The following is a 72,089-nucleotide window of genomic DNA, read 5'->3' on the forward strand; positions in this document are numbered from 1 at the left end:
AGGACTCAACATTGAAATGTCACATTTAATTCAAAATGTTAACTGTTTTGTTCTTATAGAATTCATAGAATCCCTACAGAGAGGATACAATCATTTGGCCAACCCTCCAAGCAGTATCCCAACCAGACCCATTGCCCTAACTAATGCACGTAGCCTATACATCCCTGAACACTATGGGGCAATTTAGCATGGTTTAGATTAGTGCGGTGCTGGAAAAGCACAGCAGGTCAGGCAACATCAGAGGAACAGGAAAAATCGACGTTTCAGGCAAAAGCCCTTCATCAGGAATGGAGGTAATTTAGCCTGGTCAAATCACCTAACCTGCACATCTTTGAAATGTGGAAGTAAACCAGGGCACCCAGAGGAAGCCCATGCAGACACGGGAAGAACGTGCAAACCCCACACAGACAGATGTCTGAGTGGTGCCAGTTTCTCCAGTATTCACAGTACTTCATTTTCACTCATTAAAAATGTAGAATACCCACAACTAATCCATAACTTTCAAGTCGGGTGCCCTGTATCTCAGAGTTGATTCTAATAACTTTGCCAACCACTGACGTCAGACTGACTCGTCTCTCTATCACCATTCTTAAATCAAAGACACAATGCTTGCACACCTCCAGTTTTCTGGTGCATCACCTGTATCTGGCAAAGAGTGAAAAATTATTCTCCGAGCAGGTCATTTCCTTTGGGGTTTGCTTTAACAGTCTGAGATACAATCCTTCTAGTTTCAAGCCTATCACTTTTGCTAGCACTACCTCTTGTATTAGGTAGGTAGAAACAATGACTGCAGATGCTGGAAACCAGATTCTGGATTAGCGGTGCTGGAAGAGCACAGCAGTTCAGGCAGCATCCAAGGAGCAGCAAAATTGACATTTTGGACAAAAGCCCTTCATCAGGAATAAAGGCAGTGAGCCTGAAGCGTGGAGAGATAAGCTAGAGGAAGGTGGGGGTGGGATACCTCTTGTATTATGCTTATTATATTGAATATGTAACTTGTGCAGCTGATAGGCCATACCCTTTCCTTGTCCTCTTGTTCTTAAAGATATTGAAAATATATCTTTGTTTTCCTTGACCTTACCTTCCAAAATTCTCACCACTTCATAACTTACTTTTGCATTTTACTCTTGTACACAATCCTTTACCTGAAATTCTTTGGGCTAGTTGTTTTCTGGATTTCAGAATAAATGACATTTTCACAGTGAAATAAAAAAACCTAACTGCAGGCGCATTTGTGAATAGCAAGAGCACTGAGACACAATTGATGCCTGCTAATGCTGGGCCACGCTGCCATGTCACATCTGAGTGACATGGTTTGAGTGGGTGCGGAGTTGGGTCACCTGTTTGTACACTAAAATGACACCCCACGAAAAACTTTCGGATTTCAGAGCTTTTCAGATGTTGGATTAACAGTTGTGTACCTATATTAAGTTTCTAGGATAGCCATAAGCCTTCCAGCCGAGAAAACCATGGAACTGATTGGACGAGATGGCACCAGCACAGCAGGTAGTGTTTGGGCTCACAGCCATTGTTTTCTATACGTACTTTTTGCCTTTTTGTTTTCTTCATCTTGCAAGTGAGTAGTGGTGTTGGCAGCAGCTGCAGTGTCAGCGGCATGGACCAAGACTTCTGAAGGTGGTGGGAGTAGGCCCAGAGCGTGGCCACTTGGCAGTGATACCTGGGGTGTCATCGAAAACTGCCTGAGGCCAGGTGCAACTTGCAGAAGCCCTAATAGTGTTTGAGACTCCAATTTGAACAGATGAACTCAAGTAACTTAATTCTTGTTGTAACTCAAAATGACACTGGATTGTGGCAATAAAACACTCTTTACTGTATTCAAGATACATGCAATAAATCAACCCTTCAGCTCTAGATTTGGGAGCATCTCTTTTTCTGCATGTGGGTGTGTCTACACAGTTGCAAAGCTGCTTGGGAAAAACGTGGTTCATACAACAGAAGCAATGGCAAGAAGTAAATTACTAATAAAGGGGGAAAACATTGTAAGATAATACAGAATTTGTATGATGTACTCAAAATTTTAAGTGGTCTGCAAGAGGGGGATATAACTAAAGATTTGCACAATGGAACAAATCAAGTTTTTTTCTGAAAAACGTAAACAGATAGGGAACACAAACTTTTAGCTTGGACCCTAGTCTAAGGAAAACCTGACAACAGAAGTGCAACTACTGAACAGACTAGGCCTCCTCAAGGAGGTGGAATGTTAATTGAATAAATTCACAAAATTATGAAGGTGGGGGGGCAGGGATGGGGGTTCAAGAGGATATAAGGAAAACAGAACAAATGGATAATGTACTCCACTATTTAACAAAATATCAGTCAGCTTCAATGCCAGCTTATGGCCCACTCTTCAAATCAGAGATTCGTAAATTCTGCATCTATCTCAGCCTTATATGCATTCAAATGATGGAATACCCATGTTTCTATGGAGTAGATTCGCAACTATCCACTGATCATGTAGATGATAAACATCAGTTTATGCCAATTGAGCTGAAATGTCTAATTTCTGCACTGTAAATTCTAGACAACATTGTTAAAGGTACAGTACACCTTCAACTCCACAACAACAAAATGCGTAGCAAGGTATGTTTTGTCAGGAGTCAATGGTAAATGCCTCAACCCAAGTCTGTGAGAAGAAAAACACCAAGGACCACATAGCTATTGAAGCAAACATTACAAATTTGAAAATACATGGCAAACTCTTTGGTCCAACTTGTCCATGCTGACCAAGATTCCCAAACCGAACCAGTCGCACTTGCCTGCCTTTAGCCCATACCCCTCTAAACCACTCCCTTTCACATACCTGCCTAAACGTCTTTCTACACTAGTGTTAGAGGAAAAACTACTTGGTAATCCAATGAGAAAATGACCCTTTTCTTAAGCAAGATGTAATTTATCACAAGTGGCACAAGTTACAGACAAGTGCGACAGACATTGTTACTGGGACCATGAGGAAGAGCCAGTTGGGATGTCTTACTTCAAGATCCAAAGTTCTTCTCCACCCAAGTCCAAAGTCATAGAGACGTACAGCATGGAAACAGACCCTTCTGTCCAATTCTACCACGCTGACCAGATATTCTAAATTAATCTAGTCCCATTTGCCAACATTTAGTCAATATTCCTCTAAATCCTGGTGAAAGTGAGGACTGCAGATGTTGGAGATTAGAGTCAAGATTAGAGGGGTGCTGGAAAAGCACAGCAGGTCAGGCAGCATCTGAGGAACAGGAAAATCGATATTTTGGGCAGGAGCCCTTCACCAGGAATGAGGCTGGAAGCCCAAGGGGTGGAGAGATAAATGAGAGGCGGTGAGGCTGGGGAGATGGTAGTTGAGAGTATAATAGGTGGATAGGAGGAGGGGTAAAAGGGATAGGTCAATTAATTTTCAAACCAGAGTTGGTTTGATTTTAGATTAACAAACCTACAAAAATGAAGAGACAAGAAATTTGACTTTAATGCAATATGAAGAAATTGGCAATTACATAATTTTCATCACTTTATATTTTATACAGAAATAGTACAAAAACTCACTGTATCTGACACTGCTGGAATTAGCAAGTTGAGCAGATGATCAAAGTTAGCAAGATATGGCAGTTTTAAAACAAGAGAAGCTTGTAGTTGAACCAATGGGCAATTTCAATTAAGTTTTGGAAATGGACAGAGTGGGAGCCACACTAGAAAATTTCTGGGTAAACCTTCCAGCATAAGGTCAAAGTTTGGCTGATTCCATTTGCTTAAAGAACCTGAGTTTGAAGTCATGGACAAGGGACCGAAATAGGATTCCAACAGCAGTACAGGATTTCAACTCCGTAGCCGAGTCTGTAGGGTTACACTATTTTCAGCATTAACCTGGCATATTTCATACAAAGACCATTATTTGTTACATTGTGGGTATCCAGAAGTCATATTTTGATTTTGAAAATATCATGAATTACAATATAGATGGTCACAAAAGAAACAGTATTGCAACTGTCATATCTGTTAGACAGTTGTCATAATGATAGATCTGTCAAATAATTTAAACAAGATAAAACCTGAAGACTGCATTTCAATAGTTAAAATTCTTCCAATGTCTACACCATGCACTTGCTTGAAATGAACTTTTCCTGAAATGGAGTTTGCTCAAAAGCTCCAATGAAATTTATCTGTCAAGTGTCTGTAATGGTCCAGGTATCATCCTTCAAAGGAAGGCAGTATTTCACATTAAATTCTTCCTTTCTTCCAGCTCCTAACATGGTACAAATTTTAGCAATTCAAACTTTCATGAAAGTATCAATTTTTCTTAAATTATTCGTTCAGTATAGGTAAGGATGGGTAACCTGCTGGCCTTTCCATTCACTGTTGAGCATGAGATGAGACAGTGGGTTGGTGGTGGCAAGGGAAAGAAACAAAGTAGTCCTCATACTGCCCTAAACATTTTCTCCCCTCCAAGTAGAACAGCCTACTGACAGTTCAACAACATAATTGGGAACTTGGAATTATGTCAGATGGGGGGTGGACATAAACCTACTGCTCCATTTTGCACAATATAGCCTTTCTTCTACTTCCTTCACATTTAGTTTAGAATAATTCAATCCATATAAAGAGACAGACTAGCATCAAAAATATTTATAATTGGAAAATCAAGTCAGTGCATCAATGTCCCTGCAGAGCAGTGACAATGTTGCCTTCCAACAGTAATATACATTTCCAAAAATGACTTTATAAGAACACAAATAATAGACCACTATCCACCAAAACTCAGTTGAATTGTGGCCCCCAAAACGAATAATTTGAAACTTCATGGTCAATGAAATAATTATACATCAAATATGGCTTTGATCTTTGGCATTCAGTGCTTTTCTTCATTGAAGAGAAGACAGCCTCCAATCAGCTAGAATCCACAAGTATTATTCTTAGCTATGAAGTGTCCTGCTACACGTCCTTCATGGTCTACACAGTGAAAGGTAAGCCAGTAGTTTCAATGGACTGCTCATCTGTTTTTCTTCATTGAGGTGTTCCACTGGGACTGAAAGATATCAAATCCTGAAGAGGTATTTGAAGTGGAAGCCTATGTCTGTCTCCTGCCCCAACCATTGTATCAAAGGGGCTCATGCAATTTCCTGCAGATTGCTTAAAAAGAACACAAGAGTGGTTAAACTTTGATCAACTTACATTTGCTGAACAAGTTTAAAAACAAGTTTAAAGTTGGATGACTAAAGGAAGTTAGTGACCTGAAAGTTTTAAGAGCAAATGAGACTTGCATGGAAATCAAAATTGTGGGAATAATACATAAAGAGCACAAAAGCAGCCCTCAGAAAAATCAAACTCTGAATATATTCTGAAGGTACAGATCAGCCATGATCTAATTGATTGGCAGAAGAAACTCCAGGCCTGAGTGGTCATCTACCCTGTACCCCACTGTCAATGCTCCTCCCACCATTAGTTGTCATCCTATTTCTGAGGGCGGCACGGTGGCACAGTGGTAGAGGGCGGCACGGTGGCACAGTGGTTAGCACTGCTGCCTCACAGCGCCTGAAGACCCGGGTTCAATTCCCGACTCAGGCGACTGACTGTGTGGAGTTTGCACGTTCTCCCCGTGTCTGCGTGGGTTTCCTCCGGGTGCTCCGGTTTCCTCCCACAGTCCAAAGATGTGCGGGTCAGGTGAATTGGCCATGCTAAATTGCCCGTAGTGTTAGGTAAGGGGTAATGTAGGGGTATGGGTGGGTTTCGCTTCGGCGGGTTGGTGTGGACTTGTTGGGCCGAAGGGCCTGTTTCCACACTGTAAGTCTAATCTAAAGTAAGTCTAATCTAAAAATATAGTGAAATGTTTGAGAGAAGATTTGTAGCTCGGGTGCTCGTTGTTGTGGTTCTGTTCGCCGAGCTGAGTTTTTGTTGCAAACGTTTCATCCCCTTTCTAGGTAACATCTTCAGTGCTTGGGAGGTAATGATTACAGATGCTCACAACAGACAGGTAATGATTACAGATGCTCACAACAGACCCACAAATACAGAGAAGAAATTGCGCGCCAAAAATCGTTACTCCCAAGCACCGAAGATGTCACCTCGAAAGGAGACGAAACGTTTGCAAAAAAAAAACTCCCAGCTTGGTGAACAGAACCTCAACATATAGCGAAATCTTGCCATATAAAGAGGTGAAATATAACCATCTCCATTTCAAAATGCACTTGGGAGAAACCCATTCGGATACAAAATGGTAAGAATTCTCAGGCTCAGGTTTAAAAACAGTAATCACGCAAATGGTGCCCAGGGCACTCCATACATGCCAGAAATAGGATGACAACTAATGGTGGGAGGAACATTGACAGTGGGGTACAGGGTAGATGACCACTCAGGCCTGGAGTTTCTTCTGCCAATCAATTAGATCATGGCTGATCTGTACCTTCCAACTCCATTTATCCACCTTGGTTCAATACCCAACGTCAATAAAATCGATGATATTTTATCTGGATTACTCTACCAGAGGAGGTATTTCATTTCCAAGGGAATATAAGTCTAGACTTCAAACTGACCTTTTAATAGAAATAAGCCAAAAAGAGGAAAGACAATGGAGTCAGACGTAATGCTGAATGTTGCAGAGATGTAGTGAGTAAAAGACTACTATCCATGGCTGCAAATCAATAGTTGTTCTGAAAATTGAACGATCAATTATGGAATATTGGAGAGAATTATGTATCATTTTGTAAGTTATGACAACTGAAAACAAGTGAAAATTATCTGTGCACTAACATCATTTTATGGCAAGATGTAGTTCAAAAGGAGGGAAGAGTTTTAGAAGGATGGAAAATAGCAATAATCCAGGCCACTGACCTGTATTTGATAACTTATTACAACTGACTTGCAGAGATGTGAAAGTAAAAATCAGTTTAATCACTGCAAACATTATCTTACCACATTACGGAGAACAGCTCCTGCAACCAACAAATCATTAACTGAGCTAAAGGATGGAGTTTGCGTGGCTGAAATTGAAGTGGGAGTCACATCTAAGGAACAGGACAAAGTAAATAAAAATCAGGAGAAATATAAAACAAAGATAAGTACTTTGCAAGTCCTGCCTCCTAGTGGGTACAGATAAAATGTGCTCCTGACAGTAATAGCACTACATCTATTAGATTAATGGTATTTATTGTGTCATCACTTGGAGCAATAGGTTTTTGCTTGCCTGCTTGTGACAAAGTGTGTCATAAAGCCCTTTGCAACGTAAAGCTTAAACATTAAAATCTATCCATGTTGATCAGTGACCACCCTTCCCCCTCCTTATACCACAAAATACTTGGTTAACAATCACCTATGACAATCAGAACATGTCAGTGTCTGATGCTGAAGAGAAAAATTAAAGCTGTCAAGGTAGAATTGACAAGTTAACGAAAGGACAGCAGGTTAATTAACTTAGATATTGAGAGGTCAGAGTTCAGACATCAGCCAGTGCAGAAAAATGTTCATGCTTCTTTCAACAGAGAAATCACTGCAATGTTGCATTAGGATCTAAATAGCATTCGAAAAACTGAAAGTGTATATATTTTAAAACATACTCAAGTGAATTAAAAGATAGTTTTAATAGTCACTATAGAAATTTTTCAGGGTATTGTCGAAATCCAATTATCTTTAAATTGCTTCAATAACCTTTCATCAAAAGTCACAATCAAGGATACTTGATGATTGCATTTAATCTCATTCACAAATCCCGATATGAATCAGTAAGTGCCACCACCGATGATAAATAACAATACCAGACAATGATAGCCTCCAATGAGAAAATCTAACTATCGTTTTTTGCCATTACCATTGCTGAAATGAATTGTCAGGAACTGTTTGGAAGGTCACCACTGACTAGAAACTTAACTAACCTAGTGATATTAATACTATGGCCCCAGGAATAAGTGACCAACTGAAAACTCTGCACAAGTCAGCAATGTGACAGAATTCTCCGCTTGGGCAATGAGTGCAGTTTCAGCATGAAGTTCATCATCCACAGCAAGGAGTTGCTTGATCAGGACCCTGTCCAGTACCTTATATATCATGTGGGGAAAGGATAGTATGGTGGTAACGTCACTGGACTAGTAATCCAGAACCCCAGGTTAGTATTCTGGAGACATGGGTTTGAATCTCATCATGGCAGATGATGCAATTTCAATTCAGTAAAAATGTATCTAACGGTGACCACATGGCAGTCTTGACTGTCATTAACCATCTAATTTACTAACATCCTTCAGTGAAGTATGGTTCAGGGCAGATGATCATTCAGGTCTTGAGTTTCTTCTGCCACTCAACACTACATGCTTCAAATGATTTTAACAAACATGCCCATCCAGCAGCAAGGCCATGATGGCAGAAAACCACCTGGAATAACAGGTCATTCACATCAGAACAGAGAAACTACTATGCAGGTATATTATTCTTACATGCCAATGACTCAAGCACCTACAACAGTACAACCAAAGTTGATGAATGCAACCCACCAACTCACCAGAAAATCCAACACCACAGTAGAGGGATCTTCCCGTAAAGTAGGACAGATGCATCCCGTAAGGGATGGATCTAAGGAGCATGTTTGTTTTTAAAAACAAACTGTGCCAAGCCTTGAACAGCACCTTCTAAATGTAAGAGTTCTAATACCTAGAAGACAGGTGAAGCAAATGCATGTGAGCACCACCTGTAAGTTCCCTTCAAGTCACACACCATCTCGACTTGGATGCTGAATCATTATTCCTTCACTGTCAAAACCCAGAATTCCCTGGTGCATTTTCATCAAATGGATTTCAGCAGCTCAAGGTGGTTCATGACTACCTTTAAGTGCAAATTAGGGATGAAGTCAAACACCAGACTTCCCAAATTCCCATAAACAAATAGTGCCCTGAACTGGCTCAATCACCTACTAGAGGCTGAACTAGTGCGTTCTACAAGTTCAACAATTTCATGGCCCTTATATGCTAATAATACAATACCGTATTTCATTAACTACTCTTTTGAAGGTGACAAGGCACATTCAAGAGACATATACAGTTAGTTCCTTGGTTGCATATATCTATTTGCAAGTTAGAATACAGCAGAGGACAATTATAAAGTATCCATTTGTAAGTATAGGGAATGTTTGTACTTCAAATCTTTAAAATTACACCCCTGTATAGGATTTTGTTCTTAAATCTGTGTTTCCCTGCATGTCTAGGTTCCTCTGTTCCTGCACCATCTCTCCACGTTCTTCCCACTGAAATGAATTAATTTGCAGGGAGTGTTATTTGCTGATGTTCATCCATTTCACCAACTTACCTAATGTTCCTCTGAAGTTCAACACTATGTTTTGGGTTCACAATGCTTCTGAGTTTCATATCATCCTCAGACTTTCCTGTAAAGTCTAAGGCATTAACATATCACAAAAAGCAAGGGCTCCCTGGGAAACTCTGCGATAAATGTCTCATTTAAAAAAATTATTAACCATTACTGTTGACTGGCGCTCTGCCAATTTTGCATCTGCCGCAACTGCTTTTATTCCACAAGATCTGACATTGATCACCATTTTGTTACACAACATTATTAAATGCCTTTTTGAAGTTCAGATATACCACATTAACCTCATCAGCTCTGTTGAAACTTCAAAAAACTCCAAAGTTAAACAATTTGCCCTCAACAAATCACCTGGTTTTCTTTAACCTATGTACGCTAGTGACAATTTAATTTTGACTTAAAATGACTTTCTGGAAGCTTCCCATATCAGAATTAAACTGATTGGCCACTAGTTGCTGGACTTACATCTATATCTTTTTTGAACACAGGTGCAACATTCGCAATTGTCCAGTCCTCTGGTATCACTTTCTACTGGAAAATTAATGTCAATACCTGTGAAATTTCTGTTCTTATATCTCTCAGCATCCTTGAAGGCAATGCACCCAAACATGTATTTTAGCAAGCTTGGTCAGCATAATAGTTGAAAGCAGCTTTAATAGTAGTTAATATTTTTGGTTCTGGTTTTACTATGGACTGCAGATATCTGAAAATATAAACTGGACTGTTTTGTTTCAGAGAGAGTTCCTTTGGTTTATAAAAGATGGAACTCTATGGTGTTGTTTTGCTGGAACCACCTTGGACCCCCCCCCCCCCCCCTCCCCCTACCCATGTGTGAATGAATGGATTAGGATTTAAAATAGGGCATAGCTAAGTTTGTGTACCCTGTTTTTGCCACATTAGAGGATAAGCATTTTTGATCACAGATTTTGTTCCTTGTTCATTGATGAAATCTGTTGCAAATTTCTATTATCTTAGATAGTGGTCAGCCAATATACATCCTGGGGATCAAGTTGGTCACATTTTAGGTTTGTGGGTTAGTGGGGCTTGATTGCCAGTGCACTATTCCCACTAGCTTTGTTACACTGATTACCTGATTCTATACATCTGAACAATTTTTAAAGTTACAATCCATGGGTTGAGAGTGGTGTATTTAACTAAAATATTCAGTGACCACCACTAATGCAGTGGAGTGAAACATCATTTGTTGTATCAGAATTTCAAATAAATGTTGAAATGTTAACCTCAATTAGATATTCTGTAAAATATTTCATTCTAACTAGATTTGAATTTAAAAATCAGATCATAGGGACAAATTGGTGTTCTTATTTTCACAAATTAGTCCAAAGACAAAGTACATATCAGGTGAACAAGATAATCTTCACAAGGTACAGGAATTTAAAAGAAAATCCAGGGAATTTCCATGGACAAACTATGCTGCATAGAATAAAATTACAGTTGTAAATTTGTGCTTACATGGGTTTACTGCTCAGACAGCTAAATTCTGGAATAGACAGGTTAGGACAATTACAATTTTCAGGAAAACTGAAGCCTGAATTTCACTTCAATGAACTGCTGCAGTATAATAAATGTGCACTGGACACAACTTCTAGATACGGCACTCAAATTAGTTCAATAGAAACTGATTTTATTAATATAAAGACCAATTCCCAAGTCATTTTATATGTAAATTAGGAGCAAGAGGGTAGCTAGGATAAGGGAGGTCCACTCAGTGCTGGGACCTCTGTTGCTTTGGAAAGTTGGATGGAGAAATAGCAGATGGAATTTTTCCCAGAGAGGAAAATGCAACAATTTCACTTACCCACAGTGCTGGTCTGTTGAAACGCCTCTTCTGGAGCACCAATTGAAGACTGCTGACTCACTGGACTCTTCATTTCCACATCATCACAACTCAATAGAGATGACGCAAACTCTGATTTCCCATTATAGTGTTGGGAATATTTGTTGCAAACAGATGTAGCATCACATCCATTATCATGGAATGGAGATTGTAGCACCTCTGGCAGGTTGGCGACAGAGCTTCTGGGCTGGAGATACTTTGCAAAGTCTAGTGAAGTATTCACCTAGGGAACACAAAAGAAATACCTTAAAATGCCTGAATTGCTCTCAACCATCATCCTCTCCCAGAGGCTGGAAAGCCACAAAACCAAATCAGTACAAGGACAGACCATGGGCAAAAAGAGTGACATTAAGTAGTTTCACCTCCATCTCTTTTTGGAAGGTAGAGAATGATTTCATTCAAGCAAAACCATACAGGTTCAAGCAAAGTAATATATTCTTGCTCAGTAAGATTAAAAAGAGGAACATACAGCCAAATGTCTGCACACAAAAATGTTCATATTCTAACCTGGTTCCCACATCCCTCCTTCAGGCCAACCCTTTTTCCCCTAATTTTTCACGTAATTAGCAATCCTTTTTCTTGGTTCAATCGCTAACAGTGGCCAATTATTCCATGCTCTGGCATGACATTTTCCATTCTGCAAAAAAACTGACTATTTACCTTCCATATCAACTCTTGATACCTCACCAGAGGAAAGAGCAATTTACTTCCAACCTTCTTCTAATGTCAAACTTTCAATAATGGTACCATGCATTTCCTCAGTAAATTCATTCAATTAGTAGAGTTGATAATTTTTGAGACTGGATTAAAATGTGCAAAAAGTTATTGATCTTACCTCCTCTTGCCTCTTCTGGAAACAGCAAGTCTCTTGCGCTGTGCTAAGGAGAGAAAGTGCTCATTAGAAATTACATAATGGGAGGAGTTATGCATTGAACAGGTGGCATGTTTACACCATAGGCAGATTTCATTTTTTAGTTTTCAAACACTTTAAACTGCTGGGCTTTCTCTACACAGGAGATAAGTTAAGACCCATCAGGTGAATACAATTTTCTGTTCTGCCATTCAAAGCATTTAAAAATAAGTGTTTTACACGGGTATGAGAGCATCTCAACCCAAAATTAAAACGTTCAATTTTTAAGGGATCTATTAATAAACTTGCAACAGTGTGATACCTATAGCTTAATAGTTCAATTTACAAGGCTGAAACAAACTAAAAAGTAGCTTGCACATTTGGATATACAAGCTACAAAATGCATCTACCACCAAGTAGTATAATAGAGGATTTTCTGGTCACAAATTAAGTTGTTCAGACAACCAGGCCAAGTTATTACCATGTCACTTCCGGAGAGAATAAGGATGTAGTACAGTTGCTTTCCCAGAATTGCTGGTGGGAGGAGTAGCCTCTAAAATATCCATTCATTCTTATTGATGCATCAGAAAAAAGGGCATGATTGTAAAACAGTAAACTAGCTGTTAACCCCAACCGCAAAAGAACATAGCTCCAGGCACACACTGCAATAGATGGGTTCAGTAGCATTTTGATACAAAGGGAATTCAGAGCAACCGTTTAAAAAAGGAGGAAAGTCAAGAATATTTTTTAAGTTCAAGGCAAGCTTCATCTGCACTAGTATTTCAATTAAAAAGGGTGTCTCCTGTGAAAGGAGTTCAAAAGAAGATGAACAGACTGACCATTGTTATCCAGAGTTGAACAGATAACAAACAGCCTATGCACAACCCTGGTTATCTACATTCATTAGGATAGATGTTGACTTTTGAGACTGCCTACAGGAAGAAAACGCTAACCCAGAGTTGTTACCAGTCTGCCTTTTATTGCCAGAAACTGGAAGTATTTAAAAGGAAAGTGGGATACCATGCCTCACAAATTTGTTAGAGCTCCTTGATGAGGAAAGATGACGAGGGCAGGGCAATAGATGTAGTCTTAAAGTATTTCACTAAGACCTTTCATAAGGTTCCACACGATAGACTGCTCCGGAAGGTGAGATCACAGAATTCAGAGGGAGCTAACAAATTGGATACACAAGTGGCTTGATAGTAGAAAACAGAGAGCAATAATGGATAGTAATTTGTCAGACTGGAGGCCTGTGACTGGTGGAGTGCCTCAGGGGTCAGTACTGGGGCCATTGCTGTTTGTTAATCGATATTAACAATTTGGAGGAGAATGTACAAGGCATGATTAGTAAGTTTGCAGAGGACATTAAAATAGGCGGTACTGTGGACAGAGGGGAAGGTTATCATAAATTGCAGCAGGATCTTGATCTGCAGGGGACGTGGGTTGAGAAATGGCAAATGAAGTTTAAACTTAGCTAAGTGCGAGGTCTTGCATTTTGGAAAGTCAAAGTCAAATCAAGGAATGGTACAGCCCTAAAGGAATGCAGTGGAACAAAGGGACTTGAGTCCAGGTGCACGTTTCTCTGAAAGTAGAGTCACAGGTGGACAGGGCAGAGAAGGCAGCTTTTGGCACATGAGCCTTCAGTCAGGGCATTCAGTGCATAAGTTGGGAAGTTATGTTGCAGTTGTATAGGATGTTGGTTAGGCCAAACCAGAATATTGTATTCAGCTTTGGTCACCTTGTTACAGGAAGGAGGTTATTAAACTGGAAAGAGTGCAGAAGAAAATTACAAGAATGTTGCCAGGACTCAAGGATCTGAGTTATAAGGAGAGGTTAGACAAGCTAGAACTCTTCCTTAGAATGTAGGAGACTGAGGTGGGGGGGGGGGGGGGGGGGGGGGGGGGGGGGGGGGGGGAGGAAGGAATCTTATAGAAGTGTATAAGATCATGAGAGGCATGGATAGACTGAATGCACTCAGTCTTTTTTCTCAGGGTTGGGGAAGTGAGGACTAGGGAGCATCAGTTTAAGGTTAGAGGTGAAAGAATAAAAAGGGAACCAGAGGAGCAATTTTTTTTTGATTTTACACAGAGGGTGGTATGCATATGGAATGAGCTACCATTGGAAATGGTTGAGGCAGGTACATTAACATTTAAAAAGCGTTTGGATAAATACATGGATAGGAAAGGTTTAGAAGGATATGCCAAGTGCAGGGAAACATGGTTGGTGTGGATGGACATTTAGTGGTCATGAACCAGTTTGGACCAAGGGGCCTGTTTCAGTGTTGTGACACATCTTTATGGAGTCCCACAAGGTAAACATTCAAAATTACCACACAAAACAGCTTCCTTATTAAATATGGTTTAAACTGGCATTCCTAAATTTTCTTTAAAAATTGAGAAACATCTAATTGAAACACATTGTCTGTGTTTGGCTGTAAATTTGTACAAAGTACAAGGACAGGCAAATGAACATGAAGGCTTAATATGGTTTTTGGAGACTGAATGATTCCAAAGTTATTCCTAATGTATAGTAGCATAAATATTTGCCTTAGCTTGAAGTACAAATAAAACGCAGTAGGAAAACAAGATTCACCTTTCTTCTGCCATGGAACTGTTGTCGTCTTTCTTCATTACAGGTGATTCAACCTCTGGTAAACATTCCAAAACCTTTTTGTCTGAAGTCTGTTGATTTGGTCTATCACACATAGAAGGGATAGGCGAGGTTGGTGCAGTTGAGTCACAAGCACTTTTAGCAGGGGTGCACTGTTCTTTTGCTTGCTGTCTTGATGCCCAATCTTCAACAGTAGTAGTGTTGGGAGGTGCTGCACAAACATTAATTAAAATTTGTATTATTTTCAGCCCATTTACCAATTGAAAATAAATTGCAATCGCTTCAACCTTCGATGCATTCAAACCTACATTTTGCAAATTTGCTCCTTGAAATGAACTGAAAGCACATGCAAGTAGATTTTTTTTTAAAAAAGAAAAACCCATGCATATAGGAGTTGGGATATTATGAAGAAGTTGCACAGGACGTTAGGGAGGCTTCTTTTGGAGTTTTGCGCCCAATTCTGGTCACCCTGTTGTTGGTTGGATATTAAGCTGGAGAAGGTTCAGAAGTGATTTACCAGGATTTTGCCAAGAATGGAAGGAGAGAACTAGAAGGTGAGACTGGATAGGCTAGGATATTTTTCACTGGAGTGTAGCATGTTGAGCGGTGACATTAGAGAGGTTTAAGATCACAAGGGGTATAGGTAAGTTGATTGGCAGGCATCTTTTTCCTAGAGTGGAGGATTTCAAGACTAGAAGGCATGTTTTTAAGGTGAGAGGAGAATGATTTAAAAAAAAAAAACAGGGACAACATTTTGTTTCTAAAAAAAAAGTGGCGCATGCATACCAGAGGAAGTGGTGAATGCAGGTATAGTTACAACATTTAAAAGACATTTGGATAATTACATGAGTAGGAAATATTTGGAGGCATATGGGCCAAGTACAGGGGGGTGAGGCTAGTTCAGTGTAGGATCATGAATGGCATGGACCGTTTGGAGCAAACAGCCTGGTTCCATTCAGCATGACGCGAGGTTCAAGAAAGGTCAAAGTTTAAAAGATTGATCTGATCGGCATTCTTGATCTTATTAAATATGTGTATACATTGGAGGTTGTCAGTATAAGCCAATTTATTTGAAACAGATTTAAAGCATGTCAGAGCTATATAGGACATGGAGGGAAGTATTAGAAGCATCTTTCTGATTGCAGTGCACAAATCTGACTCAAATTTTAATGAACTGTTTTATCTTGAATTAGTCTCATTATAAATTGACAGTTTACAAATATTAAATTTTCTTTTCATTGTATATATCTGATTGGTTTTTCATTCATTCTTGGTTATAGCTAAATACTTTTATTCATGTTGCAGTGTAGTGGTTATGTGACAGAATAAGCAACTAGACTAATAATAAAATTTAAATTTCATCACAGTCAGAATTTTAATTCAGTCAAGCTTCAGTTAAGCTTTCTAATGTCCTTAGAGGATAGAAATTTGCCATCCAGATCTGGTCTACATACAGCTCCAGTGGCATATCAATGTGGTTGACCTAGCAGGTCAAGAAGTTGCATTAAATCTCTACCCCAGCAGTTTTGGAACTTAGCCTGTTGCTACCTTCTCCAGGCAACTAACTGAACAATAAATGTCGGTTTTGCTAGCAATATCCACATGCCCAGAAAGGAGTTTATTTTAAAAATTGCCAGGTGTGAATATTTTTATGTCACTTGACTGTACTACTGGAATACTGTGTACATTGCATTGTAGGAAGGAATGTGAACACACTGGGAGATTGCAAAAGTGGTCTGTGACAGTAGTACCAGGGATGAAAAATTGAAGTAGTTGGGACTAAGAGAAGATCCAAGAGGTTTTCAAAATTATGAGGGGTCTGGGTAGAGAAGACAGGAAGAAATTATTACTGCCTATAAAAGAATAAAGAACCAGAGTGCAGATTTGAAGTGATTTACAAATGGAGGAAATATAACCTGAGGGGAAAAAGGCTTTTCACACTGGAGTAGTCAGGGTATGAAAATGTACTAATTGACTATAGCTTGGAGGAGGTAGGTTCAATTGAGGCATTCAAAAGGGCATTAAGGATTATATGAATAGAAAGAGTGCTCAAGAGCATGGGAAAGAAGGAGATTGACAGCATGTAATGATACTCATTTGAAGGGTTGATGCTAATATGGGCTGAATGGCTTCTTATTCTTCAACACTTCTGACTCTTGATAAGTCAGATCCAAGCATGAAACCTAGTTTGATAGATTGCATGTTGCCCTTTTTTGTTTAATTAGTCAACATTATATGTACGTTTCAATGGCCAACTGCAAAGACCAAAACAAATAAGCAATACACATCTATAAATATTAGTTAGGAATATCTTAATACAAACAAACATTGAACAAAGTCCCACCCTGTTTCCCAACACTGTTAGAGACTCAAATCAGAAATTATACTCCTCTTTCTATTTCTACTTAACTGACTCCCTTCCAGGGTCTCGACAGTTCAAAAAAAAAATTACAACCTCAGTCCAACGAGATGACCTTTAGACAAGTCTAATGGTCTAATTTTTTTCCAATTCTAGCAACCTGAAGATTTCTATCCCAAACTCTGCTAGCATGCAAGATACTCAAACTAGAATAAAAAAGCTGCTGCAGCAGAGACAGATTTCCTCCAAATAGAATGGAACATTGCTCGGAGAGAAACTAATGCTTGCTTCTGAATAAAATCTCAGTCCTCAACCAAAACTCTGGCATTTTCTCAACTGAACTGAAAACAAAAGAGGAACATGTTGATTTAAGGTCTGACTATATTGATACTAAGGCTGCAACGTGACTGCTGCAGTGTAATTGCACTAATCTTAAAAGGAACACAATGGACAAAAATCTGCAAGGCGGTGCTCTAGATAAAATTAAATATGAATTTGATATTGTTATAGCTAAATTTATAACAAACGCACCATATGGACTAGTAGCTTGAAAGTCAAGAAGTTGTTAGAAATACAGTTCTTGTTCCGTCAGCTGTGTAAAGGCTGAAGAATAGAGCTAGATGTGCAAGATCAAAAATCCAAGGAGTTTACCAAGAGACAGGGCGTCAACTGAGTCTTGAGGAGGCAAGTGCGGTCTATCCAAATTTGATCACGTGATAGAAGGGACCGAGCAGGTTTTAGGAAGCTGTGCCACAAAATAATGCTCGAATGAAATAAGCTGATCAACTATTTGGTGATAGGAATGAGAAAGTGGATCAATTCCTCAGTTCTGCATCTCAGAACGCCCAGGTAAACTTGCACACGTGAGTACAAATAACAACAAATCAAGTTTCCTTTTGTACCAAATACACACATTCTGTTCAAAGTATATTTGGGAGCAAACCAGGATACCCAGGAGCAAACTTCTGAACATAAGGGGATACTAACTAACAGAACACATTATGTTAGTAGGTTACAAAAGGGCTGCAATAAATTTTATTCAAGGCAGAAATGCTGTCATTAATGACTCATTTACACTCAATTGCAATGATTCTAAAATCAGCTGTGCTAACTGCATTTTTATATACATTAAAAACAACTGATTGTTGGGTTTTGCTGCAGCATAGGTTTATGCTAAGCTCAAGCCCCACTACATTGAATTTCCTCTGAGGAGAGGGACTTAGTACATCAAAGTGCATAATATCAATAACCCTTCAAAACCATATCTATTACACGCGATTTGGACATAATTTTGGTTTCATTATTATATGGAGTAGCCAGACTACTCAAAAACATTCTTAAGCAGGCAGCCTCAGACCATAACATTGCAATTTGTTTCGGTAAGTGTACAGTGAAAATTACCTAGAGTAAGATAGCTAGATTGACTACTAGATTTTACAAACAAAACTTTATTCACAAATTACACAATGAAACACAAAGAACAGAAAAGAAGAACTCAGTCTATCCAACTAGACTTAATTATGCTGTTCTGAATATATACAACATGATATAAATCCCATGATATATGCAGAATCCCAAATGAGTAAACAGTTCACACCATGTACTTTCACCTAATTGGACTACACCTGTGAGCTTCCCACAAATTTGCAGCGACTCAAAGGCAAAAGACCCAGTGTTGACATTTTACTGTTTGGACCCAGAGGCGGCAGCCTCTGACTGGTGAGCTAGGACACAGAACCTGCAATATGAAGACAACCAAAACTTTTGTTTGGTCTCAGACGTCTGCATTGAACACTTCTCCCACCTTCATTTTCTGAATCATATTTCACATACAAGACTCCTAGACAAATTTGTATCAAACACTTCTTACCAGTGAAGCTTTTTGCAGGACTCTCCACTCTGAAGAACCCTGCATCAAACACAATAACATCTTTTTGATTTTCTTGACTATTGGAGCCTGTCATTTCCCGCTTCAGTTTGGCTTTCATAGATGCCTTTAAAGCAGCAAGACTGCTTTTTGGGGCAGCCAGGGTTTTGTTGGCTTTAATTGCAATAACTTCTGTGGGTTTTGCGATGGCAACCTTTTTCTAGATAAAGAAATGTAAAAGGTTACCAAATTTTGACATAGCACGTCAAATCTACAACCGATAAACGTTGAAAAGCTATTCTAAATAGGGATTAAAAAGAAAGCAAAATCATAAGGATTTGCACATTTATTACAAATACAACAAGCTTCGAGAGTCACATTTAATCGTCACTTCAATGTTTCACTGATGGACTCTTCCCAACTCAGTTTAATTTTTCAAAGACTCATGCACAATCCTGATCAGAGACTATGTCATGCTTTCATAGTAACCTGAAATAGGATTAAAGAGTGATTTGCAGGAAAGTGTATAGTCTTTCTACAATATAAAATCTATATACTTTGAATACATTGATGTATGAAAGAAATTTTAAGTAGAATATAGAACTGGTTTCTAAAAGGAAAAGAACAAAGTTACACTTCATCAGATCAGTCACTGAAGCAAATTGGCCCAATGATCAGGACATTGACTTTAGGCAGATAAATGAACAAATGAACTGTAAACAGCTTGCATTAGCATTACTATCTTTTGCCCATGTCTACTTACTTTTTCCCAGAAAAAACTGGATGATTTAAAAAGACTGCAGGATAAACACCAAAAGGCAAGGCGACGAGAGAGTATGACCAATTCCTAAATCTTTTTGCCCCCTACCTTGACCATTTTCTTGGGCACTGACAGCAACTCATTTGGCTCCTCCCACTTATTTTCTTGAAGCTTTTTCAGATATTCAAATTTTTTGTTCACATCTTCAACCTGGAAGACAAGTAACAAAGTTAAGAACCGACACATCAGGACGAGGAAAAGATAAAAACGCAGATTTTCTCTCACACACTTTTCTATGATTGTGAGGAAAAAAGAAACTAACATTTCTATTTGAAACGGGGAAAGTTAACGTTGGAATATTGTTTTTCAACTGTGTCTCTCCAATAGTTGCAAGGAATTCTTTTTGATTATTTTCTCTCAAAATGCTGTTGGCTTTGAACTAATTTTTGCCAATTTGTTAGCTGATACGATTGTTGCAGCCAGATGACTGAAGATTTTAAATTTTAAATCTCTGTATAGCAGCCTGTTTGATAATCCCCTTAATCAAGTTGACAAACTTCTCCCTTTACTGCAACCTCACAGTAATTTCAAGTCGTTGCTTCCAATTTTTTTCCTAGCCAACCTCAAATGTTAGCCTCATTGCCTGCTACTATTCACTATTTCAGAAAATTCCAGGTCAATCCCTAATCTGTGCAGAGATATTTCAGTGGTGGTAGGAAATGGGAAGCCTTCATAGGTGGCATTTCTGATAGCTATCAAGTGCATTAACGATCAGAGAAGTTTGCCACCCCGCCTCTCCCCCCCCCCCCCCCAAGTTAATTTCTTGATGTGCATGGTTCAGATAATAACAGAATGAGAACTCTGAATGTTTGTCAAACGGTTAAAGAAAAACGTGTAATCTGTGGTGGTGGGCGGGGGGAGAAAACAAAAAAAAAATCAGCACTGCTCAAAAAAAAAATCTTTCAGAAATACCTGGAAGTAGATCATGTCCCAGAATCCTTCTAGATCTGTGCAAGTTACTTCCTTTTCACTAGTCTTGAATTCACAGTTGTCGACAAGCCCATTAAACTGTTTGAATCGCTCAGCCATGAGAAGACGTGCTTGCCCAACAGTTGTGCGAACTAAGTCCTTAACTAAATGTAAGTAAAATTTGGAAGAATACTTTGTAATGTTAGTTTTTGTTGGAAAGATTGCTTAAAAAGGCAAGCTTGTAAAGAACAAAAATTTGTTGGCTGGTGCGATCACACAAGATCTAGCAAATTTGATCAAAGTTATTCAACAGAGCAAAAGATTCATAGAGAACTAAATAAATTTCAGGTCATTATCCCATTTAATTTGATTTGGATGCACAGATGAAAAGCGAGCAAATTAAAGCAGAATCAGACAAATTTCTACTTGCATAATAATTCAGGAGAACCTATTGTAGTAGATAGTGGTCAATCAAGTCAGCATTCAACTCAGAGAACCCAGCTAAATATAGTCAATAGGTAACAAACAAATGTTCCATATCTAGAGCTTTTCCTGACACAAAGTGTTGCTAAAGCTGTCCATACTGAACTAACTTTGAAGCAAACAAAGAAAAGGAGGCAAAAAGATGAATTGAGGAAGAGGAGAAGGCTTTCGTGAGAAGATGGAGCATGTTTCTGAAGATTTTAGTCAAAAAAATACAAAACCCAATCACAAAATTAATTTTCATACTTGTATTCATAATTCATGAAAATCAGCTAGGACTGACCATTAGGTGCAGATTAACTAATAAAATCTAATTATGCTAATTCCTAAAATATTTAAATTTAACTGGTATTCTAATACAAGTTGTGACAGCAGAAACAAAAGTGCATCACTACATGTCAAATCACAGCACTTGTTGCTCAGCTCATGTTCTGACTGGAAATATACAACTCATGGCGGAATTCTGATTACAAACTCTGGCAATAGTGCTGTCACCTGGAATGTTCTTTTAATGAATTCCTATCAGACATTTTAGCCCTTTATGGATTAGCTCAAACTTCATTTCAATTACCATTCAGTACCATGTCACAGTGCCATCCAGTGGAGGTAAAAAAAAGAGAGGGAAAAATATTCATGACTGCAAAGTCAAGTGTACAGCAAAGAGGACAAATGCTGAATTCTAATGGCTATCAATTAAACTGATGTCTGGGATAAAAAGATTGTCCTGAGAGGAGACATTAAAGGAATCAGTCATAAAACTTTCCAGCATTTAGAAAGAGGGAGGGATGATCTCACCAAAGAAGCAAAACTTGGTTGTGTTACTGATTAGGGAGAATACCACAGCTCTCCTGAGAGAGGCCACCATGGACAGGTCATCCAGCAAGGCCACATAGTTACAGCTCAGGTACAGATAGATACAGAAGGATCCAATCACTTTTACGGGGCTGTATGTCAGGCCTCCCAACAGCCAGCAGGAGATAGAGGAACACACATGTGGGCAAATTGAAAAATATGAAGAAATAGGGTTGCTGTAGTGGGTGATTTTATCTTCCTGTATATGAACTAAGCAGAATTAGGCCATTTGGCCCTTTCAGCCCGTTCCACCATTCGATCATGGCTGATATGCTTCATACTCCCATTTTCGTGCCTTCAACATGCAGGTAGACTGGGAGAATCAGGATGGTATTGGACCTCAAGAAAGAGAGAGACTTTGTGGAGTGCCTCCGAGATGGATTCTTAGAACAGCTGGTGCTGGAGCCTATCAGGGAGAAGGCAATTCTGGATTGGTATTGTGCAACGAACCAGAATTGATCAGGGACCTTGAAGTGAAGCAGCCATTGGGAAGTAGTAACCATAGTACAATAAGCTTCAATCTGCAATTTGAGAGGGAGAGGGTACAATCAGAAGTGACAATATTTCTGTTGAATAAAGGGAACTATGGCGTTGTGAGGGAGGAGCTGGCCAAAGTTCAATGGTGCAATACCTTAGCATGGATGATAGTGGAGAAACAATGGCGGATATTTCTGTGAATAATGCAGAAGATGCAGGATCAGTTCATTCCAAAAAGGAAAAAAGATCCTAGGAGGCAGCATGGGATGCTGTGGCTGACGAGGGAAGTTAAGTTAAAAGAGAAAAAGTATAACATAGCAAAGATAGTGGGAAAATGAAGGACTGGGAAGCTTTTAAAGAACAACAGAGGATTACTAAGAAGGAAATACGCAGAAAAAAAGTGAGGTATGAAGGTAAACTGGCCAAAAATATAAAAGGACCATAGTACTGCACTTAAGGGAATTTATATTTGTCAGGATTGGTGTTGGAGAGACTGTTAGGTCTGAAGGTTGATAAGTCCCGTGGCCTGATGGTACTGAAGGAGGTGGCTCGAGAAATCATGGATGCGTTGGTGATTATTTTCCAGAATTCGATAGATTCGGGATCAGTTCCTGCAGATTGGAGGGTGGTTAATGTTGTACCACTTTTTAAAAAAGATGGGAGATAGAAAGCAGGAAATTATAGACCAGTTAGTCTGTCCTCAGTGGTGGGAAAGATGCTGGAGTCTATTATAAAAGGATGAAATTATGACACATTTGGATAGTAGTAACAGGATAGGTCAAAGTCAGCATGGATTTATGAAGGGGAAATCATGCTTGACTAATCTTCTGGAATTTTTTGAGGATGTAACTCTGAAGATGGACCAGGGAGATCCAGTAGATGAAGTGTACGTGGACTTTCAGAAAGCTTTTGATAATGTCCCACGTAGGATGTTAGTGAACAAAATTAGGGCACATGGTATTGGGGGCAAAGTACTAACTTGGATTGAAAGTTGGTTGGCTGATAGGAAACAAAGAAGTGATAAATGGCTCCATTTCGGAATAGCAGGCAGTGACCAGTGGGGTACCACAGGGATCAGTGCTGGGGCCGCAGCTTTTTACAGTATATGTTAACGATATAGAAGATGGTATTAGTAACAACATTAGCAAATTTGCTGATGATACTAAGCTGGGTGGGCAGGGTGAAATGTGAGGATGTTAGGAGATTACAGGGTGACCTGGACAGGTTAGGTGAGTGGTCAGATACATGGCAGATGCAGTTTAATGTGGATAAATATATAGTTATCCACATTGGTGGCAAGAACAGGAAGGCAGATTACTACCTAAATGGAATCAATTTAGGTAAAGGGGCAGTACAAAGAGATCTGGGTGTTCTTGTACACCAGTCAATGAAGGTACAGCAGGCAGTGAAGGTGGCTAATAGCATGCTGGCCTTCATAACAAGAGGGATTGAGTATAGAGTGAAGAGGTTCTTCTGCAGCTGTATAGGGCCCTGGTGAGACCACACTTGGAGTACTGTGTGCAGTTCTGGTCTCCAAATTTGAGGAAAGACATTCTGGCTATTTAGGGACTGCAGCGTAGGTTCATGGGGTCAATTCCTGGAATGGCGGGACTACATTACGCTGAAAGACTGGAGCAACTGGGCTTGTATACCCTTGAGTTTAGAAGACAGAGGGGATCTGATTGAGACATAATATTATTAAAGGATTGGACACTCTGGAGGCAGGAAACAGGTTTCCGCTGATGGGTCAGTGCCGAACCAGAGGATGCAGCTTAAAAATACAGGGTAGACCATTTAGGACAGAGATGAGGAGAAACGTCTTCACCCAGAGAGTGGTGGCTGTGGGGAATGCTCTGCCCCAGAGGGCAGTGGAGGCCCAGTCTCAGGATTCATTTAAGAAAGAGTTGGATAGAGCTCTCAAGGATAGTGGAATCAAGGGTTATGGAGATAAGGCAGGAACAGGATACTGATTAAGGATGATCAACCATGATCATATTGAGTGGTGGTGCAGGCTCGAAGGGCAGAATGGCCTACTCCAGCACCTATTGTCTATTCTCCCCATAACCAATTAAATATCTTTCTAACTTCTCCTTAAATTTACTCACTGACCCAGCATCCACCGCTCTTTGTGAGAAGTAATTTCTCCTCAACTGTTTTAAATTTTCCATCTCTTATCCTAAGACTATGACCTCTCATTCTAGAATGGCCCACAAGAGGAAGCATCCACACTACATCTATATAATCTATACCTTTTATCATCTTGAATACCTCATTCTGATCTTCCCCTCATACTTTTAAAATATTGACTGGGACTCCCTTAGTGCTAGGAGCTTGAATTGGTTGGGGAGGGGTGAATTTGTTAGGTGCATTCAGAAGGGTTTCTTGAAGCAATATGTTGATGGTCCAACTAGGAAACTGGCCACATCAGACCAGAATTGCACATAATATTCCAACAGTGGCTCAACCAGTGTCCTGAACAGCCACAACATGACCTCCCAACACCTGTACTCAATACTCTGACCAATTAAGGAAAGCATTACAAATGCCTTCTTCACTATCCTATCTACCTGTGACTCCACTTTCCAGGAGGTATGAACCTGCACTCCAAGGTCTCTTTGTTCAGCAATACTCCTTTGGACCTTACCATTAAGTGTATAAGTCCTGCTAAGATTTGCTTTCTCATAATGCAGCACCTTGCATTTATCCAAATTAAACTCCATCTGCTGCTTCTCAGCCCATTGGCCCATCTGGTCAAGATCCTGTTGTAATCTGGGGTAACCCTCTTCGCTGTCCACTACACCTCCAATTTTGGGGTCATCTGCAAACTTCCAACTGTACCTCCTATGCTTGTATCCAAATTATTTACATAAATGACAAAAAGTAGAGGACCCAGTACAGATCCTTGTGGCACTCCACTGGTCACAGGCCTCCAGTCTGAAAAAAAACCCATCCACCACCACCCTGACTTCTACCTTTGAGCCAATTCTGTATCCAAATGGATAGTTCTCTCTGTATTCTGAAAGATCTAACCTTGCTAATCAGTCTCCCATGGTGAACCTTGTTGAACACCTTATTGAAGTCCATATAGTCACATCTACCACTCTGCCCTCAATACTCTTTGTTACTTCCTCAAAAAACTCAATCAAGTTTGTGAGACATGATTTCCCACACACAAGGTCATGTTGACTATCCCGAATCAGTCCTTGCCTTTCCAAATACACGTATATCCTGTCCCTCAGGATTCTCTCCAACAACTTGCCCACCACCGACGTCAGGCTCACTGGTCGATAGTTCCCCGGTTTGTCCTGACCACCCTTCTTAAACAGTGGCACTACGTTAATAAACCTCTAGTCCTCCAGCACCTCACCTCTTACTATCGATGATACAAATATCTCAGCAAGAGGCCCAGAATTCACTTCTCTACCTTCTCACAGAGTTCTAGGGTGCACTTGATCAGGTCCTGGGGATTTATCCACCTTTATCCGTTTCAAGACATCCAGCACTTCCTCCACTGTAATATGGACATTTTACAAGGTGTCACCATCTATTTCCCTACAGTCTATATCTTCCATATTCTTTTCCACAGTAAATACTGATGCAAAATACTCATTTAGTATCTCCCCTATTTTCTGAGTCTCCACACAAAGGCCACCTTGCTGATCTGTGAGAGGCCCTATTCTCTTCCTAGTTACCCTTTTGTCCTTAATGTATTTGTAAAAACTCTTTGGATTCTCCTTAATTCTATTTGCCAAAGCTATCTCATGTCCCCCTTCTACCCTCCTGATTTCCCACTTAAGTATACTCCTACTTCCTTTATACTCTTCTCAGGATTCACTTGGTCTATACCTTACATATGCTTCCTTCTTTTTCTTAACCAAACCCTCAATTTCTTTAGTCATTCAGCATTTGCTATACCTACCAGCCTTTCCTTTCACCTTAACAGGAATATACTTTCTCTGGATTCTTGTTATCTCATTTCTTCCCATTTTCCAGCTGTCCCTTTACCTGCGAACATCTGCCCCCAATCAGCTTTCGAAAATTCCTGTCTATACCGTCAAAATGTGCCTTTGTCCAATTTAGAACTTCAACTTTTAGATCTGGTCTATCCTTTTCCATCATTATTTTAAATTTAATAGAATTATGGTCGCTGGCCCCAAAGTGCTCCCCCACTGACACCTCAGTCACCAGTCCTGCCTTATTTCCCAAGAGTAGGTCAAGTTTTGCACCTTCTCTAGTAGGTATATCCACATACTGAATCAGAAAATTGTCTTGTACACACTTAAATCCCTCTCTATCTAAACCCTTAACGCTATGGCAGTCCCAGTCTATGTTTGGAAAGTTAAAATCTCCTACCATAATCACCCTATTATTCTTACAGATAGCGGAGATCTCCTTACAAATTTGTTTCTCAGTTTCCCGCTGACTATTTGGGGGGGGGGGGTGGGGGTCTATAATATAATCTCAATAAGGTTATCATCCCTTTCTTATTTCTCCATTCCAGCCAAATAACTTCCCTGGATATATTTCCAGGAATATCCTCCCTCAGCATAGCTGTAATGCTATCCCTTACCAAAAATGCCACTCCCCCTCCTCTCTTGCCTCCCTTTCTATCCTTCCTGTAGCACTTGTATCCTGGAACATTAAGCTGCCAGTCCTGCCCATCCCTGAGCCATGTTTCTGTAATTGCTATGATATCCCAGTCCTATGTTACTAACCATGCCCTGAGTTCATTTGCTTCCCAGTTAGGCCCCTTGAATTGAAATAAACACAGTATAATTTATTAGTCCTACCTTGTCCCTGCCTGCCCCTCCTCCCTACCTTTTATCTTAGCCTGCTGGACACACTTTCCTCATTCCTGATGAAGGGCTTATGCCCGAAACGTCGAATTTCCTGTTCCTTGGATGCTGCCTGACCTGCTGCGCTTTTCCAGCAACACATTTTCTGCCCTGACTGTTTGACTAGCTTCTGTTCTCAACTGTACCAATCTCAGATTGATCTCTTTCCTCACTATTTCCCTGGGTTCCACCCCCACCTTACTAGTTTAAATCCTCCCGAGCAGCTCTAGCAAACTTCCCTGCCAATATATTAGTTCCCTTCCAATTTAGGTGCAGTCAGTCCTTCTTGTACAGGTCACTTCTACCCCAAAAGAGATTCCAATGATCCAAAAATGTGAATCCTTCTCCCATACACCAACTCCTCATCTATACATTCATCTGCTCTATCCTCCTATTCCTGCCCTCACTAGCTCGTAGTACCGGGAGTAATCTGGATATTACTGCACTCAAGGACCTCCTTTTCAAATTTCTGCCTGACTCCCTGTAATCTCCCTTCAGAATCTCAACCTTTTTCCTTCCTATGTCATTGGTTTCAATGTGGACAATGACCTCTTGCTGGCCCCTCTCCTGTGAGAACATTCTGCACCCTCTCCGAGACACCTGGCACCAGGGAAGTAACACACCATTCTGTTTTTTCGCTATTGGCCACAGAAATATCGGTCTCTACCTCGGACTAGAGAATCCCCTTAACACAACTGATCTCTTGGAACCCGACGTATCCCTCATTGCATTAGAGCCAGTCTCAATGCCAAAAACGTGGCTGTTCAAGCTATGTTCCCCTGAGAACCCATCAGCGCCTACATTCTCCAAAACAGCATACCTGTTTGACGTGGGTATATCCACAAAAGACTTCTGCACTAGTTGCCTACCTCTCTTACCTTTCCTGGAGTTACCCCATCTGTTCTCCTGTCCTCTCGTACCTCACTTGTGAGCTTAATGTATGTACAAAAGGAGAAGAACATGGAGGATAGGGAGCCTAGAAAGGGGTACTTTGATATTCCAGGACATGTTGATATCAAGTTGGTGGCATTTTTGTTCTGAAAAGCATTAAAAGGTAGATACAGCCACAGGACCTGATGGAATCTGTCCCAGAATACCGAGGGGGAAATTTTTACATCCTCTTTAGGTCACAGGTGAGGTACTAGAGGACAGGAGAACAGCCAATGCTGTTTCTTTAATAAGGGTATCAGGGATAATCTATGAAATGATAAGCTGTTGAACCTTAGGTGTGGGGTAGGGAATTTATTGAAGAAGCTTCTTAGAATTTATTCACATTTGGAAAAAAAAATACAGACTTATCAGAAACAGGCAGCATGGCTTTGTACAGGGGACGTCATGACTGCCAAACTTGACTGCGTATTTTGAGGAAATGACAAAGATATTGAGGAGGGCAAAGCATGGACATCACCCGCATCAAGTTTAGCAAGGTCCTTGACAAGGTCCCTCATGGCAGGCAGATACAGAACTGGCTTAGTCACAGAAGACAGTAGCAATGGAAGGATGCTTTTCTGACTTGAGATCTGTGACCAGTGGTGTTCTGCTAAGATTTTTTAAAATAAATACGGACAAGGAGAACGTAGGTTGTCTGTATATGAAAAATGTAGGATTAATAATTTTGTTGCGTGACACAAAGGTTGGGGGAGCTGTGGATAGTGATTAGGATTGCCAGCAGAACAAGAAATAGATTGGCTGAAGAAATGGTAAATGGAACTTAATCCAGAAAAATGAGAGGTGATGCATTTTGGAAGATCTAATGCAGGTAGGGAAGTATACAGTAAAGGGCAAATGAAATATAGAACATTAAAGCACAGTATAGGCCCTTTGGCACTATGTTACACCAGCCTATGAAACCAATCTAAAGCTTATTTAACCTACGCTATTCCATTACCATCCATGTGCTTATCCAATGACCATTTAAATGCCCTTAATGTTGGCGAGTCCATTATTGTTGCAGCCAGGTATCCCACGCTCTCACTGCTCAGTAAAGAACCTACCTCTGATAGCTGTCTGACAGAACCCGTAGAAGCATTAACACAGAAAACTTTAGGCATACAGGTCCGCATTTTTCCAAAAGTGGCAATGCAAGTGAATAGCGTGGTCAAGAAGGCGCATAGCATACCTTCATCAGTTAGGGCATTGAGTATAAAAATTGGCAAGTCATGTTGCAGCAATATGGAACTTTACTAAGGCCACATTTGGAAAATTGCATATAGTTCCAGTTGTCACATTACCAGAAGGATGAGGCGACTTTGGAAGAGGGTCTAGAAAAGGTTTACCAGGATGTTGCCTGGTTTAGAGGAAAATAAATATCAGAGGAGATTGGAGAATTGCTTTCACTTGAAAATGAGATAGAGGTTTACAAAATTATGTGAGCCACGGATGGAATGTATAGTTAGAGCCTTTTGTCTAGGTGACATAGGTTTAAGGTAAGGGGAGAAGTTGAAAGATGATAGGCAAGACTTTCTTTAGATAAAACTGAGAATGTTAAGTGCCTAGAATGCACTACTTGAGGTCGTGGTAGAAGCAGGTACAATAACATTTAAGACGCATCTTAACAAATACATAAATAGGTTGGGAAGAGGGGATATGGACCTTGTAGAGGCAAAATGTTTTTTTTGAGATGTTATAATGTTGGTGCAGGTTGTTGGGCTGAAGGGCCTGTACCTGTGCTGTACTGTTCTTTATTCTTAGAGCCCAATAGGGTAAATGCAGGAAGCATTTCTTCCATTTGCAGATCAATACCAGGGAAGAGAGAGTCACAGAATAAGAGATCAGCCATTTAGAACCAGTGATGAGGAATTTATTCAGAGGGGGCAGAGAATCTTTAGAGTTTACTCTAGAGTTTAGAGGCAGCTCTCATTAAGTCTACCCAATATAGACTTCTAGATATTAAAAGTTGCAATGTAATTGGAGATGATATAGGAAAATAGCACCGGGGTAGAAAATCAGCCAGAGTTGAATGATTGAGTGGATTTTATGGACTGAATACCCAACCTTATTTCTACTACATGTGCACATTCCTGAATGGACCATGTTGCAAGCAGTTCGATTTTTTGCACATGAAGTCAGATTTCATGAACCAATACACTTCCTTTACTTTGCTTCTATCTGAACTGTAAATCCAGTTTTAAATTGAACTTTTTATTAACTGGCACCGATGGGGCCAGGAGTGTTCTGGTTGATCAAATATTTGGTTGCTTGAGAGGTACACAATGTAAAAAAACACACTAAGTAATAGAAACATAATGCAGGGGGTGTACATATCATTATACCTCATTTATGGCATAAACAACTTAAACAACAATGCAACTTTGCCTTAAATAAAACATACTGGCAGAGAACCCTCTCATTCACACCCTCAACTGCCCACTTGGACACTGTGATAGTACTGTAAACTTCTGATATTTCAGGATACAGGAATCTCTCTTATCCGGCATTCGAATATCCAAATTGTGTGTTATCCAGCAAGATCGCAAGGTCCCAAAGCTTGGCTAAACTGTGTTATCTGGCATTTGATTAACCATACAAAATACTCCTCACCCTCGTCCTTCGGATAACCGAGGTTCCTTTGTATATCATTTTGCAGAGCTATTATGAATACCAGTTCATAACGTGCCAACTAAAACAGTTTGCGGTCTTTAATTTCTAATCAGAAGTAAGTCAAGCGCGATCCAAATATTTAAATGAGCCTTTCTGCTTGCAAAATATAAAAGCGTGCATGGTGGTATGTACAGATGGGAAGTGTTAGAATACAATCAACAGTTCTAATGTGCTTAAAGTCAGTAACTTATTTTTAATAAATATACTGCTTCAAAGGACTTTGAGAGATCTGTAATATGGCAAACATAAAAAAAAGGCTAATGAAGTTTTAAACTGCTATTTTGGTATTGTGGAGTGAAATTGAAATAGCAGTCAGATTTTAGAAAAGGATCCAAAGTAGGCTAGTATTCAAATTGCTTTGATAATGGGATTCATTAGTATAGTTTAACCCTACCGTGATCTGGAACCTCTGCAGAATTAGCCCAGATTTCCCACTGCTGGCAAAGTACCGACAAACTCTCAGTCTCTGATTTAACAATTCCTCTGCAAAAGAACACATTCAAATTATCAGCAACCAACCCACTTTTCCCAGATAATTATGCTTCAGCATGGTACCCATGCTAATTTGGTGACTGAAATTGTGATAGACAGTAATAATATTTACATTTTCCAGTCTGAAAAGCCCTTTACTGGTTTCGATACTAGATTTTCATGCTCAAATTTCTCAATCAGGACTTGAGCTCTCAAACTTCAGAATCCTATAGTCTCAACACTGAAACAGACCCTTCCACCCAACTTGTCGATACTGATCAAATACCCAAACTAAGCTAGTCCCACTTGACTATGCTTGGCCTATATCCCTCCAAACCTTTTCTATTCATGCACTTGAACAAATCCTTTAAATGTAACAACTTTACCTGCATCTACTAATTCATTCCACATACAAACTTCTGTGTGAAAATATTGCCCCTCAGGTAACTTTTAAGTCTTCACCCTCTCACCTAAAGCCTATGCCACTAGTTTTGAACTCCCTCACTCCAGGGAAAAGACCCTTTCTATTCACTTTATCTATGCCCTTCATGATTTTATAAAAGGTCACCCCTCAACCTCCTCTGCTGCAGGGGAAAACGTCCTAGCCTATCCAGCCTCTCCTTACAAGTCAAGCTCTCTAGTCCCAATAATATCCTTGTAAATCATTTCTGAACCAAATCCAACTCAATGACATCCTTCCTATAGTAGGTGCATTAGTCAAGAGTGCTATCCAAACATTAAAGCTAGATATTTTTAAACCAACTTGTCCAGATATGTTGTGACATACCTTTAGGTGAGATGGGACTTGTATCTTGGGATGAGAACCAAGAAAAGGTACAGACAATCCCAATATACCACAACAACCCCAAAAAGTAAGGCCTGTTTACACAAAAGGCATTTATAATTATCGGTGGGTAGAAAATCAGTTGTGGCCAATTTACTGCAGTGGCTTAGACAAGGGCTAAGACAAGCTGCAGCAGCCCTACTGCAATCCAGTTCACATAACTTAGCACTGATTGAACCACAAACCTGTGTCCCAGTTACGTTCAAGCTTTACCAACAGAGTGTACAGCAAATTGCACAACAAAAATCCACATCTCAAGTTACTCACTGTTATTTGCTGAATTTATTATATTTAGATACACACTGGCAGATAAAAGAAAGACTTCTTAAAACATCAAGTCAACTATTTAGATTCAGATAGCATCAAGGAATTTGTATTGTACAGCAATGGTACCAAGGACACAGGGCTGATGACATGCAACAAAAAAAAACCATCAAGTCTTTCACAGCTGAGGCAGCACAGGCTTATTTCCTCTCCTAAATCAATAAATCTGTTAACATTTAAGACTTCTTAAAGTGCATTTGCAACAAGTAATAAAGCAGCAAACTCCATTAATGAATAAATGCTGTTTGAATTTGTTGACCAAAGAGAAAGATCCTTATGTTGAAGCTGATCTGCGACTCTTGCTCTTCCACATCAGTTAATTTGGAAAATAAAAAGCCTGACAGATGGGTGCACACTGAAGAACAGGCTCATTTTTCAAATCACAACCCTTCAACTGCCTTACAGTAAAATGCAAACCCAAATGATATTTATAGATCATTCCCCAAAATCTGGGGGATGGACCTCTGCAAAATTAAATCCAGTCAAATCATCCAAATTCCTAACTTTTACGATGAATGTAGGCACCTATGGAAAGGCCAGTGTTTATTTCTTATTCCTATTTGAATTTGAGAAGTCAGTGGACATCTGCCTTTATACTGTCTCTGCTTGGTTCAAAAAATACTTAGGATGCTCGCTCGACCTGCACACTGACATCTCCTAAAAGGCATTTACACTTTTTGTTGCCATGGAAAGACTGCCAACATCCCTGTAACACTCTCTAACTTCTATCAGGTAGAAGATACAATAGCATCAACAGCTTCAAGAAAATCTTCCATGCTGTTATCATACTGCTGAACGGATCTAATTTCAAATCTAATATTGACCTTGCTTTAGTGCACCTCCCATACAGTCGATGCTTTGTATGCCTTGCTGAGAACCTTATGATCTGTATGTCGTTGTCCCTATGATCACCCTGTACTTCTCGCAAAACAAATTCTGCACTGTACTTGGATACATGCGACAACAATAAATCAAATCAAAGGGCATACAGTCACCATCTTTCAAAATGGATTTATCAAGTTAGGTAAATCTCACCTCGTCTGTACTTCAACAGAAAAGAGGATTATTACTACATGCTAACGTATCTATTTTGTGGCTGACCTGAAATAAGCAACATTGTGTTGTGGTCCACTGACATCAGTTGTACAGCTTGCTAAAGAATCTTGTGGTTTGTGAGACGCAGACACCTCTTCAATCACTATTTTAAAAAAAATTCATAATTATTCAAATGTTGAACAGAAAACACGCTGGGTTGTCTTTTTTTGACATTCCCCAAAGACAATTTAAATGTCAAAAAAACCCATAAAAAGGCAAGAACAATTTTAAGAGATGGCAGCAGTCTTAAAAGGAAATCAATAATTCAACTGAATCGAAAGACAAAATGCTAGCAGTTAACAAAGAAAAAACAGATTTTTGTAAATTTCTGGTAATAAAACTCAAATTTGAGAGCAACATCTCATTTTGGTTACTAATATGCTAACAGGACTTGGTCTTGAGGCTTTACAGGACATATAACAGGAGCACAAGGATTACAGTGCCACAGTTCTGATTGACAAGTAAATAATTCATTCTGTCACTTACCAGTACTAACAGGGTCATCACTTTTTGCTTCAGGGAGATGTTCAGACTCAAATTTTGTAACAAGCTTACTTCTCCTAGTTCTGGTCACTAAATTTTGTGTTGTGGAGGAATCAATGTTATTTTTCCTGGACAGATGGAGAGAAACAAATTAACAAGTGCTTATTTTTGTAGAATCAGGACACAGTACAAGGAGGAAGAGGAATTTCTACAGCCAGAGGGTTTCTAATCTGTGGCACGCATTGCTGCAGAAGGCTATGGACATCAAGTCATTGAGTATATTTGACAGAGATAGATAACTTCTTGATTAGTAAGGGAATCAAAGATCATGTGGAGAAAGGGGAACGGGCTTGAGAAAAATACCTGCTATGACTGAATGACAGAGCAGACTCAATGGCCTAATTTTCCTCTTATTCCTGATGGTATTAAGCATGGATAACTAGTGAACTGCATGCCAGACCATATGGGAATGCCAATGGTGCTCATTAACTATGCAGAATTTAATTCAGATGTTAGAACAGGGGTTCCCAAAGCAGGCATCAGGACCCAACTGGGCTAACAAGCTCCAAGGTAGCAATGGCCACCAGGAAGTTCTAACTGAATCGAATAACTATGCTCCTGCTCTAATAGGCAGGTCCCACTTCCCCCCACTTTTGTAAGTGCTCATCAGCCTCCCGCACTCACTCTCAATGACAATTTTCAAGCATATTGAGAATGTTTATGCAGGAACAGTAGCTGGGTTTAGAGTAGGGAACAAAAAACATTGATCAGAGAAATGACAAAATGGTAAAGCTGGTATTAGAATAATCCATAGACTTTAGCATGTGAAACCAAAAAAAATACAAACAAAGAGATAGCAAAAATAATTGCTCAGCTTTTTGTCACATTTAACAAGTTTATCCATATTATTTCTGAAGACAGTAAAAATCTTGTAAAATCCCTGAATCAATATTAACTCATTCTCTCCTTTCCACCATCAGTTCTATTAGAGATGACAAGTGCATGCTTGCTTGCAGAACTGTATGCCTTCTCCAGTACTTCTGTCAAAATGACCATCATTTAAAGTCCAGTCTTGATGGGAGTCATCAGGCTATTTGAAAAAGGGTGCTGCATCAGCTGCTTTCGGCTTATTTCCCCAAACACATGCAGTTCCAGTAGATCAGGAACTAGCGAAAGCACAGCCAAATTTTCTACCTCCCAAATGGTCAGAGGCCAAATAATTCCAATTGTTGACTCAGCTGCAGTTAATTAACTCTACACAGATAAGTGAATCCTGGCCTTTTATTAACCTAATTAAACTTAAAGAAAAGTAGTAACTATAGTATACTTTGCCTGACTGCTAACAGTTATTCTAGTACAACACCCACTTGGGAAAGTTGGGAAGCCAAATAAGATCAGGTTAGTAACAATTGTGAAGTTTGGCACAGGTGTGCTGAATGGATTTGCTAAGCGTTATACAAGTATCACTGGCATTCAGTAGCACGAGTGGAGAAAAAAATAGGGGAAACTAAGTAGATGCACATAAAACTCTTCTGATTAGGAAGTTGTTTAACTTACGACATGTGTTCGACAGGACTCCAGGAACAACTTGCAAAGAAATTATTTACACTTCGGGGGCTGAGTGGGGGAAATTTCAATTCGGCCAATCCAGCCACGGGAGCAAAGACATAGTTTTCAGGTGCAAAAGAGATTCTTTTGCCCACACGCCCAGTTCCCATTACTGGAGGTATTTGGAGCCCAGTGTCAGTGTCATTCTCAGTTGGTTGAATTGGCTCCTTGCAACTTGGTGGTTGATCTTTCTCAGTCACTTCCATATCTTGTTCTTCACAGGGGATAGATGCTGGTTCATCATGAACAATCTGAAAGACAGTTTGAAGCACTTAATTTCAGTTTTAAATAGCTTTCGGCTACTATAGCTTAGGTACAAAATTATATTGATACATTTTAGTCAGTCATCCTATGCACGTCAGAAAACTGCCATCATATTAAGTAGTCAATAGAGTTTTATTCTGGAGCTGACTAAACTTAGCATTCCATCAACTGGAAGACAGGTCTATATGTAGCTCTAAGTCCAACTTGGTTGCATATCCTTAGTCAGTGAAATTCTTGGAGATAGATATAAATATTGATGTCGTGGGTGATTACTCATAGTCCTTCACTGCCTCAACCTCTCTTCCAGAGAAGAGAGAACAGTGCATCTTTATGAAGTCTGCCTTTTTGATCCATCAAATTCCATTACTTTATAAGTGACACCACCATACCAGCTTGAAGCTCTGATATTCTCACCAGCTTTGTAAACCTTTGATTTGGTTACTTCTCCCAATATTTCCTGTGGCTTTGTCATTGAAATTCGTACACATAGTTTTACATAATTAAAGTTGGCGGTCCTCAATGTAACCCAGTACCCAGAGTTTGGAACTCAAATTTAGAGAAATGTGTGCAAACTGCTAACTGCTTTAACCCTTCCGCGATTATGGTCAAAACTCTATTTGCTTCCCAAATTGCTTTGAGGCGCTCGCATAGTGCCCTTTTGCACAAGTATATCAGAAATCCTCTTTTTGGGTTGGGAAAAGAATGGCAGGCATATCATGTTCACAGATTTCTTGTTTAGCAAATGGAGATTTTAAAATGCTCTTGTGAAATAGAGAAAAACCTTAATTGTAGCAAATAAACTCTATTTAAAAATGAGCAAGCATAACAAAATTCAAACAGTTTGATGCAGAAGTAGAGACTTGTATGCAACAGAAATAGTCCCCACCTGCTTGCAGTCAGATCTCTCTCCAGGTTTTTCCATCTTTTTGGTTTTGTTGATAGCTGCTTGAGACTTAGCAACTAAAGAAAAACAATTAGTCAATATTCCTTCTCAGAAAATGATTGAGAATTTTAAGCTTTGACACGATTATGGTTGACAAAAAAGGTATCACTTAGTTTCAGTAAGTGTTGAGATTTTGACATCACTGCTTTAATATCAATTAGATGAATAAACATTAGTCACTTTATTCTCCAGCTGTGACCTAAACACAAGTATGACTGGGTTATAAAGGTTGCCCTGTCAGTGTCCAATTAAACTAGATACTTTCTTCCTACAGCAGAGCTGAAGCCAGTTAGCACCATAATTTTGTGCAATAACAAAATGGCTTTGAAAGTGTCAATTGTAATTTCTGAAGAGATCCTTTAAATCCTGGTTCTAGTCCTCAGGTCTTGGAGCAGAAACAAGGGGCCAAAATTGTCAATGCCTGCACCTAATTAGTCTATGAATTTAGAAAATTCTTCCCATGACCAAGTGATCATAAAACTTCAACACATTGCGGTGAAGATCACAAAACAGCAAAACTAAAGCCCAAAGATATGTTTCCTCAATTGACAGAAGTTTTATTTTAAAAGTAGAATTCATTGTACAGAGAACTTTCATGCGTCGTCTCCCGAAAGATTTGGTTTAGGTGGGGTGAGGGAGGCACTTAACAGGAAAGCAAACATAGTAGCTAAATCTCAGACAGAATTCTCTGCCCTTCCATCAATACTAGGTAGTTTAAAAAGCACGAGGTATCAGGAAAGAAAAGCAGCAGGCCCATTCGTTTGTAATATTGACTATCAATGCCTTTCACCGACTGTTAAACAACTTCTGATTCAATTATCCCAATGCAGCTTGAATATTAAGTAAGGAACCAAAATATTGCCCAGCCACAGAACTGAAAAGGGTCACTTGCTGAAGCAACTCAAATCGAGCAGGACAAAAAAAAAGGCAAAATTGACCTATTTCTATTTCAGCTAACAACACTTGCAACTCTGCAGGTTATTCAATTGCAGAACAGATCCAAGTATAGGATAGCTTAATCTGGAATCCATTGGCAATGCTGGAACAGTACTAGAACGCTTGAGTAGATCTTTGTCTCCAGCTTGGGCTTCATCCATACATTATAATCAAAATACAGGTTCCAGATCGTGGATTTCCAGTACAATGGTTTAAACCAATCAGCTAAACCACTGCTCACTTAAAGACTTACCCTGCAAAGGTTTAACAACTTTTGGAGCAGTTTTTGGTTCAAGCCGACCCCTGGTCTGTAGTGGTTTGACAGGTGCTGCTTTGACATCTAGAATCCATTTTTGGAGAATGACAGGATTAGCTATTGAAACAACTTAGCAACAGTAAATTCACACATTTTGATTAAATAAAAAGTCCATAAGCTACACTCTAGAAAGTAAAGTTGTTGTGGTTCTGTTCGCCGAGCTGGAAGTTTTTGTTGCAAATGTTTCGTCCCCTGGCTAGGCGACATCATCAGTGCTTTGGAGCCTCCTGCGAAGCGCTTCTTTGATGTTTCTTCTGGTATTTATAGTGGCGACCACTATAAATACCGGAAGAAACATCAAAGAAGCGCTTCGCAGGAGGCTCCAAAGCACTGATGATGTCGCCTAGCTAGGGGACGAAATGTTTGCAACAAAAACTTCCAGCTCGGTGAACAGAACCACAACAACGAGCACCCGAGCTACAAATCTTCGCACAAACCTTGAAGAAAGTGAAGTATTTTCATTGAAGGACTTGCTAGCATTAAAATTCATCACAAAAAAAAGTTGCACATAATGCGGGAATGGAAGTTGATTGGCAATATGGGCAGTAAAGTAAAAAGACGAACTTGAGTAACATTAATTCGTATCTGTCAAACCAAATTAGGTCACACTACATTACAACGTAAAATATTTATACCAATGTTGCAATTCCAAGTTTTCTTAAAGGCTGAGAGTTAAAAGTTCCAAATCAATGCAACATTAAAGTTCGATGAAGGACTTTCAAAAAAGCTTTTAAGAGTTCTGCTGTATTATTTATAAAACAGTACCACGCCAGATTTCAGGCACATAAATATACTAGCCAGTTATAAATCTGCAGTTAGCTATTAATGGACATCAGCCGTATAAATAGAAGACATCACAATTGGAGACCTCAGTTACATTTAGTGCACTTCAGCTCTTCATTGTTTCACAAGATACTGTTCACTTGTTGTGTGTGTGTGTGTGTGTGTGTGTGTGTGTGTGTGTGTGTGTGTGTGTGTGTGTGTGTGTGTGTGTGGAGAGAGCTGCTTGATCCCACAATCTGATTGTCAACCTAGTCCATAATTTTAAGCTCTTGGCCTCTCATTCAAACACCTTAATCTTTGGAGCCACAGAATGCAACACCATAGAAAGAGGCCACTCAACCCATTGCACCTATCTAGCTTTTTGAAAGACAGCCTACTAATCACAACCCTCATTCATTCCTTATGGTCCTACACATTTTTCCAATTTCAAACTAGACATCTCAAACTTGGTTAAGTTTTTGTTTCAGGGCAAACAATTCTAGTTTTTTTTCCCATACAGATGCCACTCATTCTGGTAAATTAAAAAAAAAAATCGCTGTTGCACCCTCAAGGGCCTTGAGGTGTGGTATTCAAACAAAAATTTTCAATGGAGCTTTTCTGGCTTATTCTTAAGTGTTCGGTTTTTGAATTTGTAATTAAATAACAGGCTCATTTTCTGCAACTTAGGACTTCAGTCAAACTTGAGGCCAAATCACACCACTTTTGACCTTCCCCACCCCAAAGTAACAAACTTGCTCATTTATTGTCTTGGTTCCTTTTAGTATAACCATAGTCACTCACTGAAGTTTTTAGATTTTTACTAAAACTCTTACTTACTACAGTCCTTCCAGTAGTTATTGCACACCTAAAATTTTTCAGGGTATGTGGGTGTTACTGGCTCACCAGCATTTGTTGTCCATCTCTCACTGTCCTTGAGCTGAGTGGCTTGATCAGACATTTTCGAGGGTAGTTAAGAGTCAACTCTGAGTCTGAAGTTATGTTGGCCAGATCAGCTAAGCTCAGCAGTTTTCCTTTCCCAAAGGACATTAATGAACCAGATGGGATTTCATAACAACTAATAAATTAATAGTAATCAAATATATTGGATTTTTAAAAATTCCAGATTTCTTTTAGTGAGATGTTTGAATTTAATATCTGCCATGGTGGCTCGTCTCCAGAACTTGTGTTTCTACACTACCAGGCTAGTGACATTACCATTTGCAAAACTTCCTGATGTCAAGTGTTATTTTAAAAACCCAATATCATTTGAGAGGTTAGAGTTTGAATTATTGTTATTGAATTTATGTCTTTGTGAATAAGCATTTAATGATTAACTTGCCAATATTCTGCAGACATGGCTTTTTGGAACCAGTATTAGCGTGTTTCTAGAGTGCTAATGAGAATTTGTTTACATTAAGAGACTTTGACAGAGTAAGCATTGAAGATCATTAACCTGCATTCAATTGTAATGGTCAGGGATTGACTTTTTATTACTTAGTGAAAACATCCATAGGAAAATGCTTGGCATGCTTGTCGATGTTCTGGTGAAAGTTGATGCACCAAACAGTTTCTTAATGGCGGTGGTTGGGAAGGGGGTAAGGGTGGGTGGGAGAGAGAATAGTTAGTTCAGAACTGTTAGGAATTAGCTTATTTCAGTGCAAGCCTTTTTAAATGAGAAAAGGTTCAAAATCAGAATACTAAAGGATTGTTCAAAGCTGATAGAATCTTAGTTCAGTTGTGTGAATACCCGAGGATGAAGCTATCAAGATCAGCAATCAAAAGCAACAATCAAGTTAAACAGAGATGTGACAGCGAAGACATTTTACTTGGTGTATAAGTACCGTAAAGCTATGCTGTTGATGGCATATTGATATTTTTACATCTTTCGAATTTCTATATTTAAATAGCTTTTTGGTATGGAATAACCTGTTTAAAACCAGATGCACACCATTGCCTGCTTGTAATTCAATCGAAATACTGAGTTTTGTTTAGATTCCAGCCTGTGATCTGACTTGTCAATTAACATCAGCTGGGATCATTATAATATAATGCGTCATGCACAACCGAACCGATATCTTGTAATAGCAAGATCTCTGATTTTGATCAATGCTATACAGTCCAATATCCTATCCTCACTCAAATGGAGCTAGACATCAACTTGAAACCCTAAAGGGACCGATCCACTATAACTGTGCAATTGCTCATCTGCTCTGCTGAATTAACCCCTTTTCCAAAAACCATCTAAATATTTCTGTCACTTCTGTTTATAATGAATCCCACACGTTTTACTTATTCAGACATTTAGCCACCGAGAGTTACACCTCAAATTCCAATTTCCTTGGAACATATACTGCTTCTACCCGAACTGCCTCTTCTGTATCTAACTACAATATTCAGATTTGTTTGTCCACAATGACAAACCTTAGTATATTGCTGAAATTAGAGAAAGTATATTATTTCCCTACTGATATGCTTATACACTTTCTCAACTTTTACAGAAAACTTGTAAACAGTAGTTCTACACTCTGGCTTCCAGCTTAATTGATTCCCACTATCCACTGCTGCAGAATCAAATGGTATCAGAAAGCTTTTAATTAATCCTTAATAGGTTTCACTACTTTGGCATGTAAAAAGTATTTGTTGAGGCTCTGCAAGGATAGCCCCTTCAATTTCTCCCCAAGGAGCAGCACAAGCAAATCAGTTTTGACTGTCAGTCACCATTTAAGTGCAAGTACTTTGCATGATCAATGTAACCTTTTCCTATTTGCAGAGGATCAAAGATTGGGTAGCAATGTGGAGCGAGTTTCTTTTCTTCCCCACAATAGCTACATTCAAGTTTATCAATTTCATCCAAGTTTGAACAATTTTAAAAAAGTCAATACTGTTAGCTTAAGTTACACTAAAGGATAAATTTCGTTTTCAGGGCTTTTTGCCAAGCACTTGAAGGAAAAGATCACCAATAGCAAAAAAGGATCAGATTCACCAGAATTCTAACTTTTATTTTACATAATTTAAACAAAAACATCAGACATGCAATAAAGCTATTTTATGAGTATCCAAATGAATTTCTGCATGGCTGATCACTTCTCTCATTACTGTCAGCATCTAAATTGCCATCACCAGGGCTTTATTTATTGAAAGGCTATGGTATCAAAGGCTCATCAAACTAACCACTAGCCTCACAATTCATGATGTTCCCACTTATAAATTGCTTAATGCTTGATACACGTATTTTGAACAATTCAATACAACCATGATCCAACACATTCAAGTGTTAGCTTGATGCAATAGCATTCCAAAACATTACATCAGGAGTATGAACCTTCTCTTTGATCGCTGGTACCCACTAAGATATCCTTTCAACATACAGGTACTTCATGCCAGCTTGCAACTGACAGGCTTTCCCAACACACTTTCCTCTTCTTACTGCTGCTTTGTCTGCACTGGAACAGCCAAGAGTTTCCAGAGAGCCCACTCTGGGTTTCAGGTCATTGCCTGCTTCCTTTTTTTCCTTATTTGGCTTCTAATTTTTGGGGTTGGATTGGCAACTGAAAATGCCATACAGGGCTATAGCAGGACTGACAGAAAAAAGTTCCTTGGTGTATAATGTCAGGTCCTCCCTCTCTCCCACCTTTGCTGTTTTTCCAATAATAGATCCTATCTCTAGAGCAGCAGCAAAATAGAAAGGAAAGATGTTTTTGGAAGAATTCGCCATATAGTGTGGGAGCAACTGAAAATCTGAGTGGAGAAGTAGCCTTTCAGATTCTGTGGATTGTTTCCTTTTCTTACTGTTGAGCCCCATTTGGACTATGGGAAGGACAGAGACTTATTTAAATTATGGAATTCAGAAACACAAATGTAGGAAGGTCTGTCAAATGCCAGAAAACTTTCATCACCGATTGAGACTAATAGGGAATCATTACAGTGCAGGCATTACACTTGACCTATTGGTATTGTCACCAGACACTTAAAATGCATGAGCTCAATCTATTCTCGTGAAAAAAAAGGCAAACAATGTTAAGTGCTTCAGTCATTGAATTTCTGTAGTACTTCATTCAGAACATGCTGTCAAGGGAATGTCAACTTCATTAGAAATGGCTAAAATATTATCTTCTGAATTCCAATTCTAGAGCCAACTGTACTTAACGTAGTGTTTTATATTCCATTCTCCCAAGGTGAAACGCTTCAATGACTGAGCTTTTAGGATCCTGAACTTCAGAGCCACCACTGCAAACAGTATTATACATCTGAAGAGAAATAATTTCCTAGAGAATTATACAAAATTGGACCTCTGCCTCTGAAAGCAGATGGTAGAATATTCCATTTCAAGGACATAAAGACCATTAGGAATTGATGGGAAAGTGGAATTTGAAATACAAAAATCAGCGATCATCTTTTGAATGGATAAATGGCCTACACCTCAAAGTGGATGGGGGCACAATTACAACGTTTAAAAGACATTTGGATAAGTACATGAATAGGCAAGATTTGGAGAGGTATGGGGCCACGGGCAGGCAGGTGGGACTAGTTTAGTTTGGGATTATGGTTGGCACAGCCTAGTTGGACCAAAGGGTCTGTTTCCGCGCTGTATGATGCTATGTGCTGTATTAGATTATTTAAACGTAATGTTCATCTTTCTTCACGTGTTTCTAGAAATCCTTATCACAACATGCTCCAAAATCTGTAAAAAACTTTTATCTAGATTCTGGACAGCCTTGATTCTGTGAGCCTGCCTCACACAATCTCTTTGGATCCTAAATCTCCTCACCCACTCTCACCAGAAGGGATAGTAAAACCACCTCTCTAGTTTGCATTAACAATGGAAAGGATTTAAAGTTACCCTTTTTCTCCCTTGCAATCGGTACTTTGGATGCTGCAGCCTGAATGGGTCGGTGCTGGCTCCTTGTTCCAGTGACCACTGTAGAGCTGCCTTTATTACTGGAGACGTTACCTTTGACAGGACCCACCTGCAGCAGAACAAATAGTAAGCATTTTAAAAGTTGGTGCTTCAACACATTCAGATCCTCACAGCTAACAAAACATCCCCACATCAGCAAGCAACATATTATTTCTTTCCCTCAAATGTTATTTTTTGCAAAAGAATACATATTATGCAGATATACTAGCAAAAGAAAGCCAGAAAACACCCAAGTCAACCATAATCTATTGCGGACAGAATCATTTATGCTGCTGTAGCTCCGATTTCTGAAATCCTTACCTTTGTAGGAGCTGTGAATTTGGGTACACTGGGTGCCTTTGTCAGGAGCAGTTCTTGTTTTTTAGCCATTGATCTTGTCACTCTCAAATCAGAGCTAGAAGGCACTACATTCTACAAGGATAAAGAAAAGGAACAATGACAATTAGTATCTATGCTGATACAGAACAAAAAGTAGTATCTCAAATTAAGCAATATCATCTAAGGTGCATTCAAATCCTGTTCAATGACAGTAGATTATGGCCAAACTTCCACATCAACTCCATTTTCCTATCTTATACCAGTAGGAAGGGCCCAGGGTCTCTACTCAAATCTACTTCACTGCACTAGGATCACCTCATGTAACTTCAAAACTCCTCAGTACATTAGCTACAAATTACTGATATCTAATTAAAGGAAGCCTTTTTCTTTCCTTAATCATGTTTCCTGCAAAGAAAATGGTTTCAAGTATTCCAAGTCATTTTTTTTCCCACAACTACAATATTACAGATTCAGCACGAAGCTGCCTGATCCCTTGAATAAACTTCTTTGCATAATGAGTGGTCACATGTGACCCAACCACTCCATCATACAAATGTACAACTGCTGTTGTAATCACCCAGTTGCCATTCATCAAATCCTCTATTTTTCATCATTGACAGAAATTAAGATTTTTAGATCAGATTACTTACAGTGTGGAAACAGGCCCTTCGGCCCAACAAGTCCACACCGACCTGCCAAAGTGCAACCACCCAGACCCATTCCCCTATATTTACCCCTTCACCTAACACTACGGGCAATTTAGCGTGGCCAATTCATCTAACCTGCACATTTTTGGACTGTGGGAGGAAACCGGAGCTCTCAGAGGAAACCCACGCAGACACGGGGAGAATGTGCAAACTCCACACAGAGTCGCCTGAGGCGGGAATTGAACCCGGGTCTCTGGGGCAGCAGTACTAACCACTGTGCCACCCAGATTATATTCTCACAAAATCATTATAAACATTGTACCTGAGCTTTTGGTTTTATATTTTGTGACTGAAAGGGAGTTGCATCCGGTTTGTAAATGCCAACTTTGAAGATTTGTTTAGGTTTTGCACGCTCTGCTTTCAGTTTCCGCATTAGCTTCTCCTCCTTATAACGACGTAACATCTCTAGTCGCGTAATCTGTGATGGAACTGCTGTCTCAGAGGATTCTGCAATTGTGAAATACGATAGACATCCAAGTAATCAATTTTATGACACCACCATATCCAAATTCAGAAGACACCACAGCAGTAACCAATGACAGTAAGGAAATGTACACAAGGAGCGATGGAAAATGTATAAATAAGACTTACTACTTTCAGAAATACCAGTTTGCCACGGAGACCAAATAGTCATGGGCACAAAATAAAAACAGACGACACTTGAACATCATTGGTAAGTCAAGTAACCTGCTTGAAGTTTAGGGAGGTTTTACAAAGTGTCTATCGAGTTAAGTTTCTGAACTCAGTCATCACTCCATCAACAAGGTTCCTTCCCTTGTAGAATCAAGCTCTATCAGTGTCATTTGGGTTACCACTGCCCAAAAACTTCTGTACCAGCCAGAAATGTATTGTGACAACAAATGTATTTAGAGGCCAAGTAACTGAATTTCTACTATCCCAAAGTCTGAATAAGGCAAAACAATGGGAATATGGTTCATAAACAAAGATGTTTGCAGCTGAAACAATACTCAAAAGGAATTACACTATCATGCCAAAGCTACTTGCTTGATTAGTAACCAATCCACAAATGTTTACTCCCACCAACCATTGCAGCAACACGCACCTGCTCCTTTCACAACACCTTCCAAACCTGGGATTATAATCAGTTGAACGAATAATGATAACAAACCGCAAAGTTCTTCTTTAAACATCTATACACAATATATGTTGTGCAGCAGTTCAAGGCAGCCCACTTCAACATCACCCTCTACAGGGAAATTAGGGATGGACAATGAATGCTGACCTTGCCAGCAACATCCACATTAGAGATGTGCAACATGGAGCGGACCCTTTGGTCCAACTCATCCACACTGACCAAATATTCTAAACTAATCTAGTCCAGTTTGCCAGCATTTGACCTATCTCTCTAAACCCTTCCTATTCAGATACCCACCCAGATGCCTTTTAAATGTTGTAATTGTCCCAGCCTCCACCACCTCCTCTGGCAGCTCATTCCATACTTGCTGTGGAGGTGCCAGTGTTGGACAGTGGGCAAAGCTAAAAATCACATGACACCAGGTTATAGCCCAACAGGTTTATGTGGAAGTAAACTGAGACAATCCTTTACCCAAAATTTCTTTCTCATGAAAAAGATTGTTTGACATGCAAACAATTAATGCAACTCAGATGTGACTGGGGGCATAGCCCAGCACTGGCAGGCATCAATTCCATTTCCTTGCTCATAGTAATCACAGGTGGGTCTGCTGTTCAGTAATTTTTATTAATACTATGAAAATGTCATTAAATTCATGATCCAAAAAATTCCAAAGTCTGAAAGACAGCTGGTCCCGAGGGTTTTGGATAAAGGATTGTCTACCTGTACAAGCTTTCAGAGTGTTGTTCTTTAGTCCGGTAGCGAGTGGAGTAGGATCATAGAATACAAACTTTATAGCAAGCGATCATAGTGTCACACACTGATGGGATACATTGAACAAACCTAGATTGCTGTTAAGGTTTTCACCTTTTAAAATGTACTGCAGGTTTCGATTAATTAATATGGGAAATCCCAGCACTTCTTTCAAGTTACATTCCCAAGATAACTTGAGGTTTTATATACTTAAAAAAAAGTCAACCACATTGCTGTGGGTCTAGAGTCTCTTATAGGTTAGACCACGTAGGGATGGCAGTTTCCCTTCTCAAAGGACATTAGTGAAGAAGATGAGTTTTCCCAACAAGTGACAATATTTTCATGATCATCATTAGACACTTAATTCCAGATTTGAGTGCATGGTGCTGAAAAAACATAGGTGGTCAGGCAGCATCCGAGGAGTAGGAGAATTGACATTTTGGATACAAACGCTTAGATGCTTATTGAATTTAAATTCTACCATCTACTGTGATGGGATTTGAAACCATGTCCCCAGGACTTTATCTGGGTTTCTGGATTAACAGTTGAGCGATAATGCTACTAAACCGTCATTTCCCTGATAGGATATTGGTAAGACCCCTTCTGGAGTACTGTGCCCAGTTCTGGTCATCCTGTTATAGAAAGGATAAGTTGAAGAAGATTCAGAAGATATTTACAAGGATGTTGTCAGGTATGGAAGGTTTGAATTATAAGGAGGGGCTGGGACATTTTTTCCAGTGTTGGGGGTGACCTTATAGGGGTTTATAAAATAATGAGGGTGATAGATAAGGTGAATGGCAGGAGTATTTTCCCAACAATGAAGGATTTCAAGACGAGAGTGCACATTTTTAAGGAGAGAGAGGAGGGAGATTTAAAAAAAACAGACATGGGGGAGTGATTTTGTCTTAAAAGCAGATGGTGGTACATATGTGAAATGAATTTCTTGGAGGAGTGGTGAAAAAGGAATTTAGATAAGCTCATGAATAGGAAAGGTTTGGCAGGATATGAGTCAGGAGCAGGCAGGCAGTACTAATTTATGATGTGACAGCCACCTGATGAAGGAGCAGTGTCTCTGAAAGCTTGTGCTTCCAAGTAAACCTGCCGGACAATACCCTGGTGTTGTGTGATTTTTAATTAGGACTAGCTTGGTTAGGTATTACATTGGGCATAGACTGGCTGTACTGAAGGGTTGGCTTCAGTATGGTATAAGTAAGGTCAGAAGTCACAGGGCATCAGGTTACAGTCCAACAGGTTGATTGGAAACCACAAGCTTTGGAAGCGCTGCCAGTTTATCAGGCGGAGTCTAATGAAGGAGGAGCACTTGGAAAGATTGTGATTTCCAATAAACAGGTTGGACTGTAACCTATTGTGATGTGACTTCAAAGCTGATCCACCTCAAGCCCGACACCAGCACCTCCACATCCGAACTCCCTGTCTCCCACACATTATTCCCCAAACCCCTCCACATTTGCCCCACAACATCCCCACCTGCCCCTTTCCCACTTCCCAACCATCCTCCCCCATATTTTCCCCACAATATCCCCATCTCCCCCCTTCCACATCCCAACCATCCTCCCCCACAATATCCCCATCTCCCCCCCCTTCCACTTCCCAACCATCCTCCCCCACAATATCCCCATCTCCCCCCCCTTCCACTTCCCAACCATCCTCCCCCACAATATCCCCATCTCCCCCCCCTTCCACTTCCCAACCATCCTCCCCCATATTTTCCCATCTCCCCCCCTTCCACTTCCCAACCATCCTCCCCCATATTTTCCCCACAATATCCCGATCTCCCCCCTTCCACTTCCAAACTATCCTCCCCACCCCCATCTTCCTCAGGTTGTCCCCATCTCTCTCTTCCACCCCGCCCCCCCAACCCCTTCCCAATCATTCTCCACCCGCCCCCACCCCCTCCTCACTCCACTCCACCGCCCCCAGTCTCCTCCTCCTCACTCACTGGGCGGCCGCGGCTCTTCGGCCTCCCCCTCCTCCTGCAGGGCCAGCAGCGGGAGGGCGTCGAAGCGCCGGCTCTTGCGGAGCTGCCGGTCGCGGTTCTCCTTCTGGCTGCGGGCTCGGCTCTGGGCCTGCTTTACCCGGAGCGCCTCCACTCCCCGAGACGCCGCCGCCTTGTAGCGCTCGCTGAAGCGGTTGTGCCCCAGCTCCATGATGGCGGGCCGGAGGAAGGGTCAGCAACAACAACAACAAAACACCGGGACGTTCCTGAAAGATCAAGCCGCGGCCGCGAGCCTCCAACGTTCAAAATACTCCGCGCGCCCGTTGATTGGACCAGACCCCAGCGACCGTTAAATTCGAATCTTTATTATTAACATTTCCGATTGGCTACCCCGACGCCGTCGCCTGTGGGCAGCGTCCAATCACATGGCGGTCTTTCACAACTCTCCATTTCCATTGGTTCGTCTCACCGGCTGCACCCAACGTCCAATCTCCCGTATGAGACGTCCCTTCGCATTGGTTGATTTGTGTGGGTGGCCGCTGGCGTAATATCCAATCCGCTTACACTCTGCGCGGCACGCCGGCGCTCATTGGACGACCTGGTGCCTTTACGTCACGCAAGCAAAGTTGGTGTCCAAGCTAAAGGACACAGGTTCTGATTGGTCGAATTTAAGGCGGTAGATTCTAATTTCAAAGAGTCTTCTGGTAACTCAAGAGGGAAGATTGTCTTGGACATACAGAAATCCTATTTATAGCTTTTCCTTCCACTTAAATAAGACTTTATATTTGCATTATTACTTTTTGTCCTTAAAGGTTGTAGATTTGCTTTTCTCTCAATGACACTGGGACAAGTACTATGGAGGCACTTTGTCCAGTTGGAATGTCAGTTGGTTTATTCTTTGTTCTTGACAGTTAGATATTAATTCTAGGGTACATATTGACTCAGAAGCATCCTTTACTCTTCAAATAGTACCGTGAAGACTCTTGCATTCAACTGAGCAGACAGACAATGGCTTTGGGTTGAAGATTGATCTGAAAGACAGCACTTTTGACAATGCCACGTTATCCACCTCAGCGAATGACCACGTTTTCAATGTCATGTCAACCCAGATTATATTTTCAAACCCTGGGAGCGTGGCAGGAAAGCACAAACCTGAACTCAGGATACGCTTGTCAATATTCAGCAAAAGTTGTTGACAAACCTGTGACTGCGTGTCTCAGATAATATTCTTCCATAGAATCAATTATTACTGAAAGAAATCACATTATCAAATCCATCATCTCATTGCTGCTTGAGGGTTCTTGCTACATGTATAGTTACCAGTTCATTTTACAAAACCGAAAGATACTTGCAAGTATGTAAAGTCGTTTGGGCCATCTTTGTTCATGGAATTGAACACCTGATGACTGCCTCAACTTATTTCTTGCGTGGGTGTTTTCTTGATTGCATGATCTCTTATTTCTACCACAATGCCTGGACAACAGGTTGGATCGCAAGATTTTGTTTATTATTCTGAGCTACCTTAGGTCTTGACAGTTGCTTGACAGCCCAACAGTTGGCCAGATAACCAATACTGAAGAGAATTGTAACAAGTTACAACAGGACATAAGGAAAAGGCAAACCATTGACAAATTGTATTCAGCACATAACAAAGGTAAGGATATTTTGATAGGAAGACTGTGAATTTCACAATATTTGAATGGTGCAAGTCTATGTAGGGTCTCAGTACAAATGAGTCAATCACCACAAATTAGTGTGACTATTTAAATAAAGGAAGTTCAACATCATTTCCAGAGGATAGAGTGGAAAAATGGACAAGTTTGTTACTAAACTTGCATTAGACCTTGGTTAGATCACAGTGAGACAACATACTGTTTTGGACATCATATTATAAGGAGAATATAAAGGTATCAGAGAGGGTGCAGACAAGTTTTACAAGAATAAAACCAGATTTGCATGAGTATTAGGAAAGGATTGTTAGGTTGAGTCTATTTAGAGCAAAGACAGATAGGTTACATAAAAGAGATCTTTAAAATAATTCAAGGTTTTTGATGAAACAAAATTCTCTTTTGAGAACAAGCACAGTTGAAAGCCATTGATATACGATGGTCACCAATAAATCCAATGAGGGATTCAGGAGAAACTGCTCTACCCAAAGTGTGGTGGGAACGTGGAACTTACTACCACTGTGAGTGATTGAAGAGAATATTAAGGGGAGACTAGGCAACCATATGAATGAGAGAGGGATAGAGTGCTATGAGTGTAGATATGGATGAGGAAGAATGGGAGGAGGCTTAAGTGGAACATAAAATCTAGATTAGAATGGTGCTGGAAAAGCACAGCAGGTCAGCAGCATCTGAGGAGCAGGAAAATCGACGTTTCGGGTAAATGCCCTTCATCAGGAATAGAGGCAGGATGCCTGCAGAGTGGAGAGTTAAATGAGAGGGGGGTGGGGGTGGGGGTGGGGATGGGGAGAAAGTAGCATAGAGTACAATAGGTGAATGGGGGTGGGGATGGAGGTTTCCTCTACACTGGGGAGACTGGATGCCTCCTGGCAGAGCGCTTTAGGGAACATCTCCGAGACACCCGCAACAATCAACCCCACCGCCCTGTGGTCCAACATTTCAACTCCCCCTCCCACTCTGCCAAGGTTATGCAGGTCCTGGGCCTCCTCCACTGCCGCTCCCTCACCACCTGACGCCTGGAGAAAGATCGCCTCATCTTCTGCCTCAGAACATTTCAACCCCAAGGCATCAAGATGGATTTCACCAGTTTCCTAAGTTCTCCTTCCCCCACCTCACCCCAGCTCCAGCCTTCCAGCTCAGCACTGCCCTCATGACCTGTCCTACCTGCCTATCTTCCTTTCCATCTATCCACTCCACCCTCCTCTCTGACCTATCACCTCCATCCCCACCCCCATTCATCTATTGTACTCTATGCTACTTTCTCCCCATTCCCATCCTCACCCCCCCTCTCATTTATCTCTCCACTCTACAGGCACCTTGCCTCTATTCCTGATGAAGGGCTTTTGGCCGAAACATCGATTTTCCTGCTCCTTGGATGTTGCCTGACCTGCTGTGCTTTTCCAGCACTACTCTAATCTAGACTCTGGCTTTGAGCATCTGCACTCCTCGTTTTTAGCTTGTTTTTACCTACTTAAGTGGAACATAAAGACTGGAATGGACTGGTTGGGTCAAATGGCCTGTTTTTATGCTACAACAAGCCTTTCTTACTTGAAGTACACCCTACCTGTCAAGGGACTGGTACAATACATTCTAGGAGAAAGTGAGGACTGCAGATGCTGGAGAACAGAGCTGAAAATGTGTTGCTGGAAAAGTGCAGCAGGTCAGGCAGCATCCAAGGAGCAGGAGAATCGACATTTCGGGCATGAGCCCTTCTTCAGGAATGAGAAGGGCTCATGCCCGAAACGTCAATTCTCCTGCTCCTTGGATGCTGCCTGACCGCTGCGCTTTTCCAGCAACACATTTTCAGCACTCATACAATATATCAAAAGTCTCCTCAATTTGCCTGTAGCCTGGCAAAATGTTGTGTTGGGATTGCAGCTTTGACATAGTCCAGCTGCAAATCTAAGGAGCCTGCAGTGTGCATAGGTTCTAGAAACATTTGATTGCTCCTCAACAGCACTGTAAACATCTCCTGTCGTACAACACCTGTCATCTGTGAGCTCCAATTCTGTGTTCTTATGAATCCCTGGTTTTAATTCTTCCACCATTGGTGTTTCCAGCTTCAGCTTCCCAGACTCTGCCTACTCCTCCCTACACTTCTCTGCCTCTCTATCTTGCTTCCTTCTATTAAGAGACTCCTTAAAACCTACCTCTTCCACTCACCGAAGTTTGGGCCAATTTGCTCCAATGCCAAAATTGTAATGCTCCTGTGAAGCATCTTGGGATGTTTTGCAAAATAATGGTGCTATGAAAAAACAAGTTGCTGTTGAAAATAATGCAGGGTAAGGAGAAGGTTTGGGGATGAGAGTGCAAATTAATTCAGAGCTGTTCTGTCTCTCGTGTGCCCTTCCTTCCTGGAAAAGTCCTCACAGTCCAATTTGTGAGGCTGTCCCTTTGATTTAAGAGACACATCTCAGAAATCAAAATATGTCACCAAGATTATAAAGCTGGGCCTATGGCTACTCCAACGAAGACAAGGATGAGATTGGAAGAGCACAGCAAGTCAGACAGCCTTCGGAGGTGGAGAAATCTGACACTTTGGGTATAGCCCTTCTTTAGGCAAGGACGCTCTCTGGGTGGTCCAAAACCCGTTGATCTTCCAGCTGAAGGAGTTGACCCCGACTGAGTGTTGCAGACTGGCACATTCCAAGGTCCAGGACTACGTGTTGAGGGACGCGCTGAAGCTTGGGGCAGCTGCCGCCAAGGCGCGGTGGGGAAAGACCACCATTTAACATCTGCCTACCTAAAGAAGATCAGGGGGCCCATGCAGTCATTTGGGCTCTGCTGAACGCCTCAGCTCAATAAATGGGCATAGGAGCGAGAAATGCACAGACCTGTATATAATAACGATAATTCTGAGCTGTGTATGTAAAGGTTGACATATGTATGGCATTACCTAATGTACAGTGCATCAAATTATTTTATGATTATTTTACGCATAAAGTATATTTTTGAAATAAAAAAAATCTGACACTTTGGGTATAGCCCTTCTTTAGGCAAGACCCAGATTCACAGCTTTGGGAAAACCCTGGAAATCCAAAATGCACTATGGCAGCTAAAATGCAAGATGTCTCACGAGATAAGCATTCAATGTACAGATCATTCTTTTATAGTATGCATTTCGTCAATGCAAATTCACCATAATGCAATTGATGAATTGGGGATGCTGTTTCTAAAGCATGAACTTTTAAAACGTGTATTCGCTGTAACCGCGCAAGAATGCAACTATTACATTACAGAAGAACTAACTGTAGTGTTGAGTAAGGGCGAAAGTGAAGACTGCAGATGGTGGAAATCAGAGTCTAGATTAGAGTAGTGATGGAAAAGCATAGCAGGTCAGGCAGCATCCGAGGAGCAGAAAAATCGACGTTTCGGGCAAAAGCCCTTCATCAGGAATGAGGCCATTAGTGTAGTATTAAGTAAGTTAACTCATGAAATAGCATGCTTATTTGAAGCTTGCTCATAAAAAAAGGTAGGTTCTTTATTCGATTAATAGCAAGGTCAATATCTTACCTTGCCAAGATACTTTGATCAAAAAAAACAGAGTGACTGACACAGAAAGGTTGGACACCCTACCCCACATTGATACAAGATTTCTCCATGATGTATTTGGATGAGAAGACCCGAGGTGGCTATATATACATCATACAGCAGATGGTGCTATTGTCTTACTCTTGAGCAAAAACAAATGTTTTTTGTTAACATTGGCTCAGAAATTCTGATGGCCTGATAGTTGTTTTGACAGCTTTTTAATTTTTTTAAAAAATCATTCATGGCATGTCAGTATCACCTGCATTTATTGCATTTTTTAAATTGCTTCTTGATCTGAGTGGCTTGCTAGGATCACTTCCAAAGGACAGTTAAAGGTCAAGCTCATTGCTGTGGATTCACAGTCATACAAAGGTCAGACCAGGTAAAGCACACCAGATTGCCCTTCCTGAAAGAATGAGTGAACCAGATGGGTTTTACAACAACCAGCAATGGCTGCTATTAGGCTGGCTTTTTATTCCAGATTTTAAGAACAGGAGTAGGCCACCTGGCCCCTCAAGCCTGCTCCACCACTTAATAAAATCATGGCTGATATTTTCACGGGCTCAGCTCTACTTACCCCCCCTGTCACCCTAACCCTTAATTCCTTGACTGTTCAAAAATCTATCATTGCCTTAAAAACATTCAACAAGGTAACCTTAACTGCTTCACTGGGCAGGGAATTCCACAGATTCACAACCCTTTGGGAGAAGAAGTTCCTCCTCAACTTAGTCCTAAATCTCCCCCTTATTTTTATTGAATTCAAATTTCTCCATCTACCATGATAGGATTATGAATCCATCTTTCCAGATCGTTAGCCTGGTGTTTTAGATTATTCGTCCATTGACATGACCCCGATGACATTGCCTCTCTATGTAGAAGAATAAATTACTTATAGCTTTATTTAAATGTATAAAGCAGTAGTCGTTGCAAAGCAGACATCTTGTGGTCATAATCCAGGAACCTTAGAGAGTATAGGTCTTTTTTGGCTCGAATCCCTGGGAAAGAAAAGGCAGCTTCTGTGGCCTGAACAAGCTATGACCTATATGATACTAACTGTAAAACTGTAACTCCATTTATTTCCTATCAGCATGGCTTTTTATCATAACTGCACTTGTTACTGAAATGAGTAAATCCTGTATAGACTTCCTCATGATTTTGTTTTAAAAGACTATAATTTGAATAACTCTTTGGAGATGTTTCCTGTATGTTTATAGGACCTGTCCCCATGCATGATTAAAAGTAGATTGGTTTTGAACAAATAAATCATTTATCTGAGTCTTATTTTGGGTCAGTAAAACTTCAACATTTATTTTGAAGATCCCACTGAGATTGCTTGCTGTTGTTTAATTCTTTTTACTCCATAAATCACAACATTATATAAAATTATCTTTCCCAGTTCCAGATGGCCAATCAAATATTTCTTTCTAAATCAGATTTTAAACAAATAATCACCAGGTTTCTTAATAGACACAATATCTAATATCAGAGCAAAATGCATTCAATGAAGATGCAACAGTTGATTAAAATATACACCCAGTGATACAGAAATATAAATGTTTATCCCTCTAAATATCTCCAAAACACATACACATCAACACATTCTTCTCGAAAAGGAAGGAAGAGAATAGATTTCTTTCTGCAGAGATGCTTTTAAAAAAAAGACGCATTTTGGTCATCACAGTTATTCTTGAAGGCAAAAAGAATAAGATGGTAGAACTTTCCAATGTTTGTCATTGTGACATTCTGGCACATGTAGTCAAATCACTAATCATGCGCAGTTGTCTCTGGAATCATGGCAGTCACATCTTGCTTAGGAAAATACAAAATTAAAAAGTTCCTCCAGGCAACATTTCAGAAGAACAAAAGGTTTCACTTTGAATTGAACAATAAGGTTTTTTTTCAGAAATAGAAAAGACCTGGATGTAGGTTTGCTCCCTGAGCTGGAAGGTTCATTTTCAGACGTTTCGTCACCATACTAGGTAACATCTTCAGTGAGGCATGGTACATTGGGGAAACTGAGGAAAGGCTACAACAACGGATGAATGGGCACCGCACAACAATTAGCAGACAGGAGTGTTTCTTCCAGTTGGGGAACACTTCAGCGGTCCAGGAGGTTCAACCTCGGACATTCGGGTGACCATCCTCCAAGGCGGACTTTGGGACAGGCATCAGCGAAAAATGGCTGAGCAGAGGCTAATAGCTAAGTTCGGTATCCATAGGGAGGGCCTCAACCGGGACCTTGTATTCATGTCATATTACAGGTGACCACCATTGCACTATATATACACACATACACACGGACACACATATACACAGATGTGCACACAGACACCCACACACACACACCCATTCAGACACACACACACACCCACACTCACACATGCACCCCCTCACAGACTTAAGACACTCTACACTCACTACACACATACACTTTCTCACACTCACAACCCCCAACCCAGACAGGCATGCACACACAGACAGACAAAGACCCACATGCATACATATATTTTGTGGAGTGAATTTGTACTTGCAGGGTTACAGTGTACTTGGCTCAAAAACTGTATGCATTCATATAAAATTCCATTATCTCACTTTTTAGATTAGAATCAATCTAAACATCATGGCATAGACAGAGAACACAGGGGGCTAACAGCTTCAACATATTGTCTAGCTATCACCATTGTTAATTGCTAACCCGAGAATGCAACTTTTAAAAAAAAGATTTTGTGATTTACACATGAAAGAAATGAAATTATCATGGTATTCAAGCAGATGAAAGACTTAACAACCAATTTTTCAATGTATAATTTCAGTTACATCACACTGTAACCTTTTGCTATAAATTTTGTGTGTTAGGATTGAGCCCTCCACTACCACCTGATGAAGGACTGACACTTCAAAAGCTAGTGTGCTTCCAATTAAACCTGTTGGACTATAACCTGGTATTGTATGATTTTTAATTTTGTACATCCCAGTCAAAGACCGGCATCTCCAAATCATTACCTATTATGGTGCCGAAACATCTGAAAATGAACCTTCCAGCTCAGCGAGCAAGCCTGCGCCCAGAACCTCAACCTGAGCTACAAATCTTCTCAAAACTCGCTAATAGGAAAGACCAACTGGGTGGCCCCTCTCACAGGATTGTTGTTCCACGACTGATACCGAAGCCACTGTTAAAGCAGCCTTAGGAGATCTACACTAGATCCACGCTGTTTTTAATCAGTAAGGGGATCAAGGGTATGGGGAAAAGGCAGAAAATTGCTTCGAAGATTATCAGGTCAGCTGTGATCTCATTAAATGATTGATGGACCAAAGTACTTCTCAATGTTTTATGGTCTAAGTACTGCTCCTCCTGAGCTGAGTGGATTTCTCTCTGGTTTTCTTGTTTGGATGTATTGTAGCAGATCAGACTTGGAATTCTAGCTGAAAAAATTGCCAGCAGATAAGGGGTAAATCTTAAAATGGATTATCATAGATTGAATCTGTTCGCGAAGTAATTAGAAAATCTAAGCCATTGTTTTTGTTGTAGAGAAGCCAGTTCATTTTTTAAGTCAGCGTTTAACCATTTTACCTTGGATTTAATTTCTGTGCTTGTCCTAACTTTCAGGCTGCAATGGCATCATTAGTTGCGAACTGGAGTCTGGAATTTCGGAGAATGAGAAAGATCTCAGACACACCTGATTCTGAAGTGGCTTGATTGGGTAGACACTGAGATTATCCACCAAATATTTCCTAGTTACTGGACCTAATTTCTCTCCACAGATGCTGCCAGACCTGCTGAGCTTTTCCAGCAATTGTTTCTGATTTCTGACATCCGCAGTTCTTTTGGTTTTTACTTATTTAACAGGGAATCTAAAACAGGAGGTCACAGTCTCAGGATAAGAGGTCAATTATGTAGGACTGAGATAAAGATGAATTTCTTCCTTTAAAGAGTGGCAAATCTTTGTAATTCCCTATCTCAGAGGGTTATTAATGATCCATTGTCATGTCCACTTAAGGCTGGGATAGATAGGGTTTTGCTGTCTTGGGGAGACAAGAGATCAGGGAGATGGGCAGAATACCGGACTTGAGGCCCAAGATTAGTTGCATTCTTTACAAACTGTGTTTTTTCTACTTCTACTTTTATTTATTTAGTTTGAATACAGGAATCCTGAGTTAATAAAAAAGCATTATCAATCCCACCCAGTGTTCCTTCAGACCTGCTAAGGTGAAAACATATCAGTAGCCTAGTGGTTGCAAGTGTCAGTAATACAAAATTGCACTGGACTGCAACTTGGAAGATAAAGGCCTCAAGTATCTCTAAAATTAGCAAACACTTCCACAATTTCCTTGCCCTTGCTCAGTCTGTTAGTGAATATACTCCATTACTATACTTGGTGTGGCAATAATTTCCAAAGGAGCACCAACATATCCTCGCGAATGCAACAGTTTTACCTTTTAAATACAACATTTAGCTTTTGCAACTCTTGTTTTGTATTGCTAAGATAAAATTTTCAATACCCTCAAATCAATCTTAACCTCTGAACAGCCTGCCATGCTACTTACAGAAGTTCTATTTTTTTCCACTGGGTAAGGCATAGAATTCCTACAGTGTGGAAGCAGGCCATTTGGCCCATTGAGTCCGAACTGTCTTTCCGTAGAGCTTCCCACCCAGATCCAAATTGCCTACCCTATCCCTGTAACCTCACATTCCCATGGCTAATATCCCTGCATATCCCTGGATACAACGGACAATTTTACATCTAACTGCACATCTTTGGGCTGTGGGAATAAACCAGAACACCCAGAGGAAACCCATGCAGACATGGGGAGAATGTGCAAATTTCGCACAGACAGTAATTTGAGGGTCAAAATCGAACCCAGGCCCCTGATACTGTGAGGCAGCAGTGTTCTCCCCAATTTGATCTGATGCCTTTACCAGCCAGTTTTTATGAGGGTTTGCTTCGAGTCTCCAGCCTGGAAACAGGCCCTTCAGCCTAACTTGTCTATGCTCTCCAGTTTTCATTGTTAAATTAGTCCCATTTGCCTGCGTTTAATCCATATCCCTCTGTACCTATCCCAACCATGCACGTCTCTTAAATGACAAAATTGTACTTGCGTCCACCACTACCTCTAGCAACTCGTTCCAGAAACTCACCACTCTCAGTGTGAAAAATTGGCCCTCTGGACCCTTTCGTACCTCTCCCCTCTCACCTCGAACCTATGCCCTCTAGTTTTAGACTCCATTTTACAGTGGCATTTATTAACATACTAGTGAGACAACTCATAATCAACTGCCATTATTGTGGTTTCTCTTATTATAGAAACTTTATGGTCTCCAGTTAGGACTGTATTCCCAGAGGGGCACTATATTTAAATTTGAGTATTGCTGAAGAAGGACCCATTTTCATTTTGTGCTCAGTTGCATGTAAAACCAAAGTAAATGGAAAACAACTTATCATGTGTATGAAAGTGCTGACTGATTGGCAAGAGGACTTTGATGAATAGAAGTGTTGCAATAGGGGATGCATCAGTAAATGTTGACTGACAATTAACTGTCAACCCTTGTTACATTTTAAACAAGCCATATTGACTCTGAATGGTGAAGGCATTGCACTGAGAATTAGTTAAATTCTTCCACAAGTATCACCTCTCTAAGGTTCTTCTTTAATCTTCATCGAACTGTACCATTTTTCAAATATCATTTTCTCTTTCTAGTACATTCCACAGGCTGACAAAGTCTACCTCTGTTTCTTCCTTAAATTTCTGTCTGTACATCTCTGGTACTAGCTCAAAGACGTTGAGAATTGCAGTTTTTTGCAGTACCATAGTCATGTTTGACAGAGATCAGGACATATCCACAGACTAACTCACAAATGCACTCTGCTACCAAACAGCCCAACAGTCTTTCAGCTATTGCAGTTTGGGACAATTTTCTCAAGTTGCATAAAATACATTTCAACCTTCCTCGGTAAATTTAGAATATTTAAGCAAACACTCCTTGCCAAATCAAAATAGAGTTAAAATCTGATTCATCTTCATGCTTTCCTGCGACTCAATGTTTGAGTGATCAAAACTGTTCTCTGTCATGTTCAAATTATCTATCTTCTCTCTCTCTTACTTTTTAGATTTCAGGTTGACAGCTTTTCAGTTCTCTCTCCTTCACAAGCTCAAGGGTTTGCATCTCCCTTTCTGTTTCTGTTTTTCTAATTCAAACCTCTTCTGACTCCAATTCCACTAGTTTCATTTCTAGCTAATTCAACTTGAGTGCTGTCAGGGTCACCTTTTTCCTCCTCCAGGTTCAAATGTTATATGAATTCTCCAATCATCTTTGTCTTTTCAGCCCCCACATCCATGCACGATTCTTGTCTTAGCTCCAATGGTTCAGGTCTGAAACTTTGCTTTTATGAACTCACTCTCTCAAGTCTGAATTGTGTCAAGTGTTTTGGAGTAATCATCACCTTTATCTTTGACAGAGTGATAAGTTAGACTCGAAACGTCAACTCTTTTTTCCCCTTACAGATGCTGCCAGACCTGCTGCGATTTTCCAGCATTTTCTTTTTTGGTTTCACTTTTATCTTACTGAACTACCTTTATTAACTATCTTTCCTGCTCTATTTTATAAATCCTTATAAATTCCTGTTTTTGAATTGAAATCTGCCTAATTCCAGGTTGAAACTCTGAGACAGATTCTGAGCAAGAGCTGGAAAAGCGCAGCAGGTCAGGCAGCATCCAAGGAGCAGGAGAATCGATGTTTCGAGCATGAGCTGTTCTTCAGGAATGAGGAAAGTGTGCCAAGCAGGCTAGGATAAAAGGTAGTGGGGAGGGACTTGCGGGAGGGGCGTTGGAAATACAATAGGTGGAAGGAGATTAAGGTGAGGGTGATAGGCCAGAGTGGGGGTGGGGGCAGAGAGGTCAGGAAGAAGATTGCAGGTTAGGAAGGTGGTGCTGAGTTCGAGGGTTGAGACTGAGACAAGGTGGTGGGAGGGGAAACTGGAGAAATCTGAGTTCATCCCTTGTGGTTGGAGGGTTCCTAGGCAGAAGATGAGGCGCTCTTCCTCCAGCCGTCGTGTTGCTATGGTCTGGTAATGGAGGAGTCCAAGGACCTGCATGTCCTTGGTGGATTGGGAGGGGGAGTAGAAGTGTTGAGCCACGGGGTGGTTGGGTTGGTTGGTCTGGGTGTCCCAGAGATGTTCTCTGAAACGTTACACAAGCAGGCGGCCTGTCTCCCCAGTATAGAGGACGCCACATCGGATGCATGTGGCCTCCTCTATATTGGGGAGACAGGCCGCCTACTTGCGGAACTTTTTAGAGAACACCTTTGGGACACCCGGACCAACCAACCCAACCACCCCGTGGCTCAGCACTTTAACTCCCCCTCTCACCCCACCAAGGACATGCAGGTCCTTGGACTCCTCCATCGCCAGACCATAGCAACATGACGGCTGGAGGAAGAGCGCCTCATCTTCCGCCTAGGAACCTTCCAACCACAAGGGATGAACTCAGATTTCTCCGGTTTCCTCATTTCCCCTCCCCCCAAATTGTCTCAGTCCCAATCCTCGAACTCAGTACCACCTTCCTAACCTGCAATCTTCTTCCTGACCTCTCCCCTCCATCCCCACTCCGGTCTATCACCCTCACCTTAATCTCCTTGCACTTATCGCATTTCCAATGCCCCTCCCCCAAGTCCCTCCTCCCTACCTTTTATCTTAGCTTGCTTGGCACACTTTTTTCATTCCTGAAGAAGGGCTCATGCCTGAAACGTCGATTCTCCTGCTCCTTAGATGCTACCTGACCTGCTGCGCTTTTCCAGCAACACATTTTCAGCTCTGATCTTCAGCATCTGCAGTCCTCACTTTCTCCTAAAAGATTCTGAGCAAGGCCTCACACCTACAATTCAGTGTCTGACCTGAGATGTCACCTTTTGTATATTCCTATCACTGCCTGATGACAGCACAGCACTGACATTAACTTTACAAATGCTTTATTCACCATCTAACACTCTCGGTCACCTGCAGAGACTTATTATCTAACATTCCACTCATGTCAGTTGTATGATTTTTCGATCTCTCTGCCGCTGATCTCTCTGGCTATAAACTCTGTATCTGTGTGCTCTCTTCTCTCACTGCACCTTAAGAAGGGACTGCCCTCTGAAAGCTTGAGTGACTTCAGATAAACCTGTCAGACTATAACCCCGTGTTGTGTGACTTTTGGCTTTGTCCACCCCAATCCAACACTGGCATCTCCACATCATGGCTTCCCAGCTCCATGGCATACCTCACGTTGATTCTAGCGCCATCTCAACATGCGCGGTTCCCCAAACAACCTCTTCGCTCACCAGATATCCACCAAAAGACTGGCATCCCTTTCTCCCAGGCCATCATTAAAATCCTGTTGTACATCCAGACAAGCCCTCTCAGTTTCAATCTGCCCAGCACAAATCGTGACATTTGCCCTAGACTCGAGAAACAAGGGAAAAGTTGGTACTCTGCTTTACAGATGGGGATCTGGAGGTCTTGCTGGATGGGGTAGTGCAGAAATAGAATATCCTCTTCTGTCAATGAATGAGCAGTGGAGGCTATCTCACCAGACCATATCAGACTGCCATCCCTGTCAGTGTAGGATAAAGGTCAACGAACCTCTCTGCTCTGTCAGGTAAGTGCCACCATCTTTCCTCTGAAACATCACACACTCTCGCTCTCTCTCTCTCTCTCTCTCTCTCTGGACTATTGTTCCTGCCTCTCACCTCAGCATATGCTCTTTCACGCTCATTATTGCCTGCGATATATTACTTTCGCTCACCCCCAACCCCTGACAGAACTGACCCAGAATGCCATCTGCACGACTTACTCTCTAGTTGGGGCCACCTCCCCACCTGCCCACTTTAATCTCTCAAAATACCTGCGTCTCTCCTTCCATTAAGAAAATAACCCACAATAGGACAAAAACAGTCACATGACCTGCTGGGCTTTCAGCTCCTCAAACCTTATCAAGGAAGCTTACTGACTCTGACTGAGTTGCTGACTGACTATGTCCAAACACCTGGACACAAGTGTCACAGGCTGCCCTTGGTCTATTTGCTGGGACACCCTGACAGAAGGCCAGTTCCCTTGAGTTTATTGAAGACAGCTGAAAACCATGCCAACCTTCCTGGCTTTGTGTCTGCACTAACTGGCAAAGACTATCAGAAATGGCAGTTGTAGCAGGCAATTCAGCACATGAGGTCTGCACTGCTATTCAGTGAGATCATGCCTAATAATCCCCAACATCACTTTCTTGTTTTTTTCCCATAAACCTTGGTGCCCTTACAGATTGAAAATCTGCCTATCTCAGCCTTTAATATTCTTAATAACCAGACTCTATGACCCTCTGCGTTAAATAATTCTACAGATTCACTGCCTTCCGAGAGAAGAATTTCCTCATCTCTGTCTTAAATGGGCAGCCTGTTACTCTGAGATTATGTCCTCTGATTCGAAATTTTCCCACAGTGAGAAAAGAACACCTATCCACATCTACCCTGTCATGTCCCCCAAACATTTTGGTAAACCTTAACTATGGCGAGAAATCAGAGTTGATGTTTCATGTCCAGTGAAGGGTCCTGGAACATTAACTCTGATTTCTCTCCATAAGTGCTGTGAGACTTGTTGGAGATTTTCTGGCAATTTCTGTTTGTGTTTCAAATTCCAGTGTCCACAGTTCTTTCATTTAGATTAGATCAGATTACTTACAGTGTGGAAACAGGCCCTTCAGCCCAACAAGTCCACACCGACCCGCCGAAGCGCAACCCACCCAGACCCATTCCCCTACATTTACTCTTCTCCTAACACTACGGGCAATTTAGCATGGCCAATTCACCTAACCTGCACATTTTTGGACTGTGGGAGGAAATTGGAGCACCTGAAGGAAACCCATGCAGACACAGGGAGAATGTGCAAACTCCACACAGTCAGTCACCTGTGGCGGGAATTGAACCCGGGTCTCTGGCGCTGTGAGGCAACAGTGCTAACCACTGTGCCGCCCCTAAAAACTTATTTCCTCTAAAAATCTTGTATGTTTCAATAAAGTCGCTTCTCCTTTCTCTAATTTTCAATGAGTATAGGTTCAACCCACATACTCTCTCTTTGTAAGACAGTCCCTCCAGACTTGTGATTAACCCAGTGATCTCCAGCATCATGCAGTCCTCATTTTTCCCCAGTCGCATCAACCTAGTGAATCCTCTCTGGACTGTGTCCGATGCCAGTATGACAGGGCAAGTAATGACAGAAGTCTGAAGAAGAGTTATTTTGGACTCAAAACATTAACTCTGTTTCTCTCTCCACAGATGTTGCCAGACATGCTCAATTTCTCTAGCATTCTTTGTGTTTGTTTACAAAAGTCTTATCAGGTGGTATCACTGGCTGTGTTGAGGGGGATGTGGTGGTTGCAAACATGAGAAAACTCAGGGGGAGGCAGTTCAGGGCAGAGGTCCTGTGAACATTCAGGTAGACTCAGAGTGAGCACGATGACAGTTAGTGAACAACCTTGAGACGCAGTCAGGTTTCACTCAATGAGCTCAACGCGTGTTCCTCAGCACAGTGTTTTGCTACAGCATTGTAATGATAATTTGTTCTTTCAGCTCAAAATGCAGTATTGAATTGCAAAAAGGGTATTGCAAATGGATTGAAGATGCACCATGACGATTCTTAAATGCTGGCACATGTCAGATGTGTGTGGCTGGTGTTCCTGGAGCATACCCTGAGATGTTGATGCCTGATGTCCAGTACGGATACTGTTTGGAGCAAGCAGTAAGCTGAACTTGTCAGGTACCCGGTCTGACTCCCATGTTGAGAATTATCTAGCTTGTTCGGCGCACTTGACAGCTATTCTATGGTCCAATTCTGTCGGCAAGAGTGCAAGATGAAAATCTTCAACAATACTCATGTTCCGTACTATCAAATGACTACTGGTGTTGGAGACATAAGGAAAAGGAAATAGTTGCCAATCCATGAGTAGGGTGACATAAGTGTTCTTTCATAGAGCTGGCACAGGTATGTTGAAACAAGTGGCCTCCTTTCCTACATGATTCCATGACGTGTTAGTGAGTGATGAGGCGTGTCCCTGATTCTACATATCAAGAAGCTTGAGGGAGAACTCAGATCTTCCCATTCATCTCCATAGCAACAGTCAAAGCAACAACCGAGGGCCAAGTTTAATCTTCAGCTCTAGAAATTGCTATGCAATGAAAATGCTGAGGTGATGTCCAATAGATGGCAATCTAGCTTTTCCAATATACACTGCAACTCCTGGTTTTTAAACAGCTGTGTTTTAAAACTCATTCATCATTGGATGCCAGGTTAGTGCAAAGGAAAAAGCAAAAAAAAAAGATTTATTTGCTTAACTGAACCTGTGAGAAACGAACCCCACTTAATCAATAATTTTCAGTCCGAGTCAAAGAGTTCCGAAGCAGCACATTTATTCGAACATCTTTAAAGATGGGTGATTCTACGAGGAGAGACACACCCGAAACTACAGAGTTTTTTAATACTTTTCTGAGGGGTCTCCCGACACCCATACACTAAGCAATAAACCTATCATAAGTATCTATTTCATTCTATCCCCTTATTTGGTTATTACTTGCACCTGTTATTCCCTCATTTGGTAATTCCCTGCACCCAAGCCTAAGCCGATCATACTTATTAATGACTTCACTTGTTTTTCTTTAAATCTGTCTTATTTGGCTGTCCTTGTTCGTTACAGCCTTTCTGTTATTTTGTCCTGTTCCTCTTTTCTTTTCTAACCTGAGTTCTGGGATCATCCTTTACTATTTTGATAGTCCAAAAAGCAGACCTACAAACTATGAGCTTATTGCGAAATGCCCCTCCTGCTTCTTTTGTGGTCAGCTACAACACTCAAAGTTATTTCTTAGCTTAAAAATATTTCTTTAAAAGACCCTCTATATTCGTTAAAATCAGCATACACCTGACAACCTGAAATTTTTCTCCCTCAATCCCTCCTTTTCTTTTTGTCAGTGTATGTTGATCTTATTGATTCTGGGACAATGAGGCCTCCACATTAGAGAGCATCAGACCTGAAAGTTCATCTACTTTGGAAATGCTTTGGGGGGTATTCTCAGCATCATAAGTTGTTAACAAGTAAAGGTAGTCCCCCTGCATACCCTTCAGGGGCATCTGTTTGGTCAAGGCGGTCTCGATCCTTCTCTGAGCAACACCCTGAATACAAGAAATAATACAACAGCCCAGTGCTGCCAGAATCCCAACGACCACTGTCAAGGAGGTTAGAATAGAAACCACAACTCCTTTCCATTTGCCAAACCAAGACTCCAAACACCCCGTTATTGAAGTGACCACCCCAGAATTTTCAGCCAATTCAAGTGAGAGGGTCGTCAATCCTTGTAAGGCTTGAGTAATCGAGCCGTCTGGGGCCGTGTTATTCGGAATAAAGGTACAGCAACTTCCCCCTAACATAACACAAACTCCCCCCTTTTTCTGCCAACATCATATCTAAGGCCATCCTATTTTCCCAGGCCATCCTGCATGTGGCATCTAACTGTTCAGCTATCCCCTTAACAGTGTTTCTGGTGCAATTTATAAATCTTTGTTGGTTGTAAAAGATGTAATTAATCCAATCGACATTTTTATTAATCGTAACCCACCAGAAGAGAGACTCAAATCCAGCTGCTATCTGGTTGCGGGCCTTAAATTCATCAGGCACCCCTCTGGGAACCCCTATCAAGTCCAAATAAATATCATCATCAAAGGAGGTAGCAAAGACTGACCGTGCCCTCCTCCTTTTCTTTATTTCAGGAATCTCACCTCTTTTAAATACTAGGGTGAATGGAATAGCCAATTGGACAATTGCACAAGTGCCTCGCCAATCAGAGGGCACAGTAGGTCGTAGAATCTTTCCGCCACAGTACCACCACAAATCCGCTCGGGGTATCTTTAAAGCTGAATAGTTTCCTCCCCACTCCGTCTTGGGGACCGATTCAATTTCCAAGCATGACTTTAAGTCTCCTGGAAATCGGGACTAGTCTGACGCCTGCCTTCGTACACAGGAGGTGTGATTCCTGACCACGTCGGAAAATGAAAGTGGAGTTTTTAATTCCTCCTTCTTCAGGGGAGGGAACAACAACAGCAAAGACTGACAGCCTGGTTTGCCCCACGCTGTCTCATCCTGATACAGGGCTATCATGCATATTATACCAGCCCTGAATAGCCTTCCACCTGAGCGGAAAGGGGACCATGCGAGCCACCGGTCTACCTGAGGCACATGCATAGCAATTGCTTTTATTCAGACTTTTCACAGTGCATTTCACCCACTCAACCCAAGCATTTGTATCCCCGTATCCAGTTTCTATTTCAATGGTCTGTTTTAAGTCCTTTACCTCTATAATTTACCTTATTATCCAGTAGTACTGCCCGTTTCCCTGTCCTATGCTAATTCAAAAACAACAGCCCAAGAAATCATTCCCATTTGTTTTCATTTCTATCCCAAATGTTTCATTTAATTGTACCTGATAGGTTCCACCCTGCCCCCCTCCCCAGAATTGCTTCATGCCATATGGTTTTCTTTATCGTTAGGTATATTGCGTTCACTTTTTCTTGGGACAATTGAGAGCTGGTCAGAAGGGGGCCTGGCGTACTGTGACAAGGCCATTATACCAAGTAGCACTCCCGAGGCCATCCCCATAGGACTGAAGGTGTGTCTCTGAGCTGCGGTACTGTCTCTAATTATCTACATCCCACAATTTACTAGGCTGTATACATCGGCGTCTATTACTTGTGGATTATCAGACTCAGGAATCATTAATAACACATATGAAAATGATATTTGACAAAATCCCAATACTAAGAGGGCTAGTATCATAACTCTAAGCATCCCCAGCATTCTAAAAATCGTGCTGAAGCACAAAAGGACTTAGTATACAATCCTACAGAAATAATCCCGCTCTCACGTCACCACTGTATAATCAGATACTCAAAGTCTCTTTAGCCTGAGTTTCAATGGTTCTTGCATTGATTCGGCTATCCAGACTTCTTCCTCAACTGGAGATTCCACTGGCCCTTTGATCCGAGTGTAGTGAGTCCAGCCTTTCTCCGCCGTCCTTATTGCCATCTCTGTCGTGAGGAGAGCTTGATACGGACCTTCCCAGTCTGGCTGAAGTTTCGTCTCCGACCACAATTTGATTAGGACCCAATCGCCCGGTCTGAGCGGATGCACAGCGAATTCAAGGGGCGGAGTCTGTGCCAATAAACCCTGTTTCCTGAGGAAAAACAAAGAGGCGGACAAGCCCAGCATATGCTTCTTTAAGAACAAATCTTTAGTTTCTGGGATTGGCAGTAGCCAGAGATAGGAGCTTCCCGAGGACCTGGGACAGTACGTATTAGGGAACAAACCACTGCTTTCTGTGGATTCAGGGCTGCTTCTTCAGTTACCTCATTGGCCAGTAATGTAGCTTTCTATTCTTTTATTAACAATAAATTAATGCAGTCATGTTTTAAATTAACCATGAATCAATATGACAGGTCACTGAGAATGTGTGAAGGGATCCTGCCAAATAATATTAATTCAGGCTAGCACAATCGATTTATTATAAATATTAATTATTAATTATATATTGTACAAATATAAAAATCATTATCTGTAATTCAGGGTGGAAACGCAACAAGTGACTAAAACATTTTTAAAACTGTAATTGCGCAGTTCTGTTTGTTTACCAGTCACTTGTGACTTCTCATTCTGTTTCTGTAATTGTTTTGCTCAAGCACATTCATTTTTAAGAACCTCAACAGATTTCATAGCACCATTTGCAGTTAATTCAATCTCAATTTGGTGACAGTATCTTGTCATGAGCACAAAACTGATTCTTTGTGCCTCTCATCACAAAACTGTCACCATGATCCAATTAATTCTTTTGTTCCCGCTCCCTTGGGCTTAAAATCTAAGGATGACCTTACTGCTTCCGTATCAACTAGGAAAACTACAGTCCTCTTTATAAAGTCCCACCTTTAAATTTATCAAGGGTTTCTGGTGGGTTCCTGGGGGCAGGAACTCCTGACACCCCTATTTTTCATCAAGGTTCATAAACGGTATTGCCTTTGCTTCCTTTTTCAGATCTGGACACTCTCTCTTAAAGTGACCAGTCTTTCCACAGTAATATCATCCCGCCTGTGGGGATTTCCACTTGGATCCTTGTTCCTGTCCACCAGACCCCTTAACATCTCCTCCCTGACCATTCCGGTTTCTTTCTCCTTTTAGTTTTGTCTTTTTCTTTATTATCACATCAACCGTAGCTATCATTATTTTTGCCTTTTGTTTCTGCTTTTCGTCCTCTCTCCTTACAAGTACTCTCTGAACCTCCCTCAGCAATTCATCTAATAGTTTTTCATCCCTCTATTTTCTGTATTTTCTTCTGAATATCTGGCCAAGACTTAGTCACAAAGTGTATTTTCAATAATCCTTCCCCTACTGACCCCTCTAAATCCATCCCAGAATATTTGAACATAGAGTCCTTCAGTCTTTGTAAAAACTCCGAGGGACTCTCTTCCTTTCCTTGACATACCTCAAATGCCTTTGTTAAATTCTGCGACATCGGGGCAGCTTTTCCAATTGCCCTTATTAATACATTTTTCATAATTTCCATCTTTTCCCTAGCTTCTTGTTTTTGATGATCCCAATTGGGGTCTCTTAAGGGGAACTTATCCTCTGCCTGACCTGCCCCCTCAGTTCCCACAGGGTGTCCCCTGTCCCAGACCTCAAATGCTGCTTTCCTTATCAACCTTCTTTCTTCTCCACTATATACATGTGGACCCAGGAATTGATCAATCGGTTCTGACAAACCTACCAGGTCTTCTATAAGTATTTTCATTTGTTTTTTAAAGAACCTTACTTCCCCACTAGTTAAAGGGGCATTAGCAAATCCAATTTCTCTTTCCCCGATCGGGACCTCTCTTAAGGAAAGCATGTTTTGGGCCAACATTTCTTCCTCCTCCCCTTCACTTTCTTCTAATCTTTCCATTTGGCTTCTGGTGCATTTTACAATCAGGACCTGACTTTTATCTATTTCCTGTTCTATCTCAGACGTGGTGGGACCTTCACCCCCTGCCTCAGTCCTACTGCCTGCCCCTGACTCGTACCAGAATCCACCACGGGGTAAATTATCTAATACCTCCCATGGGGATAGAGGTGGTGCACTAGGGATTTTCTTTTCATCTATTTTTACAGTGCACATCTGTATTTTAGATCCACCCTTCCAACAGGAGGCATAATCTGACTCCTCCTGACTGAAGGGTTCTTTTTCATTAACATATAAATTTAAATATTGACAAACCCAGTCTTCGTCCGACCCGTACTTTGGCCAGAAAATGGCAGGATGAAGAATAGGTTCCTTAATCCATACAAAAACAACAATACTTAATCATCTTCTTTCTATCTTTTTGTCATGTGTGTGTTCATTTTGTTTCCAATTTCCCAACATCTTACCCAACGGACTTTCTGGAGGAATGTTTCCAGGGACGCCTCCCTTCTCAACAGAGGATTTTCCTTTACTACTTGTTGCACAACCCATTTCACCCTGGTTCACCACCCAGTGGCCTCAATCTCCTCTCCCAGTAGGGATCCAATCGCTACAGAATCTGAGGATTCTTTCCCCAGAAAGTCCTGAGTCCAACTCAAGGTAGGGCACTTTTTAAATGTTAGCCTGTCAGGTGATTCTGGTGTCCTTGTAAATCACGAAAAGACAATCGAGTTGGGGGTCCCACCCCTATGAACCAGAAACCTCGAGTCCAACTCGAGGTAGGAGTTTGGTGCTCCCAAACCCCCAAGTTGCTTTCGTTAATCACTCATAACTACTAAAACTAAAGCCTCATCCACCAAGGTTGTACTTAAAAATCAGTTTTCTTACCTTGGTCTGTGCACAGAGTTACCTGGCTATTAGACATCTTCCGGTTGTGTCTTCCCCCTTGGGTCCCCTTGAGTCCAACTCAAGGTACACACACTCACTACCAACTGGTTCAGAACGACTCTTAAAGGATTCAATTCAGGCAATCCCTCAAGTCACCCACCACCGAAAAACACGAGACCGTTCTAAAGGAACGGGGTGTGCCTTCTCAGTTATCGACGGCGGGAGCCTTTTCAGGAGCTGAAATTCATCCCGGACAAGCCCCCAGTTGTGAGAAATGAACCCCACTTAATCAATAAGTTTCAGTCCGAGTCAAAGAGTTCTGAAGCAGCACATTTATTCGAACATCTTTAAAGATGGGTGGCTCTATGAGAAGAGACACCCCTGACAGTAAATTACAGAGTTTTTTAATACTTTTCTGAGGGGTCTCTCGACACCCCTACACTAAGCAATAAACCTATCATAAGTGTCTATTTCATTCTATCCCCTTATTTGGTTATTACTTGCGCCAGTTATTCCTTCATTTGGTAATTCCCTGCACCCAAGCCTAAGCCGATCATACTTATTAATTACCTCACTTGTTTTTCTTTAAATCTGTCTTATTTGGCTGTCCTTGTTCGTTACAGCCTTTCTGTTATTTTGTCCAGTTCCTCTTTTCTTTTCTAAACTTCCGACTTCTGAGATCATCCTTTACTATTTTGATAATCCTGACACACCTGACAACCTGTAATTTTTCTCTCTCAAACCTCTACTGTTCTGGAATCAGAAATCAATAGATTTGAAAGCAACTAATAACTTGCCCAAGAATGGAGAGAAACTCTGTTCAAGACTTGGATCCATCTTGCTGTTCCTATTTCATTCCTGACTGAAAATCTCAGAATTCTCAACCAAGGAGATGACTGACCATTATCTCCCAAGGAAAATAAAGATGGACTATACATGTAGCCTTGCTGATATGTCACACACAGCTCATGAAGAAATGTGTAAAAATTGATTGATTGATATCAAAATGCGAATACTGCCTTGTTTGCTATCCTGTGTGAAGAAGGTCATCGCACCCCCCCCCCTTTAAATTTCGGTTGTACACCTCAACTTTGGGGCTTTTCTGATCATGTTAAATCCATCATCTACTTAAAAGGCAGGAAAAGAAAAGGTCATTTATAGAGTGATAATGACCTGCTGCTGAATTTAAAATTCAACACAGGTTTTGGAACTCTTGCAAAGACTGTAACAGTACTTCCCAGCGTCGATACCAAGAGTCTGTATTCATATACCCCCTTCAACATACAAAAATGTTCAATGCATATTCATAGAACCAAGAACAAATCATACCATGACTTAAAGAAGGAGATATTAGTAAGGATGTCCAATAAAACGGATAAAGC

General features: G+C 40.8%; 1 protein-coding gene and 1 non-coding gene across 3 annotated transcripts; both read right to left on the bottom strand.

Moving 5' to 3' along the window:
• Positions 1 to 3,493: 3,493 nt before the first annotated feature.
• Positions 3,494 to 48,920, bottom strand: dlgap5 (discs, large (Drosophila) homolog-associated protein 5). 2 transcript variants are annotated; one of them, XM_060849301.1, is made up of 18 exons: positions 48,613 to 48,920; positions 45,069 to 45,253; positions 44,082 to 44,192; positions 43,704 to 43,830; positions 38,039 to 38,125; positions 36,793 to 36,866; positions 35,592 to 35,893; positions 34,038 to 34,162; positions 33,558 to 33,654; positions 31,212 to 31,300; positions 20,574 to 20,734; positions 19,710 to 19,811; positions 18,845 to 19,061; positions 14,598 to 14,826; positions 11,991 to 12,033; positions 11,117 to 11,378; positions 6,907 to 6,998; positions 3,494 to 5,127 (listed from the first exon to the last, which is right to left on the bottom strand). In XM_060849301.1, the coding sequence occupies exons 1-18, from the start codon at positions 48,818 to 48,820 to the stop codon at positions 5,002 to 5,004; spliced, it is 2,637 nt and encodes an 878-aa protein (XP_060705284.1). In that variant the 5' UTR covers positions 48,821 to 48,920; the 3' UTR covers positions 3,494 to 5,001. The 2 variants fall into 2 exon arrangements, with proteins under 2 accessions (XP_060705284.1, XP_060705285.1); XM_060849302.1 differs by lacking the exon at positions 6,907 to 6,998 and having other exon boundaries at positions 5,008 to 5,127.
• LOC132831963 (small nucleolar RNA SNORA53) lies at positions 8,315 to 8,567 on the bottom strand. Its single transcript, XR_009646891.1, has one exon. It is a non-coding gene; the product is annotated as a small nucleolar RNA SNORA53 (small nucleolar RNA).
• Positions 48,921 to 72,089: the final 23,169 nt, after the last annotated feature.

This window comes from Hemiscyllium ocellatum, chromosome 33, assembly GCF_020745735.1.
Source record: "Hemiscyllium ocellatum isolate sHemOce1 chromosome 33, sHemOce1.pat.X.cur, whole genome shotgun sequence".
In the NCBI taxonomy this organism is placed as follows: Eukaryota; Metazoa; Chordata; class Chondrichthyes; order Orectolobiformes; family Hemiscylliidae; genus Hemiscyllium; species Hemiscyllium ocellatum.

Bases quoted from the DNA above. Each gene is read 5' to 3' on its own strand.
- dlgap5 (XM_060849301.1), bottom strand. From the start codon at position 48,820: ATGGAGCTGGGGCACAACCGCTTCAGCGAGCGCTACAAGGCGGCGGCG. The intron at 19,062-19,709 runs GTAGGGGGCAAA...TTCTTTATCTAG, and splicing joins TGCCCAAGAAAATGGTCAAG to AAAAAGGTTGCCATCGCAAA. The intron at 5,128-6,906 runs GTAAGATAATGT...GTTCTTTTTAAG, and splicing joins GAGCTGTTCTCCGTAATGTG to CAATCTGCAGGAAATTGCAT.